Source organism: Arachis stenosperma, chromosome 5, assembly GCF_014773155.1.
Source record: "Arachis stenosperma cultivar V10309 chromosome 5, arast.V10309.gnm1.PFL2, whole genome shotgun sequence".
Classification (NCBI taxonomy): domain Eukaryota; kingdom Viridiplantae; phylum Streptophyta; class Magnoliopsida; order Fabales; family Fabaceae; genus Arachis; species Arachis stenosperma.
The window spans coordinates 23,032,348-23,104,005 of NC_080381.1; the positions used below are offsets into that span (position 1 = coordinate 23,032,348).

The 71,658-nt window shown below is 36.7% G+C and overlaps 4 protein-coding genes, 1 long non-coding RNA gene and 1 other non-coding gene across 7 annotated transcripts; 4 read left to right on the forward strand and 2 right to left on the reverse strand.

Annotated features, from left to right (window-relative positions):
- Window positions 1–1,639: 1,639 nt before the first annotated feature.
- LOC130980576 (protein NDR1-like) lies at window positions 1,640–2,762 on the forward strand. The gene is made up of 2 exons (XM_057904237.1): window positions 1,640–1,686; window positions 2,075–2,762. The coding sequence occupies exons 1-2, from the start codon at window positions 1,640–1,642 to the stop codon at window positions 2,727–2,729; spliced, it is 702 nt and encodes a 233-aa protein (XP_057760220.1). The 3' UTR covers window positions 2,730–2,762.
- Window positions 2,763–10,121: 7,359 nt separating this feature from the next.
- LOC130979872 (uncharacterized) lies at window positions 10,122–10,633 on the reverse strand. The gene is made up of 3 exons (XR_009086767.1): window positions 10,484–10,633; window positions 10,332–10,386; window positions 10,122–10,246 (listed from the first exon to the last, which is right to left on the reverse strand). It is a non-coding gene; the product is annotated as an uncharacterized LOC130979872 (long non-coding RNA).
- Window positions 10,634–31,052: 20,419 nt separating this feature from the next.
- Window positions 31,053–34,867, forward strand: LOC130981630 (cysteine-rich receptor-like protein kinase 10). Of its 2 annotated transcripts, none has more exons than XM_057905222.1 (7): window positions 31,053–32,063; window positions 32,140–32,258; window positions 32,353–32,511; window positions 32,587–32,797; window positions 32,881–33,118; window positions 33,198–33,348; window positions 33,413–34,867. In XM_057905222.1, exons 1-7 carry the CDS (start codon window positions 31,196–31,198, stop codon window positions 33,722–33,724), a joined length of 2,058 nt encoding a protein of 685 aa, XP_057761205.1. In that variant the 5' UTR covers window positions 31,053–31,195; the 3' UTR covers window positions 33,725–34,867. The 2 variants fall into 2 exon arrangements, with proteins under 2 accessions (XP_057761205.1, XP_057761206.1); XM_057905223.1 differs by having other exon boundaries at window positions 32,608–32,797.
- Window positions 34,868–37,295: 2,428 nt separating this feature from the next.
- Window positions 37,296–40,387, forward strand: LOC130981628 (cysteine-rich receptor-like protein kinase 10). Its single transcript, XM_057905220.1, has 6 exons — window positions 37,296–38,432; window positions 38,510–38,700; window positions 38,782–38,992; window positions 39,144–39,381; window positions 39,512–39,662; window positions 39,759–40,387. Exons 1-6 carry the CDS (start codon window positions 37,463–37,465, stop codon window positions 40,071–40,073), a joined length of 2,076 nt encoding a protein of 691 aa, XP_057761203.1. The 5' UTR covers window positions 37,296–37,462; the 3' UTR covers window positions 40,074–40,387.
- Window positions 40,388–40,491: 104 nt separating this feature from the next.
- Window positions 40,492–43,601, forward strand: LOC130981629 (cysteine-rich receptor-like protein kinase 25). Its single transcript, XM_057905221.1, has 7 exons — window positions 40,492–41,326; window positions 41,411–41,524; window positions 41,625–41,824; window positions 41,981–42,191; window positions 42,302–42,539; window positions 42,957–43,119; window positions 43,191–43,601. Exons 1-7 carry the CDS (start codon window positions 40,516–40,518, stop codon window positions 43,512–43,514), a joined length of 2,061 nt encoding a protein of 686 aa, XP_057761204.1. The 5' UTR covers window positions 40,492–40,515; the 3' UTR covers window positions 43,515–43,601.
- A 21,840-nt stretch (window positions 43,602–65,441) lies between these two features.
- On the reverse strand, window positions 65,442–65,549 carry LOC130984163 (small nucleolar RNA R71). The gene has a single exon (XR_009088113.1). It is a non-coding gene; the product is annotated as a small nucleolar RNA R71 (small nucleolar RNA).
- Window positions 65,550–71,658: the final 6,109 nt, after the last annotated feature.

Genomic DNA, 71,658 nt, shown 5'->3' on the forward strand with positions numbered 1-71,658 from the left:
TATATATATAAAAATCTAATAATAAATTTAATAAAATTATAAAAATTATAAAATAATTAAGTTTTTTTAATCTAAAAATAACTTTAAATAATATAATTTAAAATAATACATAGTTTATTACCATCTATCTTAATACAAAGGTCGTCAACCATAAACTCGATTAATACCAATTTATTTTTAATTAAAAATTAATGTTATTCAAATTACTGTATACTAAATTTAATCCGAACACACAAAAATATTAGAATTATCCGGCAATGTTTGTGCATGTGCTACTGCGCAGTTGCTGCCAATATTTTTTTCGTTGCTGTTTTAAAACTCTCAAATGTATAATTATAACAAGCATTTGAAGATGAGATCTGGTAAAAAGTGATATTTTTGAATAAGATAAAAATTTTGTGTGTTTTTTATTTATATGGATACCATAAATTTAAAGATTAGATTTGTGGTATTTTAATTTTTTTTTATTAATAATCACAAATCTGACCTTCAGATTTGTGATTTAAAATTTTTTTTAAAAAAATATAAATCTAAGGATCAAATTTGTAACCCTATAAAATCTGATCCTCAAATTTCTCTGCTCTCTAAATTTAAGGGTCTGATTTGTTACTCAAAATTAAAAAAAAATTCATATTTAAAAAAAAAACACACCAATAATCTATAATAATAAATTATACACAATTTTTTTTTATATAAAAAAAATTAGTCCCAATTTTATAGCTACACTGCTATATTGCAGTAGAGAGGAGAATTCCCTCTGGACCATACACTTATAACAACTAACAATTGCGAGCTTCTAAATTCTGATCATCCATGCATGTTCCGATCCTAGCATACATGCTCGCTTTTATTATAACCAAAACAGGGTTAATTACGCATTGTAAAAGTTATCCTCAAAAAAATATTAACATATACTATCTTAGATAAAATATCTCAAATTAAGTTTTTTCATATAAAAAGGTTTACAGTATAGGGAAAGGAGAAGTGGCACACAGGTCCAAAATGTTGGGTACTAGAATTAATAAAGTAGGATAACATAACTAAATTAAAATTTATAGACGCCGATAAATAAATTTAAATAAAAATTTTAGATAATAATATAAATAATATAATAAAATAATAAAATTATAATTTTAAAAAATATATAAGAAATTATAATATTCTTTTATACATTATAAAAATAATACTCATAAACAATTATAATATATAAAAAATCTTATTATTTTCTCTCTTAATTTCCATTTACTCGAACTTTACAAAACATAGTATACAGTACAATTGCTTATGAGAACTCTTCAATTTATATCGAGTGTTTGGCGGCTTACAAAGAATACTTGTACTTTAATGATAATCAATTTGAATTAAATGTGATATAGATTTAGTTTGAAATTTTGGATAAATAGATTAATTAAATTTCTTAAAAAAATAATTTAAATAATAAATATTTATATTAAAAATAATTTATATTTTTGTTTAATTTTTTTATTTTTAAAAGTATTTATTTTAAAAAAATATAATAAAAAATTATTATAAAAGAATTTATTTTTATTAATTTTTTTATAAATACTTAAATAATTTTTTAAAAATTATAATTTAATTTTAAAAATTATATTAAATACACGTACGGGAACTTTTTCTCATGGCGGTGCATGACGCACTTGGTTCATATATTGGACACGTTCTAAGGTATAAGCACAACTTGCTTATTGAACCAAATGAAAACAAATACTACTTTACATTTACTGCTGCCTTCTTTGACTTTTCAACCATTGAATTGTAAAGTTTTAAATTTTTCTACTTTCTTCATTTATTCTTATTAATTTTTTGTTTGTCTTTAACCATAAATTGTATAACTTGACAGAGTATCAAATAAAATTTTCCTTCTCACAAAAAATGGAGAGGAAACATGTAAAAACAAGAGATGGGATGTTTGATATTTGAAGATCACTCGAGTTTTGATGATGCCCGCATTGCATTGAGTATGGGTTATCCTTAAACCTAAGAAACGCATATTCTTTACTTTACCCCCTTCTCTTAATGTAATGCTTTGGTAACAGAAACCAACTTGAAACAGATTCCCAGATCATGCGTCTCTTAAATACAACAATGGTAAGCAACAGAATTCTTTTGTGTTGCAAATATCAGAGATGTGTGACACCGAGTACAAGAGTTTCTACTTATGGCTGGCAGAATTCATAGGCTTCTTAGGCCTACTTGCACTGTGCCTGTGGCTAGCCTTACGACCCAAAGAGCCAACATGCAGCGTCACCTTCGTAACCATAGAACAGCCCTCCGATCAAAACGGGACCATCTTTTACTCTCTTGAATTCGAGAACCAAAACAAGGACTCTAACATCTACTATGATGACTCAACTTTCCTTTTCTTGTATGGGCAGCGTCAAGACAAGGTGGCAGAGACAACCTTAAAATCATTTCATCAAGGGACTAGTAGCAAGCGCGAGGAATCTGGCACTGTCCACGCTAAATCTGAACTACTGAAAACTCTGCTCTCCAATGCAATAAAAAATGCCACCAGTGAGTTAAAGGTGGCTTTAAGGACGAGGTTTCACTACAAGACATGGGGAATCAAGAGCAAGTTTCATGGGTTAAACCTGGCTACTAATCTACCAATAGGTGGTGATGGGAAGCTTAAGTTTTCGGAGAAGAAAAACAAGTACAAACTCAAACAGTGTGGTACCAAGAAATTGGTCAGGTCGGTAAAGCACTGATCTCATTCCCTCCATTTCTTTCTCTTGGTTCAATTCTTCATCTTATCCTTTTCCCTTCATTTCTTCTAACACTTAGAAAACATACCCAATTTGTGTGCATGTGATCCAATACCTATATGAGAGAAATAGAGAATGTTGCTTTACATAGGAAAATTAAAGATTAGGTTATGATGGTTTCTTCAAATCAATATTAGCTACAATACAGTCAGCGCAAAAAAGATTATTTGGTTTTGCATTATGTTGTGTGAGAAAACTGTGTAGTTTTAGTTTTAGTAAGATTTTCTTGTGTACATAGTTGGTGTAAACCAGATAGAAACAAGAGAATTCAATATTTGTGTATTCTTTTTCCCCCTTCAAATAAGTACTCATGTAGTGGTATCCATTGAACTAAACGTCAACAATGAAATAAAGCAGCGTTCACAATACACATTGTCGATCTACTCCATATTTGAATTTCATTCCACTCGGTTGCCTATTATTACATTCAACATCTACATATTTAAGAAAGAAATATGCAGTGTTTTTAATTAAATATAAGCAAGATGAAAGCTAAATTATATTTTACAAAAGAGAAATATAAAGGACCAACATTTTTTTATCAATATTAATTAATATTTTAGGTTAATATTTTATTTATGTATTATTAAAATTTAAAATAAAAATTTATGATTTAAAATTTAATATAAAAATATTTTTATTAGTCAAACATTAATAAAAAATAGGAAAAGTATGAGGAGCCAATGAAATATTTATACAATGTGTACAATGGAGATTTATGGAGTATTAGAGATATAATCATTAGTGTTACATTTTTTCATCAACTGAAATTTTTGGGATGAGTGGTATCATGATATGGTATAAAGCGCTAGATCCGAAAGGTCAAGAGTTCGATTTTTGGTGAACCCATCACATGCTACATATACAAGCCTTTTTAGCTTACAAGTTATACAAGTTGCTCCAAGTCCAAGAAAAAAACATGCGCTCCCCTTCAGCAACACGTTCACTCTTCGTCTTCTTCCTCAATCAAAACGCAAACCATCAAGAAAAAAACACGCGCTCCCCTTCAGCAACACGTTCACTCTTCGTCTTCTTCCTCAATCAAAACGCAAACCATCAAGAAAAAAACACGCGCCCCTTCTACAATACGTTCACTCTTCCTCTTCTTCCTCAATCAAAACGCAAACCATCAAGATTCAAGGGACATTCAAAACAAACTATTACGATTCTGCAGAAACGTTGCAACTTCTCGCGAAGAGTAGAAGAAATCAAGAAGAAAAGATACAAATCTCCATCAAAAATCACCAAAAAAAAGGAAGAAACATTATTCAAGGTACTGTTTTACTGTTCTTCTAGGTTTTTTTTCTAGATTGTCTCTGCCATGTGCCTCATCCTTAATCAGTAAAATATTAAAAGATTTCAAGAAGAAATATACTGTCTCTCCCTGTTTTGAGTGTATTTTTGTAATCCTTTCTGTAACCATTTGGGTGTATTTGTGTAACCGTTTGGGTGTATTTCTGTAATCGTTTGGGTGTATTTCTGAAGTTCCATTATTTTCAAAACGATTTCAAAATTTGATTTCAGAAATCATGAAAATCGAAAAAAACGAAGCAAAGAGAGAACGCATGAAGGAGATCCAACAAATTTGGCAAGAAACTCGAAAAAAAAAACGAAATCTTTTGAAAAATGGAAGTTATATATTTATGCGTTAATTGATTTGAATTGATTTAAAATTTTGTTAAAAAGGCACATAACAAGCAGCACGTTTAATAAATGGATTTCGTTCACACTTGTAAAGTTTGTAAATGCAAAATACACTTGTATGTATAGATTAATCCTAAATTTTATTGGTGATATAGTATGGTTCAAACCTAAGAAATACGAAAGAACCAAGACCATATTAGTACAAGCAAAGATCATTAGCATTATTGGGCATAAATTTGATGTTTATACACAAACATGCAACATGCATTTGAGCCTCTGCATACAATATAAAAGACGAGTGCACTGGATGCAGAGTGCAACATGTCACTTAATAACTAAAAAGGAATAAAATTATGCAAATTATGCAAACCTTGTGGCTAACAATGCAAGTTGATTTAAGGTAGTTTTCATAGTATTTATTGGAGATGAACTTATATTTTTCACTACTTTAGTTAATTTGATTAGTTGTCTAACTTTAATTTCTTTTATCATTTCTATTCTTAAATAAATTAAACATCATTTAATAGGTACATATTTAAATTATCAACACAAATTAAATGAGTCTTCAGTTTATAAAACTACATAGATATGTTGCAACATAATAGAATAATCTTTTTTTGATTTTGAATAAGTCTCATCACTTTTTAAATTTATAAATAATTCCATAAATATCCAATTTCTTCTAAAATATAGTTTTCTCATAACAAGATCAGCATCACAGAAAGCAAAATATCCATAAAAGAGAATCAGAAGATCATAAAAGAGATCCATAATACCACAAAATAAGAAAAATAACCACCAGAAAATTATTATCGTACTAAATCTATGAAATAAAACTGAAAAAAAAAACTAGAAACTAGACAAAGGATAGCAGAAACAGAAATTAGAACCTGAAACATCAAAAGAAAAAGAAGGGAGTGGAAGAAAAGGAATAAGAGAGAAAAGATGAGTCTTTTCCAGATCTGAAACCATCGAGAAAAGAAAATTCAAGAAAATAGGATAACAAAGGTAGGAAAAGGAGAAACGAGATAGGTGGGTGGGGGAAAGAAAGGAAGAGGAGATAAAGTGAAAGCTTGTTGGGGGAGAAGAGATCAATGGAGATGGAGGGCTGCAGCTCCAGTGTTGGCTCTGTTTCTGTTATTTAAGATTCTCTGTAATTGAATATTATGTCTCCTCTTAGTTCATAGTTCAACAAATAGGATATTTATCTTCTAATTTAGATATAGATTTAACAATCCCGCTAGGTAACTAACAATGGGGTCCAGCCAACTCCTACCAATTCCTATTGGGCTAGACCTAAAGCCTACCACACTAAAAAAATCATTCCCCCAATTATCCATCCTTATCCTAATTCAGATTTCACCTGTCACCTTTTACCTTACTCTATTTTCACTGCATCTGCTCCACTCCCTCCTCCCTTATCATGTCGTCACCTTCGCCGTTAACAACGCACCTTAGCGCTACCGCCGTTCCTCCAATTCCACCGCTAATCAAGAACCAGCACATGGAAGTCATTGCGAGCCAGTCGCCACTAGCACACGGAAGTCGTGGCACCTCCACCGCGCTGTTGCGGCACCGACCAGAGATGCGCTCCCTGTCGCCGTTGCATACTTCCGCAACCTCCATTCACGTTGCATGCCTTGCGACACAAGTCAACATGCCACAGTGCCGCCACTTCATCGTCCAGGATCACTGGATCCTCCTCGGTCGAGAAACGAGTAACCGCCTCCCCCACCACCGTTCACGAATGCACACTTTCCACCCTGTTTCCCGTCGGCCTCCTCTCTGCTCGCCACTCTGTTTCCTCGGACACATGCCCATCAATATGGTAACGAGGTCATGCAGTGCTGTTTCAGTTTTTTTGTTTATTTTTTCTTTAATTTTTCATATTTGCAGGAAGATGTTTTTTTTATGTTTTTTGTGTTTCTTTTTCATAAAATTTGAGGTTTATTTTACTGAAATTGGATGTTTTTTGGAGATGGTATTATGTTTTTGATATTTTTTATATCTTCTGTTGGATGTTTCTTTAATATTGTTATAGTAGCTATCATAGGGTTAATTGGTTTGTTATAGTAGTTATAACATGTATTGTGGTTGGATCTCCTTCTTCATTCTTCTGTACTATAAATTGCCTCTAAAATATAGAAAGAAGCTATATTATAAAGTTGTTTATTCGAATACTTTCAGTACTTATTCTTAATCACCTGGACACTTTATTAATGATGCAAGTCAAATTCAATCACAAGATATGAATATTAATATTGATATTATTTTTTATTTAGTATATGAAAATCCTATGATAAAGACAAATTTTATGAACGACTGTTTTAACTGAAAAATTGCAAGCCTGACTTAAAATTATTTAGAGCATACCATAACATATTAATGAAGTTGAATTAATACTATTGATAGTAGCATTCTGAATTTGTTGATGATTTCATTGTCCTTCAAAAAAATATGTCGCTTATTTTTAAATCCCGTTTAATACATGTTAATATTGCTTCTATAATCATTTGACTGTCAACTCTTCATGTGTGTGTAGTATTTTAGGATAATAGCCTGTCGTGATTGATAATGATTTATATATACTAATTCCTATAAATGCCACCCTATAATGTTAAGGGATATTGATGGGGGTAAGGTGCATAAGGCTCTGAGAGAGAAATATGGAGACTAAGGGTATAAGGAAGGTGATGTTATTGGTTTCTATATCATTGTTTTTGGATCTGGGGTCTGATTGTGTAAAGTATGGTTTGTACTTGTAACACCCTACCATACTTAATCTTATGCTTAAGTCATAAGATTGAGATAGTAAGGTATTACGACCTCTAAAAATAAAATATATATATATATATATATATATATATATATATATAAATAATAATAATAATAATAATAGAGAAAGAGATACTTAACTAGGAGCCTTGAAAAACGGGTAAAACAGGATCGCAAAATTCAAAAGCGCAACCCTCAGAAAATGTGGTTACTTACGTGAGAAGAAAACTAAAGTTCAATAACATATATGTACAGATGATACGAGTAGAAGGCCAATAACACAACATAACTAACTCCTGACTCTGTCTGCGAAGCCAAGGCTGGTTGGAGAATATATATATATATATATATATATATATATATATATATATACATACATAACCCAAAAGGACATGTTCAAAACCCTAGTTCTTCATAAAACCTCTAATAGGTACATAAACAAAGTATTCTTACATACAAGAGGAGAAACTATACATATATATGCATCAAAATAACAAAAGGAGACCCCAAAGTAAACCACTTCACCGCAGAACCTTCAGACGCCTACCGAGGAGCCACTCGACCTGCATCTGAAAATAACAACACAGTATGGGGTGAGAACCGAAGGTTCTCAGTATGGTAAAGGTGCCACACATGTAATATATAAGGTCTTGAGAATGCCAAAGGCAATCCTAGAATTCCAACATACAGTTATAAAACTTAATTTCTAAGCAGAAGTCATAAAAAGAGGTAGGTAATCTAAAACACTCCTAGACTTACTCACTTTTAAACCTAACATCAACACCAACCCATTTTACCCTTCCTCCGCTCCTCCGTCATCCATAAATCATGCAGAGATAAGTAACTAGACAAATTCACACACAAGAAGAATCAGATAGAGCAAGTAACAAGTATAGTAGATAGTAGGATATATATTCAGTTAGGCAATCTCAGATAATACATAGCAATCAAAACAAACAAATGTGCATGATGCATACATGTCCTATGGCTGTTGATATCAACTGTCGGTTAAGTAGCCATCCCGACATGTTTTCAAGCTCAAAATACATAATGGGGAGGACCCCCAAGCTGACATGGGGAAAAGAACGCCCCAAGCTCAATAATATCCATGGGACGAATCCCAAGCTGACATGGAGAGAAGAGACAACACCCCAAGCTGACATGGGGAAGGAATACCCCAAGCTGACATGGGGAAGATAGTACCCCAAGCTCAATAATGTTCAATCATTAGCGTACATATGCAACTCTGGCATACTCACGACATTACTGCACTTTCTCAATAAATACCACAGGAAAATCCCGGCTGACATGGGGAAGACAACGCCCCAACCTCAGGTTATTCAATCATGTCTTACAATTTATCATTTTCATTCTCAATACTAATTCATGTCTCAATCTCGTCATTCTCCATTTCACTCAACTCATTGATCATACATTTTTATTATTCTTGATTAATCAATATCATCAAGTCTTAATTTCTTACATTACTCTCTTCCTTCATCTTATCAAATCAAATACTATCTTCTCCAACTATTAGTTATCTTTCTTCATCTCTAAGTTACCACCGTTTAACTTTAAATGTGTCCTAGAGATAACTTACACACTTTTACTTACCTACGTTCATGCATACAGTCAAATTTGGACATACTCTTTGGATCTAAATCAAAGTTTTACCGCCTTTGTATTAGAATTGAATTTTATAACAAATTCAATAAAAATTTGCTGCTGCACTTAAGAAGGTTTAGAAAAATACAACAGGCAGCTCCGTTTTTGCAAAATCTATAACAAATTCAATTATAATCCGTTACTCCTAGATTTTGGTGAGGATACACTTTACACTCCTAAGTTTTAGGAAAAATAAGTTTCAGGTTCATAGCACTTCGTTTGGTTAATTAAATGTCAATTGAAATTGCTACCTTGTTTCTAGTAATTGGTTCTGAATTTTCTGCGAACAGCCCAGCTTCCAAGAGACATAACTAACTCTACAAAGTAGCTATGGACATGAAATTGGTACCCAATTAAAGTAGACTCACAGATATTCAAAATCCTTTTGAAAGCAACTCAAAATTCCGTTTAAATCAAAAGTTATAGTGTCTGGAAGTTGGTACTGCAGAACCAGAAAACCAGAAAATTCTGCAGCGACCACTAAACTTCAAAAATTTATATCTTCCAAAACACTTAGCCAAATTCCATGAAATTTTTATGGGGTAATCTTGACTTATAGGAATTTGTTAGAAAAATGAGTTGGTTCGAAAATCATGCCCAGATTATTCCCAGTTTTCGTTTTAAGTTGCTGTCCAAACAGTTTAGAAATTTCTGCAGCAAGACTTTTCAATTTCACTAACCAAATTTAGTCCTCTAGGTTTCTAACTTATACTAATCCACCATTCCTCTTATTCATCACCTTATCTACTTAAATTATATCACAACCCTACCCCGAAACCTCAGTTCCTTGTACCTATAAAAAATCACCATATTTATATCATACAAGCTCACTTTAAAGCATTAAAATTCTGCACTTCTTTCAACAATAATAAACCAACCAATCAACGGAATTTCAGCAACAACAACAATCTTATTAACTCATCACCACAACATTAATCTAAATAACCATACCAACAATTCCACATAAATACTACTCAATCTCAACCATATCATTAAATTGTCATAATCATCAATCATTCATCCATCATCATTATACTAACATATATATATATATATATATATATATATATATATATATATATTCAACCCACATTATCAATTACTCAACACATGTCCACATCAACTTGTCCATCAATACCATAAAGACTAATAATTTAACACAATTAATCGTTTCAACTTATCCTATAGTGCTCTAGCCCAAGTTTTCACAAAACCTTACATATTAAACACGCGAAACCTAAACCATACCTTGGCCGATTACGATATTTAGTCCAAGGCAGCCCCCCAAGTCACCACACAGCCCCTCAAGTTTAGAGAAACCCACTAAAATCTTAGCTCCAATCACCACCAAGCCTCCAACATATACACGTATACACCTAATTTCACATATATCACCATACATACTCAAAATTCATATTTAACATACTAGAACTGAAATTGGCTAGGGTTTATGAACCTTACCTTGTATGTGTCTCAATCAAACCAAAGCCCACTCATTCCTCAACTCAATTTGATTCTATGACATAAATTTATTCAAAATCTTAACACCCAAAAATCTTACTATTCTCGAATTGAAGAAGAGAGAATAGAAGCTGAGATTTTGATTTCCTTACCTTGAATGGTACTGGGCATTGTAGAGCTCATCATTGCAGTCACGTGGCCGCAAACAGTGTGGCGATCGGAGCTCTGGATCAAAAGTTATGTGAATTTGAATTTGTGGTGAGGGTTTATGAGTTTGCATGTGTTCTTCCCCTTCCTTGGTGTTGCTTCAGCGTTTATGCTGAATGGAAGGAAGAAGAATGCTTCTTCTAAAGTGAATTTGGGCCGTTGGGTTGGGCTTGGGCCTATTATGGGTTCGGTTTGATCGGTTTGGCCCATTCGGCCCAATTTTAGGCCAAATCCTTTAAAATTGGTGTCAAAATTCTCGTTTTAATTAGCTCTATACTATTTTACTATTAAATTCATATTTCTAATTTTCTTTTATTAAAATTAATTTATTGACTAATTATTCGCTAATTTAGCAGAATTTATAGTACTGCTGCATCTTTGATTCATTATACATTATAGATATAATCGCATTCCTTTTTGAATTTTGGAAACTGAATATCTGCTTATTGGAAATTAGGTGTGCTTAATTTACCTACTTGAAAAAATTTATTGTACAAATGAATGAATCAATGACAAATTTGAATTTGGAAGATACAGATCGCTTCATTTTGTTGAGAAAGATAATAAGTTGGCAGAATCTGTCATCAAGAGGATGTTGAAGTACTGGCCAGTAACAAATTGTCAAGAAGAAGTTCTTTTTTTGGAGTTCTGTCTTGTTGGTTGATGTAGTAATAAATCAGATTTTGTAAGTGTCATTACTTCTGCTGTTATAAATGAAATTTCCTTGCCTATAATATAAGTTTTGAATTTCCTCTGCTGTAAGTTGTATTCTAAGTGTTCCATGTTCATAAAAATCACATGATTCCAAATATCACATTGTATGTAGAACGTGAGATATCTTTCTTCAAAAATAGCGTGTACTAAGGTGTAGTTTTCAAGGTTCTTTTTAACAGGCGATACTACCCTGCCGCTTCAATGTATACTCTCCCTAATGAACCAAACTGCACGGTCAAGTTCAACTTTGGCTCCGACTTTAAATTCTTATACCTGAAAATTTCCAAGATCGGCCAATTCTCAATCCGATGATCAAAGTTCCCTACCATAGTTTTGATAATTGAGGCTACTGAGAAGAAACTGTGAAAAGGTTGATGACCTTTAAATGAAATTTAAATTCTTTTCTGTTTCAAGCTTGATAAATTCTTATGTTGCACACATACTTCTTTGATTATGCTATCAAAGGACTGATAGATTCTTATGTAATTGCTTGATTGGTGTTAACGTTTAAATGATATTTAATCCATGGGATGTTGCTTATACTTACGTTGCATCCTTAGGTGATTGTTGCATGCTAAAAAATATTGTTTAGCTTCGAAGATGGAGAAGGGAAGGTAAGAGAAGAGAAGAGAAGAGGAATTTAGGGATTAGGATTTTTAAATTTGATTCAGGAATTAAATTTCCGCAAAAAGGTTTACTAATCCACGTTAGCTAGCCATTGCCTAGTCAGCGAGTCCACATCAGCTTTCCGATGGCGCCTATTGACGAAAAATTCTTGAAGGATGACTCTGAGTCCCGGAGTGTAATTTCAGGGATGAATATGGGTAATTATTAATTTTAGGGACTACTTTAAGTCTCGAGTGTAACTTCAGGGACCACTTTGAGGCTTAACTCGTCAAACCTTGATTATCACCTTTGGGGGTTTGGGTGGTTTTAATTAGATATTCATTTTAGTTGCCGTTAAATTTGGAAATTTTAGCTGAATTTTTGAATAGTTTTTGTTGGATTCTCAAAATTTTTTAAATTAAGTGATTTATACTCTTAAGGATTTATTAGATTCTTATTTTGAAAATCACGGAACCTAGTTTATTCATCAATAAATTTTCTAAGTTTATATGAATGTGCATATAATTTTTCTAAGCTACTCAGTTTCTCTGTAGATATATAACATTAATGTAAGTTCAATTGTTTGTTACATCTATTTGGTTATAATAATCTGGTAACTATAAATTTATCATCATACTGAGATACAATGAAAGGAATCATTTACAATATGCATCAATGTGGAATCAGAAATTCATCATGACCAAAAGATTTACAAGAATTTTATATTTTTTTAGAGGAGGTGAAGCTATATCGGTTAGAAAACTATTATATAATTACTATACAACTAGCTAAACAAAGAAAAACTTTCTAGCTGCTACACTTGAATCACATCTTTTTCACTTCGTCCGATTCATCAAATATTTCATATTCCTCTTCCATCAATTTAAATTCATCAATCATTTTAAAGTAGACTTTCTATTTTTCGATGTAATCTTGCAGGCCAAAATCCTTGAACGCATCTTCTGATAATGTGGTACATTACTTCTGCAAACAGCAAAACTGAACCCAAAATCTTCAGCATTGTATCTATTACGACATGATTCAATCAGGAACATCCCAAAGCCTATAAAAAAAACCTCTAGTAACTCATAAAGAAACATCCCAATTAATCCAAAAGTTTTCTTCCATCTTCTCTTTTGTGTGGGAAGCTTTTCATCCTCACCAGGTGCAAACAAGTTCTGAATTAGCTAATCCATCTAGTTTAGGCTGAAAAATATCTTATGAGATATTGGGGCTGCAGTAACCACCTAGTAGCTTTGGCAAAATGGCAGTCACGAAGCACATGCATAACAGTTTCATTACTATGACGACAATGGGGGCAGGTAGCGTCTTGGGACATATGTCTTCTGTACCTTTCATCATTGCCCAGAATGATATTATGAGCCACTAACCATAAAAGTAATGGATCCTTTTCGGACCTTTCCATCTCCAGATGAGGTTGAAGATATGATTTCGGACTCCCAAGTTATCTTGCAACGAGTTATAGGCAAATTTCAAGGAGAAAGTTCCATCAGAGGAGTTCGCCCACATGATCTGATCACTTTCCTTCCAAGCCAAAGGCAGAGACAAAGCCACAATTTTCTGAACTACCATCTCTGGAAAGTAAGCTTTTCAGTTTATCTACATCCCAACCACCTGAAACGGTAAGAAAGTCCGTAAGTAAGGTTCCTGAATCAGAGGCAAAACTTACCTGTGGATGAAGCTTATTCAAGCTTCCCAGTTTTGGCACCCAGTTGTATTTCTAAAACCTTATTTGAGACCCGTCACCTATGCGCCAGATCGAGTTAGCCTGGACATCTTCCCAAGAAGAACAGATATCCTTCCATAAATTGGAATTGATTTTCCTCCTATTAATCAGAGGAACAATGTCATTTCTGCATTTGTACTTAGCCCTCAGGACTTTTGATGAGCGGATAATTTATACGCTTTTTGGCATTGTTTTTAGGTAGTTTTTAGTAAGTTCATGCTACTTTTAGGGATGTTTTCCTTAGTTTTTATGTTAAATTCACAATTCTGGACTTTACTATGAGTTTGTGTGTTTTTCTGTGATTTCAGGTAAATTCTGACTGAAATTGAGGGATTTGAGCAAAACTCTGAAAAAGGCTGACAAAAGGACTGCTGATGCTGTTGGAATCTGACCTCCCTGCACTCGAAATGGATTTTCTGGAGCTACAGAACTCCAATTGGTGCGCTCTCAACGGCGTTGGAAAGTAGACATCCAGGGCTTTCCAGCAATATATAATAGTCCATACTTTATTCGGAATTTGACGACGTAACTTGGCGTTGAACGCCAAGTACATGCTGCTGTCTGGAGTTAAACGCCAGAAACACGTCATGATCCGGAGTTGAACGCCCAAAACACGTTATAACTTGGAGTTCAACTCCAAGAGAAGCCTCAGCTTATGGATTGAACAAGCTCAGCCCAAACATACACCAAGTGGGCCCCGGAAGTGGATTTATGCATCAATTACTTACTCATGTAAACCCTAGAAGCTAGTTTATTATAAATAGAACTTTTTACTATCATATTATCATCCTGAATTGTATTTTGAATCCTGTGATCACGTTTTGGGGGCTGGCCTCTCGGCCATGCCTGAACCTTTTACTTATGTATTTTCAACGGTGGAGTTTCTGCACACCATAGATTAAGGGTGTGGAGCTCTGCTGTACCTCAAGTATTAATGCAATTCTATTTTCTTTTATTCAAATCTCTCTTATTCTTATTCCAAGATATTCATTCGCACCCAAGAACATGATGAATGTGATGATTATATGACCCTCATTATCATTCTCACTTATGAACGCGCGTGATTGACAACCACTTCCGTTCTACATGCAACAGAGCTTGAATGTGTATCTCTTAGATTCCCCAACAGAATCTTCGTGGTATAAGCTAGATAGATGGCGGCATTTATGAGGATCCGGAAAGTCTCACCTTGTCTGTGGTATTCCGAGTAGGATCCTGGGAATCCAGAAAGTCTAACCTTGTCTGTGGTATTCCGAGTAGGATTCCGGTAATGAATGACTGTGACGTGCTTCAGACTTGCAAGTGCTGGGCATGATGACAAGCGCAAAAGAATCAAGGGATTCTATTCCAGTATGCGCAGGAACCAACCAGTGATTAGCCGTGCTGTGATAGAGCGCGTGAGCGTAGTTTTCACTGCGAGGATGGGATGTAGCCTTCGGCCAGGTGATGCCTCCAGACGATTAGCCATGCGAGTGATAGCCGCAGAGGACCATTTTCCCGAGAGGATAGAAAGTAGCCATCGTCGAACGGTGAACCCCTATACACAGCTTGCCATGGAAAGGAGTAAGAAGGATTGAGTAGAAGCAGTAGGAGAGCAGGCGTCCTTGAGCCATACAGCATCTCCATTCACTTGTCTGAAGTTCCTACCAATGAATCTGCATAAGTGTTCTATCCTTTTTATTATATATCATCTATTTTCTTATTATTAATTTCCAAAACCATAAACCAATTTATATCTGCCTAACTGAGATTTACAAGGTGACCATAGCTTGCTTCATACCAACAATCTCTATGGGATCGACCCTTACTCACGTAAGGTTTATTACTTGGACGACCCAGTACACTTGCTGGTTAGTTGAACGGTGTTGTGAATTCAACCAGTGCCATAAGAAGCCTTCATCTCAAAATAGTTAGAACATGGATCACAATTTCGTCCACCAAGTTTTTGGCGCCGTTGCCGGGGATTGTTCGAGTATGGACAACTGACGGTTCATCTTGTTGCTCAGATTAGGTAATTTTCTTTTCAAAAACCTTTTTCAAAATTTTTCTTTTATTTTTCGTTTTTCTAAAATATATTTTCGAAAAAAAATTTTAATAAAAATCCAAGAAAAAAATCATAAAATCATAAAAATCAAAAATATTTTGTGCTTCTTGTTTGAGTCTTGAGTCAATTTTTAAGTTTGGTGTCAATTGCATGTTTTTTAAAAATTTTTCTTGCATTTTTCGAAAATCCCATGCATTCATAGTGTTCTTCATGATCTTCAAGTTGTTCTTGATAAGTCCTCTTGTTTGATCTTGATGATTTCTTGTTTTGTGTTGTTTGTTGTTTTTCATATGCATTTTTTATTTGTTAGAGTCCATGCATTAAAGATTTCTAAGTTTGGTGTCTTGCATGTTTTCTTTGCATTAAAAATTTTTTCAAAAATATGTTCTTGATGTTCATCATGATCTTCAAAGTGTTCTTGGTGTTCATCTTGACATTCATAGCATTCTTGCATGCATTCATTGTTTTGATCTAAAAATTTCATGCATTGAGTATTTTTGTTGTTTTTCTCTCTCATAATAAAAAAATTCAAAAATAAAAAAAATATCTTTTCCTTATTTCCCTCCAAATTTTCGAAAATTTGAGTTGACCAAGTCAAAAATTTTTAAAAATTAGTTGTTTCTTACAAGTCAAGTCAAAATTTCAATTTTAAAAATCTTATCTTTTTAAAATCTTTTTCAAAAATCATATCTTTTTCATTTTTCTCTATTTTTTCGCAAATTTCAAAAATCTTTTTCAAATTATTTTCAAAATCTTTTCCTTATCTTTACATCATATTTTCGAAAATTCACTAATAATTAATGTGATTGGTTCAAAAATTTGAAGTTTGTTACTTTCTTGTTAAGAAAGGTTCAATCTTTAAGTTCTAAGAATCTTATCTTGTAGTTTCTTGTTAGTGAAGTAAATAATTTCAAAATTTTTAAGTTAAATCTTTTTATCTTTTATTTTATCTTTTTCAAAAATTTTATCTTATCTTTTTTTTTATTTCAAAATATCTTATCTAAACTTCTTATCTTCTTATCTTTTCAAATTTGATTTCAAATCTTTTTCAATCAACTAACTAACTTGTTGTTTGTTTCTTATCTTTTTCAAAACCACCTAACTACTTTTCCCTCTCTAATTTTCGAAAATATCTCACCTCTTTTTCAAAAATTCTTTTTGTTTTAAATTTTAATTTTAATCTTATCTTATCTTTAATTTTCAAAAATTACTAACCCCTTTTTCAAAAATTTTTTCGAAAATTCTCCCTCTCTTTTCTTATTTTATTTAATTAATTATTTACTAACACTTCTCTTCACTTCTCTTCATCTAAAAATCCGAACCTCCTTTTTCATTCTTCTGCCCCTTCCTTTTTCTACTAACATAAAGGAATCTCTATACTGTGACATAGAGGATTCCTCTTTCTTTTCTTGTTCTCTTCTCTTTCATATGAGCAGGAACAGGGATAAAGGCACTCTTGTTGAAATTGATCCAGAACCTGAAAGGACTCTGAAGAGAAAATTAAGAGAAGCTAAATTACAACAATCCAGAAGCAACCTTTTAGAAATTTTCGAACAAGAGAAGGAGATGGCAGCCGAAAATAATAATAATAATGCAAGGAGAATGCTTGGTGATTTCACAAAGCCAACGTCCAAGTTTGATGGAAGAAGCATCTCCATTCCTGCCATTGGAGCCAATAACTTTGAGCTGAAACCTCAACTAGTTGCTTTAATGCAACAAAACTGCAAGTTTTATGGACTTCCATCTGAAGATCCTTATCAGTTTTTAACTGAGTTCTTGCAGATCTGTGAGACTGTAAAGACGAATGGAGTTGATCCTGAAGTCTACAGACTCATGCTTTTCCCTTTTGCTGTAAGAGACAGAGCTAGAGTATGGTTGGATTCACAACCCAAGGATAGCCTGGACTCATGGGATAAGCTGGTCACTGCCTTCTTGGATAAATTCTTTCCTCCTCAAAAGCTGAGCAAGCTGAGAGTGGGTGTTCAAACCTTCAAACAAAAAGATGGTGAATCCCTCTATGAAGCTTGGGAAAGATACAAACAGCTGACCAAAAGATGTCCATCTGACATGTTTTCAGAATGGACCATATTAGATATATTCTATTATGGTCTCTCTGAATTTTCGAAAATGTCATTGGACCATTCTGCAGGTGGATCTATTCACCTGAAGAAAACGCCTGAAGAGGCTCAAGAACTCATTGACATGGTTGCAAATAACCAATTCATGTACACTTCTGAGAGGAATTCTGTGAACAATGGGATACCTCAAAAGAAAGGAGTTCTTGAAATTGATACTCTGAATGCCATACTGGCTCAGAACAAAGTGTTGACTCAACAAGTCAACATAATCTCTCAAAATCTGAATGGATTGCAACATGCATCCAACAGTACTAGAGAGGCAGCTTCTGAAGAAGCTTATGATCCTGAGAACCCTGCCATGGCAGAGGTTAATTACATGGGTGAACCTTATGGAAACACCTATAATTCATCATGGAGAAATCATCCAAATTTCTCATGGAAGGATCAACAAAAACCTCAACAAGGTTTTAACAATGGTGGACGCAACAGGCTGAATAATAGTAAGCCATATCCATCATCTTCTCAGCCACAGACAGAGAATTCTGAACAAAATACTTCTAATTTAGCCAATGTAGTCTCTGATCTGTCAAAGGCCACTTTCAGTTTCATGAATGAAACAAGATCCTCCATTAGAAATTTGGAGGCACAAGTGGGCCAGCTGAGTAAGAAAGTCATTGAAACTCCTCCCAGTATTCTCCCAAGCAATACAGAAGAGAATCCAAAAGGAGAGTGCAAAGCCATTGACATAGTCAATATGGCCGAATGCACAAGGGAGGAGGAGGGCGAAAATCCTAGTGAAGAAGACCTCCTGGGACGTCCCTCAAGCAAAAAGGAGTTTCCTATTGAGGATCCAAAGGAATCTGAGGCTCATACAGAGACCATAGAGATTCCATTAAATCTCCTTCTGCCATTCATGAGCTCTGAAGACTATTCCTCCTCTGAAGAGGATGAAGATGTAACTGGAGAGCAAGTTGCTCAATACTTAGGAGCTATCATGAAGCTGAATGCCAAGTTGTTTGGTAATGAGACTTTGGAAAGTGAACCTCCCTTGCTCATTAATGAACTGGATACTTGGATTCAGAAAATTCTACCTCAAAAGAAACAAGATCCTGGCAAGTTCTTAATACCCTGTACCATAGGCACCATGATCTTTAAAAAGGCTCTGTGTGATCTGGGGTCAGGGATAAATCTAATGCCACTCTCTGTAATGGAGAAGCTGGGAATCATTGAGATACAACCTGCCTTGTTCTCATTACAACTGGCAGACAAGTCATTGAGACAAGCTTATGGAATAGTAGAGGACGTGTTAGTAAAGGTTGAAGGCCTTTACATCCCTGCTGATTTCATAATCTTAGACACTAGGAAGGAAGAGGATGATTGCATCATCCTTGGAAGACCTTTTCCTAGCCACAGCAGAAGCTGTGATAGATGTCAACAGAGGGGAATTAGTCTTTCAATTAAATGAGGAATACCTTGTGTTTAAGGCACATGGCCATCCCTCTGTGACAAAAGAGAGTAAGCATGAAGAGCTTCTCTCAGTTCAGAGTCAAGAAGAGCCCACACAGTCAAACTCTAAGTTTGGTGTTGTGAGGCCACAACCAAACTCTAAGTTTGGTGTTAAGATCCCATATCCAAACTCTAAGTTTGGTGTTGGGACTACACAACATTGACCTGATCACCTTGTGGCTCCATGAGAGCCACTGTCAAGCTATTGACATTAAAGAAGCGCTTGTTGGGAGGCAACCCAATTTTATTTATCTAATTTTTATTTTATTGTTATTTTGTGTTTTATTAGGTACATGATCATGAGGAGTCACGAAAAAATCATAAAAATTAAAAACAGAATCAAAAACAACAGAAGAAAAAAATTTTCACCCTGGAGGACGCACAGACTGGCGTTCAACGCCAGTAAGGAGCATCTGGCTGGCGTTCAACGCCAGAACAGAGCACCATTCTGGCGCTGAACGCCAGAAACAAGCAACATCCTGGCGCTGAACGCCAGGAATGTGCCCAGAAAGGAAAAACTGGCGCTGAACGCCAGTAACAAGCATGAAACTGGCGTTCAACGCCAGAAACATGCTTTACATGGGCGTTGAATGCCCAGAACGTGCACCAATGGGCGTTTGAACGCCAGAATGGTGTGCAAAGGCATTTTACATGCCTATTTGGTGCAGGGATGGAATTCCTTGACACCTCAGGATCTGTGGACCCCACAGGATCACCTCAGGATCTGTGAACCTCACAGGATCCCCACCTACCTCGCCCTCTCTCTCTCCATTCATGTCATCCTTTCTCTTTTTCATTCACCACCTACATCTATCCACTCTTCCCCATACACCCCACCTACCTTTACAATTCAACTTCTCCTTCCCACCCAATCCCACCCATATAGCCGAATCCATCTCCCCTCACTCTCCTCCATTTTCTTCTTCTTCTTCTTCTTCTCTTCTTTCTTCTCTTGCTCGAGGGCGAGCAATATTTTAAGTTTGGTGTGGTAAAAGCATAGCTTTTTGCTTTTCCATTACCATTAATGGCACCTAAGGCCAGAGAAACCTCAAAGAGAAGACAAAAAGCTTCCACCTCTGAATCATGGGAGATGGAAAAACTAATATAAGCCGTCATAGCTCAGTGGTAGAACATGTGGCTGCAAATCAAGAGATCCCTGAGATACCTCAGGGGATAAGTTGTCCTCCACACAAATATTGGAAGCAACTAAGGGGAGGAACACCAAAATTACTAGGAATCATTCAACAGAAGCAAGGAAGAGACATAGAGGAGCTCAAAGAGCACCATTGGACCTTCAAGAAGGCGCCACCCTCACTCAGGTGGATTCATTCCTTGTTCTTATTTCTTTCTGCTTTTCGGTTTTTAATGTTGTATTTATCTATGTTTTGTGTCTTTACTTCATGATCATTAGTATGTAACCATGCCTTAAAGCTATGAATAAAATCCATTAATCCTTCACCTCTCTTAAATGAAAAATGTTTTAATTCAAAAGAACAAGAAGTACATGAATTTCGAATTTATCCTTGAATTTAATTTAATTATATTGATGTGGTGACAATACTTTTTGTTTTCTGAATGAATGCTTAAACAGTGCATATTTTTGATCTTGTTGTTTATGAATGTTAAAATTGTTGGCTCTTGAAAGAATGATGAACAAAGAGAAATGTTATTGATGATCTGAAAAATCATGAAATTGATTCTTGAAGCAAGAAAAAGCAATGAATGGCGAAAAAAAAAAATCTCGGCGAAAAAAAAAAGAAGCAGTAGAAAAAGCCAATAGCCCTTAAAACCAAAAGGCAAGGGTAAAAAGGATCCAAGGCTTTGAGCATCAATGGATAGGAGGGCCCAAGGAAATAAAATCCAGGCCTAAGCGGCTAAATCAAGCTGTCCCTAACCATGTGCTTGTGTCATGAAGGTCCAAGTAAAAAGCTTGAGACTAAGTGGTTAAAGTCGTGATCCAAGGCAAAAGAGTGTGCTTAAGAGCTCTGGACACCACTAACTGGGGACTTTAGCAAAGCTAAGTCACAATCTGAAAAGGTTCACCCAGTTATGTGTCTGTGGCATTTATGTATCCGGTGGTAATACTGGAAAACAAGGTGCTTAGGGCCACGGCCAAGTCTCATAAGTAGCTGTGTTCAAGAATCAACATGCTTAACTAGGAAAGTCAATAACACTATCCGAAATTCTAAGTTCCTAGAGAAGCCAATCTTTCTAAACTCCAAAGGAAAAAGTGAGATGCCAAAACTGTTCAGAAGCAAAAAGCTACAAGTCCCGCTCATTTAATTATAATTAATATTCATTGATATTTCTGAATTTATAGTATATTCTCTTCTTTTTATCCTATTTGATTTTCAGTTGCTTGGGGACAAGCAACAATTTAAGTTTGGTGTTGTGATGAGCGGATAATTTATACGCTTTTTGGCATTGTTTTTAGGTAGTTTTTAGTAAGTTCAGGCTACTTTTAGGGATGTTTTCCTTAGTTTTTATGTTAAATTCACATTTCTAGACTTTACTATGAGTTTGTGTATTTTTCTGTGATTTCAGGTAAATTCTGACTGAAATTGAGGGATTTGAGCAAAACTCTGAAAAAGGCTGACAAAAGGACTGCTGATGCTGTTGGAATCTGACCTCCCTGCACTCGAAATGGATTTTCTGGAGCTACAGAACTCCAATTGGTGCGCTCTTAACGGCGTTGGAAAGTAGACATCCAGGGCTTTCCAGCAATATATAATAGTCCATACTTTATTCGGAATTTGACGACGTAACTTGGCGTTGAACGCCAAGTACATGCTGCTGTCTGGAGTTAAACGCCAGAAACACGTCATGATCCGGAGTTGAACGCCCAAAACACGTTATAACTTGGAGTTCAACTCCAAGAGAAGCCTCAGCTTGTGGATTGAACAAGCTCAGCCCAAACATACACCAAGTGGGCCCCGGAAGTGGATTTATGCATCAATTACTTACTCATGTAAACCCTAGAAGCTAGTTTATTATAAATAGAACTTTTTACTATCATATTATCATCCTGAATTGTATTTTGAATCCTGTGATCACGTTTTGGGGGCTGGCCTCTCGGCCATGCCTGAACCTTTTACTTATGTATTTTCAACGGTGGAGTTTCTGCACACCATAGATTAAGGGTGTGGAGCTCTGCTGTACCTCAAGTATTAATGCAATTCTATTTTCTTTTATTCAAATCTCTCTTATTCTTATTCCAAGATATTCATTCGCACCCAAGAACATGATGAATGTGATGATTATATAACCCTCATTATCATTCTCACTTATGAACGCGCGTGATTGACAACCACTTCCGTTCTACATGCAACAGAGCTTGAATGTGTATCTCTTAGATTCCCCAACAGAATCTTCGTGGTATAAGCTAGATAGATGGCGGCATTTATGAGGATCCGGAAAGTCTCACATTGTCTGTGGTATTCCGAGTAGGATCCTGGGAATCCGGAAAGTCTAACCTTGTCTGTGGTATTCCGAGTAGGATTCCGGTAATGAATGACTGTGACGTGCTTCAGACTTGCAAGTGCTGGGCGTGATGACAAGCGCAAAAGAATCAAGGGATTCTATTCCAGTAGGCGCAGGAACCAACCAGTGATTAGCCGTGCTGTGACAGAGCGCGTGAGCGTAGTTTTCACTGCGAGGATGGGATGTAGCCTTCAGCCAGGTGATGCCTCCAGACGATTAGCCATGCGAGTGACAGCCGCAGAGGACCATTTTCCCGAGAGGATAGAAAGTAGCCATCGTCGAACGGTGAACCCCTATACACAGCTTGCCATGGAAAGGAGTAAGAAGGATTGAGTAGAAGCAGTAGGAGAGCAGGCGTCCTTGAGCCATACAGCATCTCCATTCACTTGTCTGAAGTTCCTACCAATGAATCTGCATAAGTGTTCTATCCCTTTTATTATATATCATCTATTTTCTTATTATTAATTTCCAAAACCATAAACCAATTTATATCTGCCTAACTGAGATTTACAAGGTGACCATAGCTTGCTTCATACCAACAATCTCTGTGGGATCGACCCTTACTCACGTAAGGTTTATTACTTGGACGACCCAGTACACTTGCTGGTTAGTTGAACGGAGTTGTGAATTCAACCAGTGCCATAAGAAGCCTTCATCTCAAAATAGTTAGAACATGGATCACAATTTCGTCCACCAACTTTCAACCAGAGGGAGTCTCTTTTATTGATCAAACCCTGATCCACTTTCATCATGAAGACACAGTTTAAATCCTTAGCATGTCTGACTTCGAAACCACCATACAATTTTGATTTGTTCATTGTCCGCCAGTTTAAGAGATGGACTTTTCTAGTATGCTCTGTTTCTCCCCAAATAAAGTTTCTGCATTTACAATTAATGAAGTTACAAGTAGCAGTAGGTAATAAAGCAGCTTGCATAGTATAAGAAGGCATAACAGATAGAACAGATCTCATCAAAGTGGTTCTCCCTACTAGGGAGAAGGAGGAGGCCTTCCAATTGTTAAGTTTCCTCTTAATCTTAGCTTCAATATCCTTGTATGTATCCTTCGTCACTCTGGAGTGGATAATTGAAACACCCAAGTATTTACCCAAGTCGACCGTTCTAGAGAAATTCAAGCAATTGCTTATGTCATCTCTCACATAGTATCCCACGTTCTTGGAGAAAAAAATTCTAATTTTTTCACTGCTAATTTTCTTACTGGAGCTCGTGTAAAATGCTTCCAAAATTCTCTTAATAATCTCTACTTGCTCCATATTTTCTTTCGCAAAAAAGATCAAATCATCTGCAAAACAAAGATGGGAAAGTTCAGGAGCCTCCCGATTTAGACGAATGGGCTTCCAAAACCCCATACTGACCACAAAATTAATAAGACGAGATAGTTTTTTAATGCACAGAACAAAAATATAAGGAGATATTGGATCACCTTGACAAATTCCTCTAGAAGGATGGAATTCGTTTAAGGAATCCCTGTTCCATAGAATTCTCATTCTAGCGGTGGAAATGAACGCACAAATAAGCTCAATTATGTTAAGAGAAAGCCCAACATCAATGAGTGTGTCTTGAATGAAGCTCCACTTTAACCTATCATAAGCTTTCTCAAGATCAATTTTGATGGGCATCCACCTTTTGAACCCTTTTTGTTCTTCATCGAGTGAATGATCTCTTGAGCGATGATGATGTTATTCAAGCTCTGTCTACCCGAAAAAAGGTACATTGGGTAGGACTAACAATCTTATCCATAACTCTTCTCAATTTGTTAGCCAGAGTTTTAGCTATCACTTTATAAGAGACATTACACAAACTGATTGGACGCATTTTCTTCAGATTGGTGACAGGTTCTACTTTTGGAATAAGCGTAATAATAGTTTTATTTATTTTCCCTACTTTATTAGGAGTAATAAAGAAACCCTTAATAAGCTTAACCAGATCCAAGCCAATTTTATCCCATTGATTTTGATTAAAGACTGCTTGAATGCCATCAATACCTAGCACTTTAAGACTTTCCATATTGAAAATTGACTCCTTAATATCAGAGAAAGAAAACATATTACCTAAGGCATCCAGGTCCTCTTAAGGCACTACCGGAAAAGAGTTTCTCAGAATAAATTCATAATTCAGGGTATCCTTCGAATATAGGCTGCACAAAAAAGTAGAGGTCATGTCCTCCAGGGCAGTTTTATCACTTACCCAGTTACCATCCGTGTCTTGGAGGCTGAACACCTTATTCCTTCTTCTTCTGGCAAGAGTAGTTGGTGCACGAAATTGTGCTCTCAATGGCGCCAACAACTTGGTACGCACAATTGTAATCTCAACTCTTTTTCACAACTTCACACAACTAACCAGCAAGTTCACTGGGTCGTCCAAGTAATAAACCTTACGTGAGTAAGGGTCGATCCCACGGAGATTGTCGGCTTGAAGCAAGCTATGGTCATCTTGTAAATCTCAGTCAGGCAGATTCAAATGGTTATGGAGTTTTGATAATTAAAAGATAAATAAACATAAAATAAAGATAGAGATACTTATGTAATTCATTGGTGGGAATTTCAGATAAGCGTATGAAGATGCGTTATTCCTTCTGAATCTCTGCTTTCCTACTACCTTCATCCAATCCTTCATACTCCTCTTTGGCAAGCTGTATGCTGGGGATTACCGTTGTCAATGGCTACCGTCCGTCCACTCAGTAAAAATGGTCCAGCTACGGGTTACGTAGGGCTAATCATCTGTCGGTTCTCATTTGTGTTGGAATAAGATCCAATGATCCTTTTGCATCTGTCACTACGCCCAACAGTCATGAGTTTGAAGCTCGTCACAGTCATCACATCCCAGATCCTACTCGGAATACCACAGACAAGGTTTAGACTTTCTGGATCTCAGCTAGAAAATACCTGAAATCACAGAAAAACACACAAACTCATAGTAAAGTCCAGAAATGTGAATTTTGCTTAAAAACTAGTAAAAATATACTAAAAAGTAGCTAGATCCTACTAAAAAGTATCTAAAAATAATGCCAAAAAGCATATAAATTATCCGCTCATCAGTAGTCCCATGAAAGTATTTAGTATTGCGATCTCCAAATTCGATCCACTTACATCTGGATTTCTAGAACCACATTACTTCTTGAATAAGGATTTCTTCATATTCCCTCCAAAGAGAAACTTGTAAGTCTTGGAGAAAATTATTATTCTGGAGATTCATGCTAGCTGTATTCCCATTTAAACGCTTAATAATTCAGCTCTTCCTATTCATAATGTTCCCAAACACATTAAAATTCCAAGACTTTATTGATTTTTAAAACTAGAGAATGCAATCAGACCAAGAACCCACCAGATTCCAATTACTGCTGACCATGTTGGAGAAGTCGAGGTGAGTAAGCCAAGCGGCCATAAATCTGAAGGGTCTACGACTAGATTTAAAGCTGGGAAGGTGTTTAATAGAAGCATTCAGAAAATGAATTTGCCAATCCAGGTTGCAGAGTCCATGGTCTAATCGCTGAAACAAATCACCCTTTTCCAGGTAAAAGGCCATCCAGAAAAACCCAGATCAAGAAGCCCAGTATCGAAAACACAGGATTGAAAATCCTCGCAAGCATTTCTACTATTTGATGAACCTCCCCTTCGCTCATGATTGTAAAAAGTAGCATTAAAATCCCTGATCAGACACTACGAAAGATTATTATCTAGATTCAGGTCACGAATATTATTCCATAGAGTTCTACGATTAATACTTTGGGGGTTGGCATAGATAGCAGAGAGTAACCAAGGTTTAGAATTTTCATATTGAACTTTCGTGTTAACCATATGGTAATTATGACTAAGAATATCCACCCTCTAGAGATTAGCGTCCTAGAGGCACTAAATACCCCCAGAATGCCCTCTGGCCTCTTCAATGAAATATCCATCAAGTCCAAACTTCTCCCATACTGATTTACCATGGGAGCCATTTAAATGTGTTTCGACAAGAATAAAAAAACTAATCTTATACTCCTTTTGCAAGTCTTTGATGAGGCTGGAGAAAGCTATTTCTCCTGCTCCCCTGTAGTTCCAAGCTAAGATATTCATAAAAAGGGCAAGAAAAAAGAGGAGGTCACAAGACCACAAATGCTTAATGTAGATCTTTAGCTATAGCACCTAGATTAGACGAGTTCATTATGTCTTGATTTTGTTCCTCAAGCTGAGGACTCCAATTCGGTGGTGAGGATTTTAATGGCTTATCCAGTGGGGGTTCTCTTTGTAGAGTAGCTGACACCTTGCCCTCGTTGATGGTTCTCCTTGATTGAAGAAAACACTCTTTACCATAGTTATTAAAACCATACGGAACCAATTAGTTCGACCGATAAACCAAAAGCATAGACGGTTCGATTTGTCTATCAAATTGTATAAGGAATAAAACCGGTCAAAAACAAAAAAAATCGTTGAAAACTGAACGCAAAATCCAAAACTAAAACAATAATTATTGTAAAAGTTGGGAATTGAACCCATGCCCTATACAAAAAGAGGGAACTATTAACCACGAAGCTACCTTTTATATATGGTCCTCATTTTGTTTTTATATTTCTATAATTTTTATTAATTCCATTTTAAGTGAGATTATATTAGTAAGTAATATTATATAAAATTTAATTTTTTTTCTCTTTTTTCATATAATAAATACTCTTTTTAGTTTTTTCAGTTTGTTTCAAATTTAAATACTATAATAGTTGTAATAGTAACTAATTTTATGTTTATTTTTATATTAATTATTTTTAAAACTTTATTATTTTTAAAATGTTAGTAAAAAATATGTATTTAAAATTTTAATTTTAAGTTTTTGACTATTTTATATTTTTTATTTACGTAAAACCGAATTAACAGGCTCAATTAGTGATTCACCAGTTGAACCAATAACCCAATAACATAGTAATCTGACCGGTTCGATTATCGATTCGGTTCTGACAACTATTTTCTTTACCACGTGTGCCTCCATAAAATTCTCATTCTGAATAGTAAAATCTGCCATTTGATTTTTCTCCCTTTGAAGTCTTCGCATGTTCTCCAGCATCTCTTGTTCCATCGCTATTGTTACAAGGTTTCTCGACATGAAAGAGCTAGGCTGGGACAGGGCCAGAGACTTCTTCATACTCACACCTTTCTTGTCTGTTTCTTTTAGATTGGGCTTAGTTAGTTTACTAGTTTTTGAGGCCCAAGGTTAAAGGAGAGGTATTTCTTTTATGCTTGAGGGTGTTTCCCTACACCTGGTTTGATAACCCTTTTCTGCATTTTGTCCAACGGACCCATTATCTTTATTGACCACCAGCTTATCAATATGGGCCTGAATGGAGAGCCCATCATCTTTCAATTGCGGTTATATTACTCGCCCAGTATGCATAGGGTTGTTCTGGCCTTCTGGGCAACATTGCCTTCATTAGTGTCCCCCAGGATTTCCTCCTCCTTATCATCAAATAATACAGTAATCTTGATCCAATTTCCATGATTTTATTACTGTTATTATAAAAACTTTCCTTATTTGTTCCAAGACCCATGGTTTGATTGATTTATCTTTTAACGTGATGTGTCTTCTCTGGTTTTCTTTTTGGTTCTTCTGGACCATCATCCAAAGACTGAAATTAGGGAGATTTGGATTGTTACCAGGACTATTGTTGCGCACTCAATCACCCATAATCTTCTCTTGCCTTTCCTTATTAGCGGCATTAACGTCTCCATTGAAAAACACCTGTTTTCCGTTCGCCACCTCCGCTCGATAGTCTTCTTCAATAATCGGTACCTCTTCACATGACTCCGACCAGTGTCCATAGACCCCCGCAATTGAAACAAGTGAGATGAAGGCCTTCATATTCAAGGTTTAGAGTGCTTCTCAATACACAAATTTTCAGGATCAATTTCTTTGATAAGTTAATTTTCACCAAAATCCTTGCCAAACATCCCTTCTAATGAGTCGATGTAGCTCTATCAACTTTTAGCATAATTTCAATGGTTGATAATATTAATCTTATTTTTTTTTATCCAATCTCTATTTAGAGGTTGTTCCATAATTTTTAAATAAATTCTTTTTTTCGAGAATTTTGACATGCCAGAAATTACACCATTCATCAAACTCCTCTTTCAAAACTTTTATTTCCGTACATGAATCAAAAGGTGTATCCTTTTTCGATAAGTCCTCGTTTTCTTTATACCACCAATCTTTTGGATCAGATTCTTTCTCCGTGATGCTTTCAAATAATACATTATTTTCTTTGCGTATCGAACTTGGAGCCACCAGGAGGGACTCTTTGTATGATAACTTTGGCTTCATGACCATTTTCGCAGCATGATTAGCAAGTATTTCCATGTCATCTCTCGGCTAGTTAAGATTAACATCTCGCGCCTTGACCTTCTTAGTACTACATTGGATGAGGTCCATCACTTGGGTGTGAACTCTAGAGGAGTTATCAGAGAGGTGTTTGTGCTTTTCAAAAGCATAAGCATTTTGTTTTGTATTTGGCAAATAAAAGCTCATGTACTTATATTTGTAGTTTTTAAAAGTTATTGGTATTTTTGAAAGCATCTAAAAAAAGATTTTTTAAAGTTGGCATGTGCTTAATTGTATTGCTTATCAAAATTAAAAAGTTTAATATAACTCCATACATTAATTAATATTCACATTTAATTCTTACATTAATGTTTATTATAGTATTTTTAAATTTTAAAAGCTATTTTACCAAATACATTTATTGTTGCTTATGCTTATTAAAAGTCATTTTTAATTTAATTTACTAAACATAGGTGCGACAACTTTTAAAAAACTAACTTTTAAAATCTAGTTTTTATAAGGTTTAATTGCTCTATTGGTTTCTATAGTTTCGAAAAATTTTCAATTAGGTCCCTATACTTTTTTCCTTTTAATTGGGTCTCTGCACTAATTTTTTTTTTCAATTAGGTCTCTCTTGCCCGTAATTGACTTAATTGTATAAAGATCTAACTAAAAAAAATTAGTGTGGAGACTCAAATAAAAGAAAAAAAAAGTGTAGGGACCCATTTTAAAAAATAAATTGATGCAAGGACTCAATTAAAAGGAAAAAAAAGGTATAGAAATCTAATTAAAAATTTTATAAAACTATAAGGACCAACAACATAATTAAACCTTTTTATAAACTACTTTTGAAAATAAATTAGTAAATTGATTTTAGGATAATTGTCAAGAGTCATTTAATTTTTTCTCTATTTTTTATCATCTTTTTTATATATATTAGCTAAATTTATTGTATAAAAATTAAAAAATATTAATAATTTTTAACTTTTTTATAAAAACTTTATTACATAAGAGCAACTCCAATGCATAATTTAATTTTAATTTTATTTTGAATTTTATAAAATAATACATTATTTTACGTAATTATATGTTATAAATAATTATTTAAAATTAAATATAAAATTTATCACTCGAATATTTAATCTTAATTCAATTTAAATTTTATATTATTTTTAATTATTTCATAAAAGTAATTATATAATTTACAAAATTTTATTAATTTTTTATCAAAATATTACTATCTTAAAGTGAGACTAATTTTCTTTCATCTATTAATTTTAATATAAATTTTAATTCTAAATCAATTCATTTTCTCTAACTCATTGGAGCTCTACTGCTCTAGTAAACTCGAATTAACCTAGTTCGTCAAAAAATATAACTAATTAATTTAGTTTGTTATCTACAAAAATTATTCTGATTCAATAAACTTTATAGACTCAGCCGTACGTGCATGTACAAATATGAGAGAAAGCATTAATCCGTGCTATTAATTATAGCATAACATATTGAAAAAAAATGAAATACACTGATAGAGGCTCATTATTGGTAGTTTGGCACCAATTGTCCCCTGCATTTAATTGAGTATTTCCGGTTTGCCACGCTAGAGCTGTAGAGCATGATGAAATGGCAGAGAACTAAGAGTCTAAGACAACTTTGTAGATAAAATAAAACAGTCAAATACAACATTGCATTAGCTGCTACTACTAACTGCTTATTGTTTGCCAAAGTATTTGTTCCACGCTGCCTCTGCTCTCTGCTCTCAAGTTAATTAATAGTTTAATACTGATTAAACTGGTTGCTGGTTTCTTCTTCTTCGTCGTCTTCTTCTTATTATTTTCTCAATTCTTGTAGTTTCCTTTCACCATCAATGATATGTCTTGCTTACGTATCATTCTTTAATCGGTTTAAGTTATTTATGTTGTTTAAAAAATCAAAACCAGATACACTGATTGGAGCATGTTTTCCGGGTCAAGACTCAAGAATACAATTAATTTTTCAACTCTATAATTTGAACACACCTTCGTTAAAATGTCTAACTCAAGCAGCTGATTTTCTCTGCCTGTTTCGTGAAATAAATATATATCAATAACAGGTTAACGACCATCTTAGTAAGTAGTAAATACAAGCAAAGACATTTTCCTGGAAATTACAGTGAATTGGTTGAAGTCCAACCACGGAAATGGCGTTGTGTTTTGTTGTGTTACTCCGATCACTAGCAGTAGCAGATAAACGGGTTTCAACTTGGGAAAAAGCAGAAAGAAAAACAAAAAAGATTCATTCTCCAATGATTCCGAAATACATTGAATTAGTGATTCTTGTTTCCTCTCTTTGTCTAGTTTCACAAGTTTGCTATGCCGACCCTCCTTTTGAGATTTGCTCCAGCCATGAAAATGGGAGCACCTTCCAGAACAATCTAAACAACCTTCTCCAATCCCTACCGTCCAATGCATCAGCCTCTAAGTTCTATAACACATCATATGGGAACACCACAGAAAGAGTGTATGGGCTCTACATGTGCCTTGACTTCATCTCAAGCAAGGGTTGCCAGAACTGCATAGCCACCGCAATAGAGGACATCCTCAAACTCTGTCCCCAATCACAAGAAGCTGTTCTTTGGGAGGAGAGCTGTCAGATACGTTATTCCAATACCAACTTCATCGGCACGCTGAATGACACAGGGAACATAGGCAAAGACAATGTTCAAAATGTGTCAGAACCACACAAATTTCAGTCTTCTGTGGACCAGATGCTGAGTAATCTTTCGGCCACCGCAGCCTTTAATGTTTCGGCAAACATGTATGCCACCGGAGAAGCTCCCTTTGGAGATGAAACAATATATGCCTTAGTGCAGTGCACAAGAGATTTATCATCCAATGATTGCAGCAAGTGCCTCAAAAGTGCTATGAGAGACATACCAAGTTGTTGCTATGGCTCCATCGGTGCCAGAGTCCTGAGCCGCAGTTGTTACCTCAGATATGAATTTTATCCCTTCTATCTTGGTGCCACAGGGCCGTTAAGTCCTTCACCCCACACAAATCAAGGCAAAAGTAAGCATTTCATATCTCTTTTATTTAATGCTTTCAACCACCGAAGAAAGCCTCATTCCATTGATCCTTCATGCAGATAGTTCAAGGTCGAGCAAAGTATGGATTATTACGGGAATTGCGGTTGCACTTGTCCTATGCTTGACAATTATTTTCATTTATTGCATGTACTTTACACGGAACAAGAAAACACACAAGGTATGCTAGGCTCTCTTATTCTTCTAATTTCTCTGCTTTGGAATGGAATAACAGGCAAATCATACATTTAATAAATCTGTTGAACTTTGGCCAGCGGGATGAAGCAGTGTTCCATCATCCAGATTTTCCACGATTACATGGCGTAATATCCGAGGACTCCCCTTATATTGATTTTGGATCACTTTGTGTTGCTACCAAAAACTTTTCTGATTCAAATAAACTTGGACAAGGTGGCTTTGGTCCAGTTTACAAGGTAATATATGTAGGGGTTATACGGTAAATAATCTCTTCATTCATTCAAGACAGATTTGAAGATTTTCTTTTGCAGGGGATTCTAAGCAATGAGCAGGAGGTAGCAATCAAGAGGCTCTCAACCTGTTCTGAGCAGGGCTCAGAGGAATTCATAAACGAGGTTCTGCTCATAATGAAGCTTCAACACAAAAATCTTGTAAAGCTTCTTGGATTTTGTGTAGATGGGGAAGAGAAGCTTCTTGTATATGAATATTTGCCCAACGGTAGCCTTGATGTACTCCTTTTCGGTTAGTTCATTCTTTTTACCCATGAAACAAGCAGTTACCTTGAAAACATTGAGAAATTAGACTGATTATAACTTTTGGGACAGATCCCAACCAACGTGCAACGCTGGTTTGGACGAAACGCCTTGATATAATAGAAGGATTAGCAAAAGGAATTCTTTATCTTCACGAAGATTCTCGACTTAAAATTATCCATAGAGACCTAAAAGCAAGTAATGTGTTGTTAGACTCTGACATGAATCCAAAGATCTCAGACTTTGGAATGGCAAAAATATTCGCAGGGAATGAGGGCGAAGCTAACACGGCTACAATAGTTGGCACATAGTAAGTACTTAATCCCTTTTATGAACATTTCCCATCTGCCTACACCATTTATGAGTCTTTTGTATTTTCAAATTTACAGTGGATACATGGCACCGGAGTATGCTATGGAGGGACTATATTCCATAAAATCTGATGTTTTTGCATATGGAGTACTAGTTCTTGAGATCATTACAGGGAAGCATAACGCAGGCTTCTTCCACTCTAAAAGTACTCCTAGTCTTCTAACATATGTAAGTGTCTGCTTCCAAAATCTAAACTTACTTAGGCACGTTTAACTATCAATATAATTTGCAGGCATGGCATCTATGGAATGAGGGGAAGGGACTAGAGTTAAAGGATCCCTTGTTAGGTGATTCATGCCAAGAAGATGAGTTCTTGAGATGCATGAATATTGGACTGCTGTGTGTTCAAGAAGATGCATATGATAGGCCAAGCATGTCTTCTGTTGTTCTAATGTTGAAGAATGAATCAGCAATGGTTGGCCAACCAGCGCGACCACCTTTCTCAGTAGGGAAATTCAATGACAATGATGGGCTGCACCCACACTCTAAACAATGCTCTATCACTTTCTTAACTGATTCTGACATATTATTGCCTCGTGACTGAAGTTTAAACTTCTTGTGTATTGTGGTATTGAAATGTTCGTGAGTTAGTTATAGAATTCTGAATTCTGATGGTTTCAAACTACCGGTACTATCACATTTTCTCGAACTTCTCTGAGCTACGTCTAAATATAATAAAACTTGGTTTAGTTTCGAGTAGGTTGCCCTTCTACCAGTTATGCAATATACTTATTAGTTAGCAACTTAGCATTAATATATTTTGAATATATAGTATTTAAAATATGGTAGCGGATTGTGGGTGTTGGGATGGGATAGAATGGGTATGGAACTTTTCAGTGGAGGGAAGAGTTATTCTAATGGAAACTTGAGTTGCTCAATCAATTCCATAACCGATTGCGACTTGTAAGAATGTCGCCTAGTACAGAGGATACAATTGTATGGAATTTTGATAAAACAGGTATATATTCTACAAATTTTTTTGTGCAGGTGCGGCAGAAAGAGATTCTCCCAGAAGACATCACAAGCTATAGTTTTACTAGAGAGGATTGGTTCTTCCAAGAATAGAGCTTTTTGCATAGTTTGTCCTAATAGGCAGGATCAACACTAAAAAGAGACTGAGTAGGCTAGGAATCATACCACATAGCGATAAGATTTGTATTTTGTGTAAAAATGAAATAGAATTTGTGCACCATTTATTTTTTGGCTGTGAATTTACTTTGCAGGTGTGGTGCGCTTGGTTGACGAGTGCAGACAGAGCTTGGGTTATTCCGGAGACTGTCAAAGAACTGTTTGAGAGTTGGATGGAAGTGGTAGATAGGATTCTTTGCGGTTATCTAGAACATCTGGTTAGAACGGAATAGCAGAATCTTCCAGAAATTGGAGACAAGTGTTGATGGAATCAAGAATAAGTCGTTTCTGAGTTATAAGGAATGGTGTGGCGTTGATCCATTTAGTTGTCGATGGCAATGCCGGAGATGACAACGGATTCTACCTCAGAGTTATGTATCTTTATTTTGGTTTCTCTGTTGTTATCTTGTTCATACTTGCTCCACTTTAATGTGTTAAGCTCTCTTTCTTCAAAAAAAGTATCTATGTTTAGGTGAATTCTATCGTACCCTCTCTAAAATAAAGGGTAAATTACCCCTTGTAATATATATATTGAAAGTGATTCACCAGATGAGTTTTATGACGCAGAAGAAATCTTTACGAATACAATTGATGCACTTGAAGGTAGAGGAGAGCTTATGTTCCGTGATGATAGAAGTCATAAAAACATTTGAAAAAATTTTTTAGATCCTCATGTCATAAACATAATTAAAAACATTGTTGTTGATGATATCAAATACAAGTTTCAAGGGATGGTAGATTCGAATTCTCATAAGATTAAAGATATTGTTGTGAATGAGGTGGAGATCAATAAGATTTGTAAAATGAGGTGACAATTATGTACAATAATTTAATCACTTTCATGGGACAAAAATTTTGTGGATAGTAAACTTCGAAGATGTTATCACCATACAAAAGAGGGTGAAGGAGGCATAGTTAAATATACTTTAATTATATATATTTGTTTTCTTCTTTGTTTTTTGAAAAGAAATATCCCCTAAAGTCCGAAACATCTCTAATTATTAAAAATTAGGAATGATAATTTGATCTGTTCCATATGTCCCTTTCCATACGAAGCAGATTTTTCAACTGTTGATGAATACAAGTTTTTTTTTTAATTGCTTATAATTTATAATGTGATGATTTTAAATATTATGTTTAGAACTTACATAGTTTTGTAGCATTTGGAGTTTACATAGTCTTTTTAATACTTTAGATTTTATTTTTATAGGGCATAAACTATATTTCATACTAGAAAAATATTATTAAAAGAAAAAACAAAAAACAAAAGGTATCACATTTCGAATGGGATGAACATAGGTATGTAAGAGAGGTACTTGTGGATATGATTTGAGCTATAAATGAAATATCATTAGGTAATGGGACAATAATAGAACAAATAACTAATATTTGAGGCGGGTGTTAATATGAAAATACCTGTCCTGCTTGGCTGCTTCATTGCCATCTTTATTAAAAATGTTTTTAAAGCGAAATAATCTCGTGTAGCTCTTATTTTTTAAAACAACAAAATAAATATTGAAATTATAGTATCCTTAATATTAGTATAACAGTTTTCAACAATAGAAGATAAAATAATTTTAATATTATAATATAAATATAATAGAATTCACCTATATAGATTTGAAATTTATTGATCAATTTATTTTGTGCGACCTCGGTTGACAAATGAAAAAAAAAAAAAAAACAAGAGGAACTGAGAAGAGGCCAGGTTGTCACTCTCATAATCTGTGGTTCATGTGAGAATTGGTCAGAATGTAGAGCTTGCTGCACACTGATTAAAAAATGATAGCATGGGTGCCAAGATCAAATTTTTTGTAAACGTTTCCCTGTTCTTATATCATAATAAACAAAATTCCAAATACGACAGAAGAATAGTAAGTGATAACAACATACGGTGGATTTTATTTTGCATATCAAGAATATTGATTTGAGTTGAGGAAATTAAATATGAATTGTCATTGAGGTCATACTAATATTTAACATTGCAATGAGAAGTGTATTGAATGGTTATAATAATCAACTGCTTAGTCAGCATAGGGAACAGTTCTTAGTTTATGCATTTTTATTCTAAGCAAGAACCCAGGGCTCAGTGAAGTCCAAGCCTTTCCCATTCCATGATTTTATTTTCAATTCTATTCCATCATTTTAAGCGGTATAACCAAATGGAAGTTGCATAGTTGTTACAATCAGCTTTAATAAAGAAAAGAAAATTATCTCACTTCTTTCCCTTAAGAAAGTCGTTGAAGAATAGTTCCTTTTACTCCATTAGACAACCATGGTTAAAATTAACTTAGATCCCTTTATATTGATGCTAACTATATTAAAAATACTAAATTGAGAGACTATTAGAAAAATGTGTCTACTTCAATGAAAATTTTATAATTGTTATAATGTAAAGATACTTTATTTTGATCATTAGATAATAAATTATAAAATTTAATTTTTATATATTATAAAAATATCACTTTTATTTAAAGTATAATTAAATAAATAAATCACACTTTTTAAACAAAAATTATTATAAAAAAATATTTTTGACATTTTCATTGAAGTAATTATCTTAGAAAAATACATTACAGGGACTTCAATTTGAGGGTTAACGGATTTCTTCTCCATGTGTAGGTAGGTTCTTTCAATCAAGGCAACCTAGCTTTGCCTATTGATTGTGACTGAAATATATGGAAAAAAATCCTCTCCAGTTTTTTTAACAATTGATAGAATCCAGTATGATGTATCACCTTTGATTCTATGAGTGGGACCAGAAATAAATAAGAGAGAGAGCACAATGAATGGTTAGATTGAACACTGGATACCATCCAGTTTTTATATGCATGACATATTGACATGTAAATTATTATTGGCTAGCAGTATATTACACGGCAAAAAAGAAAGACTAGTAGTAATAATTCATTAGCTTAGAATAAACAAGCATGAATAAAAGGAAGGCATGTGATAATGCCATTACCATATCGTATACCAACCTTGTGTTTGACTAATACCGTTCATAAAACCATCAGAATGAAGTGCTTCCTTAATTACAAGTTCCGGTCAATTTCCTAGATTTTATATGAGAGAGCTGAATGGATCTACACTAAACTATGATGAGGAATATCCATGCTATAAAGTAAAAGCCATGATTCCTTGAGTAACATACATGCTCTATCAGTCTAACTTACTTTTTGGTCTTTTGGCTGAAAAGGTGATCATGGACAAGGACAAGGACACACCTTTAGTTATGTATATGTTTGCCATTTGTATGTTATTATTATGTGTTGGAAGTACAGATCCTGTTGACACATATTGTCCAACTGAATTCCCATTATATAGCAGCAACAGCACATTTGACAATAACCTGAAGCTTCTTTTGGGGTTGCTGCCCTCCAACACAGCTTCCAAGAATGGCTTCTACAACACATCCGTGGGAGATGGGCAAGACAAGGTGTATGGACAAGCACTGTGCAGAGGAGACATCACCAACTCCACAGTCTGCAAGGAATGCATTCAGAAAGCAAGCCAAGATTTAACAAAGATGTGCAACAGTGAAGATGCAATCATATGGTATGAGCTTTGCCAAGTCCGCTACTCCTTTCAGATGTTCTTCACAAGTATGACTTACACCGGGAAGTATCCTAACCATAATCTTAAGGAGAAGAATATCTCGCACACTTCTGGATTTGACCAAGTCTTGGCATATCTGATGAACAATCTCTCACAAGAAGCAGCTTTTATTCCTGCCAACAACATGTTTGCAGCAGGGGAGATTCAATATTCTGGTTCTGATGGTATCAAGAACAAGAAGCTTTATGGACTAGTCCAGTGTACCAGGGATATCTCTGAAGGAGACTGTGCCACTTGCTTAAGTTCTGCCTTAACAGAACTTACTCAATGCTGCTCCTTCCGAGAAGGCGGTATCATTCTTAGTCGGACTTGCAATGTGAGGTTTGAATCATACAGGTTCTTCAACCAGTCATCAGCAAAGATGCTACTCTTTCCAACTTCCAAAGGAGGGGGGAAATGGAAGCCATGGATGTTTGCATTGACAATTGGTGGTTCACTCTTAGTATTAGCAGTTACTATTTTGCTGTGCACTGCTTGTCTGCTCCGCAAAGGGGACACAGGGAGAGGTGAAACTTGTGTAACTAGAATTCATTAATCATTGCAAAACAAGGAATTGCAAGCCTAAGTTCTCTTTTCCTTACAGATGAAGAAAGGATCGAAAGGACGCTGCTACAACAGTTGGCAAGCTCCAAGAGCGTAGCAGTTACACAGGAAGGTGACCTGATTAGCTCTGATGAACTGTTGTTCATGAACTTAGCAACCATTAAGGATGCCACTGATGACTTCTCTGACACAAATAAACTGGGACAAGGAGGATTTGGTGCAGTGTACAAGGTAACTAGTATGTATAATATAATCGTCTAGAGTTCGTTTTGGCCTCTGTAGTGTGCTGTAATTTTGGTATCCATATTGCAGGGTGTTCTACCAGATGGCAGTGAAGTTGCAGTTAAAAGGCTATCAAAAAAGTCTTGGCAAGGAATAGAGGAATTGAAAAATGAGGTCATACTCATTGCCAAGCTTCAGCATAAGAATCTAGTGAGGCTGTTGGGGTGTGGCTTAGAGGGGGATGAAAAATTTCTCATATATGAATTCATGTCAAACAAAAGCCTTGATCAATTTATCTTTGGTTAGTTCATGTTTTGCACATTTTTTTCCATTAACCTTCCAAATGTATCGTTAATTCATTTTACATTTTTTTTGGAAACTGCTTCATTTTAATTTTTTTACATCAACATGGTATTCAGTTGACTTGTGCTGTTGCTTAATATATTTTCAAGATCCAGAGAAACGTTCCGAGTTTGATTGGCATACTTGGTATGGGATTATCAATGGCATTGCGAGAGGACTGCTTTATCTTCATGAGGAGTCTCGGCTTAAAATCATTCACAGGGATTTAAAGCCAAACAATGTGTTGTTGGACCATGAAATGGTTGCCAAAATATCAGATTTTGGTATGGCTAGGATATTTTTCGAGAATCAAAATACAGCAAACACAAAGAGAGTTGTGGGAACATAGTAGGTCAACTCTCACTTTTCTTTTGTTTTAGTTTATGTTATTTCCATAATATATACTTGGGGTTATACTTCCATTCCATGTACTTTTATATAATTATAAACCGATATGATGCTTATGTATAAAATATAGTGGATATATGGCTCCCGAATATGCAATGGAAGGACTCTTCTCAGTAAAATCGGATGTGTTCAGCTTTGGTGTCATGCTGCTTGAAATAATCAACGGGAAAAGAAACAGTGGGTTCTACACAACAGAACTTGCCCCAACACTACTGGCATATGTAATTAATATATAACTTCACTAATTGAAATACCGGATTTTGTAGCAGTAGTGTTCTTTAACTTGAGCTAATTATTTCTGAATTCTAACGTGACAGGCATGGCAGCTGTGGAATGAAGAGAGGAAGTTGGAATTTGTGGATCCAGTGTTGTTGGAATCGTGTATGGCCTGTGAAGTTGTGAAGTGCATGCACATTGGGCTTCTGTGTGTGCAGGAAGATCCGGAGCTGAGGCCTAACATGTCAAGCGTGGTGGTTCTCCTAGGAAGTGAACAAATGGCTCTTCCAAAACCAAGTCAACCAGCATTTTCATTGGGTAGGGCGTTTCATGTTGATCAAGATCCAGGTCCAGCCACTACAACCAATCCTTCTATGAATGGGGGGAGTATATTGTCCAGTGTCTTACCTAGATGATTGATCGATTAAGTAGTATGATATATCTAAGTATGTTGAACTCGAGGAATGTTTACTTGTCGAATGCAAAGTAGGTCTGGTGGATTATGCTTCTTCTCTTTGAATGTTCTTATGTTTACCTCAAGGCTTGATCACTAATCACCGTGCCTTATTCTGTTTAATGTCTTTTTCGTGTATTTTACTATTTTATGAAAGAGATATGTAGTTTACTATTAAATAGAAAAAGACAAATGTCCCTTTGGATTAGCACATGGTTGTTTACCATGGAAAACAACCCTCTTAAATAAAAAAATACAAAATAATTGCTGAAACATTTCGAAAAGACAACATTGGCTTTTTAGGAGACAAATATTCCATCCTTCATTCTATGATATACTACTTATGATATATATCTTGCAAAAGCAACAAACTTATCAGAGAAGACAGAGAGTAAAAAATAATAATGTCTCGCTCCCTCAACAACAGAACTTTATTCTTGATTCTAATCTCAACTATGCTCATGAAGCACGGTAATTCAATGCCAACATACAATTATCATGACTGTAAAGATCCATTATTGGAGAATGCAACCACCGGTGCCATTTTCCAATCTGATCTAACTTCTCTGTTGAGTCCTTTATCTTTAGCGGCTTCCTCTAAGAGCTTCCACAAGGCTAATGTTTCCACAAGGCTGTATGGCCTCTTCCTCTGCAGGGCTGATGTGTCGCAGGACACCTGCAAAAACTGTACCATAACTGCCAGCATAGAAATCAAAAGCAAGTGCGCATCGAATTCTAGCGCAGTAATCTGGTACGACGAATGCATGCTTAGGTACTCCAAGGAACAGTTTTTTGGGGTGGCACAAACTAAGCCATTAGTATTCGCTTGGAACATTGACGACAATAATAGCACTTCACCTACTGAAACTCATCTCAATGCACAAGCACTGATGTACCAGTTGATAGAACAAGCCTCAAGTAGGGATACGCTGTTCAGTGTAGGGAAATATACGGTAAATGATGGGTCCGAGGATAGATACGGGTTGGTGCAGTGTACAAGGGATATAAATCGCTCTTCATGTGCATCTTGTTTGTCTAAGTTGATGGAGAGAACTAAGACTTGTTGCGGACACAGTGTTGGGTGGCGCTTACTGGCTCCTACTTGCAATATAAGGTACGAGAAGGATATCTTCTATGATAGTTTAGAGCCACTAGTATCACCTAATACTAGCAAACCGATACTACCATCGAAAGGTCCGATACTACCATCGAAAGGTAAGGAATCGCAACTTGTTTATTTTGTGAATAACTACTTACGCTTAACCATTTTCTAATCACGATGGAAACTTGAACGAGCAGATAACAGAAATCGCACTGCAAAACTCCTTATACTCCACATGGTCATTCCAATTGCGGTTTTTATGCTCTTCTGTCTTATCTGGTCAGCTCAACCCAAGGAAAGACGAAATCAAGGTGCGTACCAACTGTTACAAGTTTTCTAGTCTCTACTCTCTACTACCACCATTTTTTTTTTTAAATTTGCCCAACTTTCCTAACAAGATCTTTAACTCAGGGGAACAGCTTACCAATTTAATTCAAGTAAATAACTTGAAAAGTTCAAGTAGGTCGTACTTTAAGGATCAAGGAATGATTGCACTCGAAGACAACAAAGGAGAAATACAGTGCTTTAGTTTGAGCACGATTAAGGTTGCTACCAACAGTTTTTCTGATGACACTAAGCTAGGTGAAGGTGGCTTTGGGCCCGTTTTCAAGGTTATACTTGGACTTTTCCATAGAATAATAATTACCATCCACATTAGGAAAATATTGTGGGGCAGTTTATCAATCTCATTGATGAGTTGGTAGATTAGTATTTTAGCTGTGCTTATTTTTTATTTATGATTTATATTTTGCAAATCACACGTACAGGGGAAGTTAAATAATGGAAAGGAAATAGCAGTTAAAAGGCTTTCATTCAAATCAAGACAAGGCATTGAAGAATTCAAGAATGAAGTGACGTTGATTGCAAAACTTCAACACAAAAATCTTGTTAGGCTCTTGGGATGCTGCCTTGATAGAAACGAAAAGCTTCTTGTCTATGAGTACATGGCCAACACCGGTCTCGATGCTTTTCTGTTTGGTTAGCTCTTCCTGTCACTTAATCATATATATACATATAACATATTTTCTTTCTGTTTCCTATATACACTGGTCACGATCTTTTCTACTCTTATCCTGCCATGCATGCAGATCAAAACAAACGTGGAAAGCTGGACTGGCCTAAGCGGGAAAAAATTATAAATGGAATTGCAAGAGGTCTTTCATATCTACACGAGGATTCCAGGCTGAAAATTATTCATAGAGATTTGAAAGCTAGCAATGTATTGTTAGACCAAGACATGAATCCCAAGATATCAGATTTTGGGACTGCTAGAATATTTTATAGCGATCAAATTGAAGCAAGCACCGAAAGGGTTGTTGGTACATAGTAAGTACTACCAGTTCTCCCAGTTCAACGTAAATCCATATATACGTACGATGGTTTCTTCAATTCACTTGCTATCATTCTTTTGCCGGCCAGCTATTCCGAATAACTCTACTTCATAGTTAGCTCATTTATGTTTAACAAAGTTTCTTTCTTACTGTATTAATAATAACTTGAATTTTACTAAGGCTAATGGACTATATGGAGAGCTTGAGCCTTCAAGAACCTTTTTCTTTTTATTGGTAATTGGTTGACATAAAATATTCACAAATCTCAAATTAGTTCCCAAACCGGATGATTAAACGTGTAGACACTTGACATTGCATTAATTAATTTTTTAAAACAGCATTAATGTATAAACCATTATGACCCTGTAACTTGATAGAGGCCAACTAATGTGTTTACTTTGGGTTATTCCAGTGGTTATATGGCACCAGAATATGCTTTGGAAGGGTCATTTTCGGTCAAATCTGATGTTTATAGCTTTGGGGTACTGATGTTGGAAATTTTAAGCGGGAGAAAGAACATTGGTTTCTTCCAACCAGAGCGTCGTCGTGATCAAAGCCTAACTCTTATATCTTATGTAAGTTCGTTCTTTATTTATTTATTTTTGTTTGGGTGGTACAGCGTTTACCCCTTCGTGAGATTTAACAGGCATGGCGACTCTGGAGCGAAGGCAAGGAGCTGGAATTTCTGGATCATGTCCTGGTCGACGCTTGCCCCATAAATGTGGCGTTGAGATGGATTCATATTGGCCTGTTGTGTGTTCAAGAAAGGCCCAAAGACAGGCCCACCATGTCCTCGGTTATTTTGATGCTTGGAAGCACTACAGCCCTTCCTCTACCACTTGCACCTCCATTCTCTTTAAGCAACTATTATGACAATACAAGTGACGAATTTTCAATAACGGAAGAAAAAGAAGAGGAGGTGGAAGAAGGGGAGGATGATAATTCCAACTCTTTTTCAGTAAAATTATAGAATTGAATTCTAGTATTTGAAATGAATGAATAAAATTATAGAATTGAATTGAATTCTAATATTTGAAATGTTTATTAAATGAATTAAAGTTTTATAGCAAACAACTTTACTTTTTATTAATATAACATTATATTTAAATAATAAATATACTTATTTAGTAAATTAAGGTAAATAATAAATCGATCTTTAAAAGATTCTTACGCTAATAAAATGGTACATGACTTTTGTTATTAACAAAATAACCCTTGAGAGATTTTAAAATTTGACAAAATCATCAAACCGTAAAAAGATGATGTCATAGTGAACGAAAAATGCTAATGTGACAGTCGAAAGAGAATTTTAATGATGGTAAAAAATTCCAGCAACATTTTTAACAAAGAACTCCAACAATGTTTTTAGTATCCTACTCAATGTAGCTTTGTTCTAAAAAGGTATAGCTTGAATAACATTATCATTATTGAAGAAGTCGTTCACTTCATGAGGAATAAGAAAGGGCCTAAGGGTTAGATGGCTATAAAGATTGATTTTGAAAAGGTTTACGATAGACTTAAATGGAGCTTTATTAGGGACACCTTAGAGGATATTAATCTTCCTTAGCAGTTTATTGAGCTTGTGTAGCTGTATTAGTACCGCAAAGATGAGGGTGTTGTGGAATGATGAAACCTTGGATAAGTTCATCCCCTCTAGGAGGATTTCGACAGAGGATCCTATTTTCTTCCTATATTTTTGTTATATGCATGAAGTGTCTTTCTCAACTTATTACAGCTGCTTGTGAGCACAAGTTCTGAAAGCCTATTCAGCTTAAGAGAAGCGGCCCTGAATTATCCCATCTCTGCTTTGCAGATGATTTAATCTTGTTTGCGGAGGCAAACATGGAACAAGCAGAGGTTATTAGTAAGATCCTTGATGCCTTCTATCTTAACTCTGGCAAAAAAGTTAGCAATGACAAAACCAAAATTTTTTTCTCCAATAATGTGGTTAATGCAATCAGAAACAACATTAATAGTTTCATCCAATTCACCAGAACATATGATTTAGAGAAGTAATTGGGCGTTCGTCTAATTCACTCGAAAGTCTCTAAGAATACTTTCAATGGTATCATCAACAAAATGAATGTTAGACTCAACAACTGGAAAGCTTCATTCTTGTCTCTAGCAGGGCGAACAACAGTCATAAAATCTATCTTTTGTTCTCTTCTTAGTTATACTACACAAACTGCCTTATTACCTACTACTACTAGTAATATTATTGATTGTAAATGCAAAAAAATTTTTTTGGGGAGAAACATCACATACAAAAAAGGTTCATCTTTTAAATTGGAATAAAATCAGAAAATCCAAAAACTCAGGAGGTCTTGGCATTAGACATGCAAGAGACTTAAACCATACCTTTATGATGAAACTCGGTTAGGACTTGATAAAGAAGAAAGATACCTTATGGAAAAAAGTCCTAAGAGCAAAATATAATTGTGGCAATGACATTATTCCAAGAGTCACTAGGAGAAAAAATATGTCCAGTATATGGAAAGAAATTTACAGTACCTAGAACCGAGTGGAGACAAATTCTATTTGGCGTATTGGTGATGGCTCTAAAATTAGATTTTGGGAGCACAATTGGGTGCCTAATTTGGAAAGACTCGATGCTTACACTAATTAGGTAATAAATCCCCATGAAAGAGAAGAATTACTTATGGATTTTCTTTCGATTTCAGGTTCTTAGGATGAGGGAAAGCTTGATGAGGTGCTGCTGAAACAAGTGGTTAAGAGAATTCTGGCCATGTCCCTACCTTCACCTTGGAAGGAAGCAGACTCTATTGCCTAGGCTCCATCTTCGGACGAAACCTTCAATCTCAAATAAGCATATCAAACTATTATTGAAGACCATGATCTACCTGATTGGTCTTTAAATTAATCTGGAATTGGAATGATCCAGAAAGAATCAGAACTTTCTTATAGCTAGTAGGACATGAAGCTTTGATAACTAATGCTGAAAGATGTAGGCATCACATGGGAAGTGTTTAACTGTCCAAGATGCAACAACAATTAAGAAATGGCAATCCATGTTCTGCGTGAATGTCTTTTTGCGTATCTTGTGTGGTAAATACTTGACATCCCAGAAGATTTAATCGACTCTTTTAACCAAGATATAAGAAGTTGGCTAGGGATTAATATCTCCAAAAGTAATGCTTGGGCTACCATCTTCGGAACCGATGTGTCCACCCTTTGGTATCTGTGCAACAATGTGGTAATTGAAGGGCAGATGATGGAGCCAAATAAAGCGGTGAAATGATTAAAGTTTGCAGTGCAGAGTTTGTAAAGGTTATGAGCATAAAGCGGCCTCCGAGGTATCTCAATTGGACGTCCGAACATTTGATTAGTTGGAATCCTCCTCCAGAACACAGGGTCAAGGTTGATGGTTCCTTCTTTTCCATCAATAACAGCATTGCTTGTGGTGGAGTTTTCAAAAACCACTTAGGTAGATTCATTGTGGGGTTCTCAAGTAATTTGGATATTTGCTCTATAATGCAAGCAAACTATATATGAAAAATTCTCAAGAGCCTCCAGGTAGCAATTGCTAAAAATTTTAATTGCCTAATAATGGAAACAGATTCTCAAATGGCTATGGATTTTATGAAAGAGGGATGTCCTTCTAGTCACCCCTGCAAGTCTCTCATTGAGGACATTAGTATCCTCTCAAGTCGCATTCAATATGTGGAATGGTCTCATATACTTCGAGAAGGTAAGAGTATAGTGGACACTCTTGCAAAGAAAGGCCATTCTCTCTTTATTGGTCCCATACTTTTGATTCTCCCGTCCTAATGTTAGTCACAATCTTCTCTTAGATTGCCATGTTGAGATTTACAGGTATTGGATAGTGTGTTAGTTTGGTTTTTTCCTTTTGTCCTTTTCCACAAAAAAAAGATTATAAGGACATTTTAGATATTTTGAATTTTAAGTAAAATTCTAATAGAATAAAATTTTAAATCAGACCTATTTGAGTTGGAATTGATTTTGAGAGAAAATAATGGAATTGAATTGAATTCCATCTAAACTAATTTAATTATTTTTGTTTCAAACACTGGAATTGAATTCAATTTCTATGAGAATTAAATTCTAAGGAATTTTCAAACACCCTTAAAAAAAGAAAAGAGAAATTAAACAAAAAATGGTTAATAGATTAGTGTCATATTGCAACGAAATTTCTTAAGATCATATTTTTGCTAGACAATAGACATTGCAAGATTTACTATTGCAGTTTTTTATTTTGGTCAGGCTATTGCAATTTATTTGTATATTGAAATTATTTTCTTTTTTGGTGACATCCTTCCTTGTTTGTTAGACTTTGCTATATAGTTTTCTTTATGCATTTCTTTTTTTGTTTGGTATATTCTCTATGCATTGTTATACCTAATGGAAGAAGTACTATTGTACTATTTGGATGTTTTGTGGGTCGTCTCCTCTTTATTTAATCTTATATCGATATTTTTTAGAAGTATTTTTACTCTTTTGAATTTAGGAGTTATCTGAACAAAATTGTAGAGAGTAGGTTGGAGATACAAAGTTGTTGCTATCCCACAATATCTCAAGTTTGTCATTCTCAATGATAGGGATATTTCTGCAAGAACTCCGATACTCAAGTTAGCATCGGTCACAAAAGAAAATAAGATAGAGATCATATATGACTGCATGTATTTGGAATAATGCATATATTTTATGAGGTTATGATGTTATATGCTTCTCTTATGTGGGTTGCTTTTTTCATGAGTTACTCTCATTATATGATACTTGATGTCTTATTGTAGTCTCTTTTCATATGATGCTTTTAGGCCTATCTATAGTTAATGTTGTAGTATTCTCCTTTAATAGTAGCATGATGGTTACAATATAACAATTAACCTCTTAAAATTGAGTTATTAGGCATTAGAATGAGTTATGAATGAGGAGTTATTATCCTATTTATAACATATTCTTTAGAATTCGAGAGAGTACTTAATCATCAAATTAGTTCCTTTGAACTTCTTATACTCTCTTGAACCCGAATTTTAGTATTGGACTTATAGAAATATTTCAGAACAAATATTGTTCTAGTTTGGATTTTGGAGCCTATTTTTTATAGTAGAAATAGGCTTGAAAATATCAAAGTATGGTTTGTAATTGAGAAAAATAGCAGTAATATTGAATGGGATAAAATATATTTTTTATTTTTAAAATAAGCTAAAATTTTTAAAATTTATTTTATTTTAATTTTGTTCCAAAAATTTTTAATTTGCATCAAATATATTTTTAGCAATTAATTTTTTAAAACATTTAGAAATAATTCAACAATAATTTCACAAAAATAATCTTAAACACAATTAAATTAGACATAATTATCATGCATTATTATTTAATTAGTTCTAAATTTTTTAAAAATTTATCTGTCAAAAATATATTTGATATAAATTAAAAATTTTTAGGACAAAACTGAAATAAAATAAAACTAAAAGATATTCTTAAAATTTTTTATAAATTTTAAAAACAAAAAATATACTTTATCTACTAAATCCTAGGACATTAAAAGAAGAGTCCATTTATGGGACTTAGGCAAAATGGACAAGCCTTCCGAAGATTAGTGAAAAATTAGTTCATTTAATTTCTTGCTCTAAACCTCCTACTTGAAAAAATTGAGAATTAATATAAAAGATTAATGAGAAGTGGTGGAAGACAATGACGGACATGGCATTACACTATTATTCCAGTTCTATCTCACTCTCTAGTGAGATTGGATGCTCTAAAAAATTTTTATCGCTTAAGAGAATAAAGTATAACCTTTTATCATATATTTTATAGATGTTCTTGTCAGGAACTATCCTTCGAAGTATAGCTCGTTAACACTCAAAAAGCTCCTTCTCCAAGACCTTTAGGTGAACTGCCCGCTCTTCAATGGCCGGACCCGTGTGTTGAACCTGCAAAAATACACTAAGAGTTCTTTCTTAAGAGTGAGTGAAAAGGAATGAATCTATAGTCCTATTTGCCCTGTATTTATTGTTGCATAATGGCAATCATTATGTACATGTTATGCTCGAGATATATGTCGGCACTCTGGAAGTGTTCGGAGTCGATTATTTTAATAAGGCAAAGTATTTGAATTTAAAATTTAGTTCCAAGGTGTAGCATTATGCATCCGAGTTATTCGGGTACAGATCACAGTCCCCAAACTTGACTTTCAGTTGTTTTGTGGGGAGCAAGTTGAGCTTAGTTTTTTAATGTTATACCTCGGGACTTTATAAGCTTGTCCTAGTAACCCCCAAGCTCAACGCGTAGTCGTTTTGTCAAGCTTGGGTTTAAAGCACGTGTTTTAAGGGATATAAAGGGTGAGCACCATTTCTCAATGCATTTAATGCAATAATTACTACGTCGTAGTTATCTCGAGGGAATCTTGTCTGCTCAATATTTGAAAGTAGGTGAACAGTTACACCTGATCAAACAGCTAGAGATAAAAAGTGATTTAGATTGTATGTTAGTGGATATTTAGATTTTCATTGCCTCTTCCTATTAACATATTAGGAACCGTTCCTGTGTTATTTGCACGAAAATTACCCAGTGGAAAAAATGACTTTAAGAGATTAGTATTATTTTTTTCTTGTTTCTTGCTGTCTTTGTCTCTGTTTTCTTTCTTATCTTCTCTTTTCCCTTTCTTAACATGGCTAGAGACAAAATAAAAGACAAAATAATAGAAATAGAAGGTGACCTTTATGTGTGGGTACATGCAGATGTTAAATTTCTCGTTTTCTTATCACAACATGGAAAAAAATTTTTGAACTTGTTACTAGTAACTGTGTTAGGGTTGGTATGCCAGTGCGTGTAGAATTTCTTCCTTGTGGTGGTGAGGAGAGGGTATGTGAGAAGAGGGATGAATAGGCTTATTTTTATTTTTATGTTTGTGCTTTGTCTCAGTTAAATGTGAAGTTTTTTTACTGACTTTGAATGCAAGGTGTTAACACAACTAAATTGTACTCCTTCACAACTACACTCTAATTCATGGGCTTTCCTTCAAGCCTATGAATGTCTGCTGGAGTTCCTGGAAACTCCTCCCTTTATAAACATCTTTTTCTCGTTGTTTCAATCAAAAGGGCTGCATAGAGATCTTTGGGCAAATCTTAGTAGTTACCTGGGATGATCCCTCTTTGTTTTATACAAATCTTCTTTTAAAAGTTTCAAAGAAATGTTTGTAAATGTACGATCATTGGAGACTGAATATCTATTTATTTAGATGATGAGTTAGTGGAAAAGTTTCTGCTTTATTGGTGTCCCGAGCTGATGCAAATTTTAGATGCTCTGAGAAGAGATGAAAAGGACAGTTTGGTTCTGGAGTTCCTAATAGAATGCTTTTCATAAAAAAAATTGTTGTCTATTTCTGATATGTTAAAGGTTGAAAATGATAAAGAAGCTTTGAAAACGTATATAGGTAATCTTTTGACATAAGGTAGGAATTATGTTTGTGGAAGATCTGTTTCTCAAACTTACGTTGTTTGTTTGATACAGATGAAAAATTTCTGAGCTTATCGTCGGCATGAATGAGAGTTTTTTTTTTTTTTTGATAAAAAAAGAAGCATGACAATGAAGTTTCTGTTGCAGGTGTCGGGAAGGACGTGGAGGTAGACCCTGCACAGTCATGTGCTCATTCATTAAAAAGGAAGAAACCAGATTCATAGAAGTCCTTGAGGTTCTTTCTGCTGCTGATTTGGATTTTGGGGAAGAAAATGAATTGGGGAAGTAGTTGCGACTTCATGATTTTCTCTAGGGGTGTGAATGCTCAGTCTGTTTGGAGTGAACGATTTCCATTTCCTGAGTTGGCCGACAAAGTCACCAACACCCAGTCGATGTGAGAATGCTAAAAGAGGTTGGAAAAGAGGCGGTTGGACAGTATATGCAGGTAAGAAAAAAGTTTAAACAACTTAGTTTAGTTAGTATTGTGTTGTAAATGCAATCTTTGGCTATGTTTCAGGTTATTGGTGCCAAGATGCTTTGTATGGGTCAAACTACAGAATTGCTCAGAGTTGAGAAAAAGAAAGACGTAAGCAAGGTGTTAGAGTTGCAGAAATCTTTAAAGGAAAGAGATGAAGTTGTTATTGATGTGACATCGAAGATGAAAGGTATGGAGGGAGAGATGTTGAAGCTACATGATTATATTCGAGCTTTGCAAGGTCAGATCAAGGATGTTGACAATGAGAAAGGCAGGTTGACATCTAGGGTGCATGAGCTTGAGAATGAGATGCTGGAGATGTTCGCAGTGGTTTGACCGTGCTGTCAACCGGGTGACGGCATTTGCTCCTAAATTTGACATTGGGGATCTTGACGTTACCAAGATAGTGGTCATTGACAAGCTTGTAGATGATGAAGCTGTTTGTGAAGTAAAAAGATGATAATGCGGAGACTATTGAGAAAAACCCCTGACTTTAGGGCTATCTATTTTGAATTATGTTGTTGCTTTCTTGAACTCTTTGTTCTATGTAGTTGGGTGGATTATATGGTGTATAAACACCAATACTTTTCTTTATTTTGGAAAAGGTTGTTTCCTTTTGACAAAATGATATAACGCTTCAGTCGCGTATTTTGAAATTCCAATTTTGTGTTTTGTTGGTATTCTGAGGGTGACCTAAAACTGTAGGTCGATCTCGGACGAGATCTTCTGTACTGGTCGGAGCTGTTGTGTCCGACTTGTTGGACTGGCTGAACTGCTGATCCTTCGTCACCGGAGGGTGGGGGGTACCTGCAAGAGACTCCGATGCTTAAGTTAGCATGGGTATTAAACATGTATTGAGTAGAATCAGAGTATGAGTTATACCTGGGTACTCCAGTGTATTTTTAATGGTGAGGAGTGACCTCCAGTGGATAAGATAAGTTAGTTATCTTATCTTATCTTTATCTTATCTTTAAGTGAGGTCATCTTATCTTCAAGGGAACCGCCTTTATCTTTCTGGGCTTTGGCTGCCTTTAGATTGGGCTGTGTTCCTTCGTTTTGGGCCTGCTTTGGGCTCCTTTGGCGAGTTGGCCGAGCTCTTTGAGAAGAGGTCGGATAGTCTGACCTGAAGAGGTCGGTCGGCTTGTCGCTAAACATCCCGGGTCGGACAGCTTGACCTAGGGTATGAACAGTGCCCCTACTTGAGTTCGATCTTTCCATGAGATCTTGCTTTTCAGAGCTTCGATCTCTTTGGAAGTAGTGCTCAAGCATCTGTCTTGCTTGTTTCTTTATTGCTTTGCAATCTTGCAGATTTTCTAGAGGTTTGGTACTTCACAGTCCAACCTCTTTTGAATGGTAGCGTGGGTTTTCTACCCTTGCCTTTCGGATCACGCCTTGCTTTAAGTTTGTGTTGACAACCCTCTGCTTTGGCGAAGTTGTCCTTGCGACTTGATATCCAGACTTTTAGTGATTTGTCTAATGACTTTTTAGTGTTCTTTATATAGAACCTTTTTTTAGTCTTGGATGATGTTCGTAGCCCTGTTTGAGATTGTGCCTTCTTTGAGTGGAGTTGTATCCTTTTTGGCTAAGCTCATTTGAGCCCTAAGTTGTTTCCCAACCTTTTGGCTTATTCTTTTTTGAAGTCGTACTTGCGCCTCTTCTTTAGCTGACGTCGATCTCCTAACCTTTTGGCTTGTTCTTTTTTGAAGTCGTACTTGCGCCTCTTCTTTAGCTGATGTCGATCTGTATGACTTTGCCCTGCTTGAGTTCGGACTTTTCCGTGATACACGGCTTTCAGAGTTTCGATCTCTTCGGGGAAGTCGTGCTCAAGCATCCTGACTTTGGTCGATCTTTGAGTAGTTTCTCCTTGTGCGAGTCTGGTATTGCCCCTTTTACTTTGTTGAGGGGACTTTTCAGCCTTCTTCCAACTTGTTTGTCTTCGCTGTTCGGGCTTTTTAGTCATAATCCAACAACTTTTTAGGTAGTGTTCCGATGGGGAACCTTTTTATAGTTTGTTTGGATGACTTTTTAGCTCTGTCTTTGAGGCTGTGCTTTTCGCTTTAAGTAGTGTCTTTTTTCAAGACTTCATACTTTTTAGCAAAACATTCCTGGCCTTCCTTTGGCCGTTTGCGAGATGTCTTTGTCCGTTTTTGTGGATCTTTGTAGAATGTCGGTACTTTGTTGTCTGACCTCTTTTGATCACCTCTGATTTTGTCCACTTTTTGCTTGGTCGAGGTGGTCCTTGGGGCTAATTTGTTCGATGACCTTTTAGTGTTTTCGTAGAACACTTTTTAGTCATTCTGAACAATTTTGATAGCCCTTGTCGTGGAGCCGTGGCTTTTTGGGCGGAGCTATGTCCGGTTTAGCGCACGTTTTTCGTTGGTTTGACTTCTTTTTGTCAGTCCAAGTTGTAGCTTTCGTTGGTCCGAATTCTCCTTGTCGGTCCAATATGTAGCTTTCCAAATTATTTCTGTAATCCTCTTTCTTGGACTTTGTTCAGGTCTCTTTCAGGGATTACTTTTATAACTTTTGTGTTGTGGGCCGACTTTCGTCGTGTCGGGGCTCTCCTGAGTTATTTCTGTAATCCTCTTTCTTGGACCTTGTTCAGATCTCTTTCAGGGATTTACTTTGATAACTTTTTAGTGGTAAGAGTCCGACTTGGTTATGTCGGTCTCCTTTAAGTTATTTTTTGTTGTCCTCTTTCTTGGATCTTTGTCAGATCTCTTTCAGGGACTACTTGTATAACTTTTTAGTGATAGGAGTCCGACTTGGTTATGTCGGTCTCCTTTAAGTTATTTTTTGTAGTCCTTTTTCTTGGATCTTTGTCAGATCTCTTTCAGGGACTACTTGTATAACTTTTTAGTGGTAGGAGTCCGACTTGGTTCTGTCGGTCTCCTTTAAGTTATTTTTTGTAGTCCTCTTTCTTGGAACTTTGTCAGATCTCTTTCAGGGACTACTTGTATAACTTTTTGTTTTGGGCTGACTTTGTTATGTCAGGCCCTTCTAAGTTAAAGTAATCCTCTTTAATAGGGTTGGCCAGACCTCTTTCTAGGGTTTACTTATAACTTGGGTTGACTTGGTCCGACTTCCGAACGTCAGCCAGTCTTTAAGTTATTATATTAGCTATCCGTAATCGGTGAAATTGGTTTTCACCTTGCCGACTTGTCACTTTGTAATCGGACGATAAATTTGGTTTTCATCTTGCCGACTTTGTCGTGATCGGGCGGTGAATCTGGTGTTCACCTTGCCGACCTGCCGTAGTCGGGCGTCTTGGTAGGAAACTTTTTAGGGAATCTGCAATTTTTTAATAAAATGAAGATAAGAGTGTGTATATGTTAGTACTTACCTTTCTAGGTCGGGCAATCTTTTTGGATCTCGGCCTGGCCCCTTTGCAGGCATGCCATGACCTTGGTAGCTCTTGCCCCTCGAGGTTGGACACTTTGTAGTAACCTTTCCCAGTTCTTCTGAACAACTTGGTATGATCCTTTCCAGTTGGCTGCTAGCTTCTCTTCTCCTGACCGACCTATTCTGATGTCATTTCAGATTAGGATGAGATCGTCATTGCTAGGTTACCTTCCGATTGTATCTTGAGGCCATTTGACGTTTTAACACATCTTCCTTAGTCCGAGCTCTTTCTCAGATTTCTGGAAGTAGGTCGAGCTCTTCCCTTTGGATTTGGGAGTTGACCTCTTTATTGTAGAGGATCATTCTGGGGGATCCTTCTTCGATCTCTACTGGGATCATTGTCTCCACTCCGCGAGTCAATCAGAAGGGTGATTCCTCCGTGGTGAAGTGTGGAGTTGTCCGATATGCCTATAGGACTTGTGGGAGCTCTTCAGCCCAAGCTCCCTTTTGATCTGAAGACCTTTGGTTCTTTCTGCAAAAAGTTTACGTATTCGCCTTTGAGGAGAATGTGTGCTTTGCTTAGGATTTGGCTGCTGTTCATGTTTCTTTTCATCATTGCCTGACTCCTTTGTACAAAAGTTCTAGCTTTTGTTTTGACCTTTTGTTTGAGAGGTGTTCGGACTATTTGGGTACAGATTGTCGGCTTCTCTTCTCTGTGTTCTTGCCCTGTTGTTGCCTCCAAGGGGTGCCCCTGGACTTTCGTGTGAGTCCTGGGGTTTTCCTTTTACTCATTGTTCTGAAAACCGAACCGGACCGGCTGGTTCAACCGGATTAACCGGGAACCGGTCATCTAACCGGTTCGGTTGAGGTGTAAAACCGTCTGGCAGAAAACCGGTAAAAAAATCGGTCAAACCGGCAATTAACCGGTGAACCGTTTGAACCGAACGATTTTTTTTCGGTTTTCAATTTAAAAAAAAAAAGAAAAAAATAAAAAAATATATAAACCCTTTACCCTTCCCCGTTTTCTCTCTCTCACTCACGCACAAGACCCACCCCCTCCTCACTCTCTCCACTCCATGAAACCCTAGCCCTCTTTTTCTTTCGCCCTCCCAGCCAACAGTAGCAGAAGCCACCGTCCAATGCCCAACGCCGTCGTCGCCGACGAACTCGTATCCTCAGCCAGCGTCCAGCCTCGTCGTCGCCGATCCTCTTCTCCTGGATCCCATGCATCTCCTTGCGTCGCTAGGTCTCATCGCGGAACGGATAGAGGGTGCTGTCGCCGCCGGGTGGAACTAACCGTGGTGGCATCAAGAATCGTCGCCTGTGGAAGGTGAAGGTATACTCGTCGCTGTCATCGTTTCTCTTCCCCTCGCCGTCGTCTCTCTGTCGCTGTCGAGCCCTCTCTCTGTCTTCGTCGTCGTTGGCCACCCTGAAATCGTGTCTCTGTCGATCCCCTTCTCTCGCGCGTCAAGCTTGTCTTCAATCCCTCTGTGCCTGAGCTCACTTCCCCTCTTCCATTGCCATCACTTGGATTCCTCCTTCGCTGCCGGTCTTCAATTTAATTTTGCTTGTTTTTGTAATTACATTTGGGTTCTGATTTCTGATTCTAAGTTTACTGATTTCTTCTTAGCTTGAGTTTATGAATTTCTGAGTTTGTAAGCAGATTCCTGCCCTGCTTCAATTTTCAATTTTGGGAGTTAATTGCTATTTTTTGGATTTGATCATGTTGATTGTTGCTTGTTTGTCTGGGTTAATTGTTGTGCTTCATTGCTGTCTTCTGCATTTAATTTCTGTTGATTGTTGCTGTCTTTTGCTTTTTAGCTTTTAATTTTGTTAATTAAACGAATTAATCAAGTTTTTTTTATTCTGTTTTTAATTTGTTATTGCAATTGGATTTCATAATTTGATTGTTTGATTTAATAATATTTTTATAATTCTGTCTGTTTGTTCAAATTATGATTATATATATTCAAAATTTAAATTATGATTATGTTTGCAAATTCAATGGTTAGTGGTTATTACTGTGTTTCAAATTCAATTGTTTGTTATTGTTTGTTATAGATTGAAATTTTAAATTTTAAATTTTATTAGGTTAAATTTTATTAAAATTTAAATATTTAAAATTATATATTAAAATTTTAATAATTTTATTTAATATTTAATTAAACCGGTTGAACCCCGGTTGAACTCCAGTTGAACCCCGGTCGAACCAGTAAACCAGTAAACCAGTCACCTCACCGGTTTATTGACCGGTCCGGTTTTCGCAACCTTGCTTTTACTGCTGTATCTGACACTTGATGTTTTGCTGTTATTGTCCGAGTTGTTTCCATTATTTGTCCGAGTTGTTTGGTAATAACCTCGTGGTTGACCTATGTCTTCTTCAAAAATATTGCTGAGATGTCTACTAAGATCCCGATCGGCATGTCTGATTGACTGGATTCCATAGTTGTAATGCGTGTTACTGTGGCTGACCCTGAGTACTGTGTGCGACGTAGGAGGTTCCTCTGGATTTGTAGGGATAGGGATGAGGAAAAGAATTATGAGCTGGTGTCGCCGGACTCTGAGGAGAGGGTTTGTTTTCCTTCCTTGTTGTGGTCTTGTAATGTGGTATGGATGAGGCTTCTGTTATTGCCCCCTGATTTGGTGTTGGCTAGTTTTGAAAATGCATAAGCTCGGGCATTCTACTCCCGAGGTATGTGTCAGACTTCATATTCTCCGAAATTTTTGTCCAGGGTCCCCTGAATTGTTCGAGCTGTTCTCTGGTTTTGTCCAGGGTCCCCCGAATTACCCAAGGTATTTTTTGTGGTGGGATCCTCAGCTTGGTTGCTCCCTTCTATTTGTGAGGTGACTACTTGTGAGTCATTGGACATGGTAAGCTCCTACCTTCTTAGCTAGCCTTAAACCAGCCAGTAGTGACTCGTATTCAGCTTGGTCATTTGACTTGATTTGGCTTCCCTGATCACCTTTCTATAATTACACCTGCACCACTTCCGGTTTTATTTGAAGAGTCATCCATGTAGAGTTTCCATTTTGTAGGAGTTCCCGGGGTGTCAGTGTACTCTGTAATGAAGTCGACCAAATACTATGATTTGATGACTGTCTGAGCTTTATGTCAAAGATCGATTTTGACTGCCCACTATAGAATTCTTCCTACTAAGTCTATTTTCTTGTAGGATGCCTTTGATGGGCTGGTTGGTCCGAACTCTGATAGTGTAAGCTTGAAAGTATGGGTGGAGTCATCGAGAGGTGAGTATGGAGGCGTAGGCGAACTGCTCTATCTCTTGATAGTTTAGTTCGGCCCCTTGTAGGGCCTTGATGATGAAGTAGACGGATTGTTGCCCACTTTGTCTTCTTTAACTAGTGATGAGGCTATTGCCAGATGGTGCACGAAATTGCAATCACACTTTTGCAATCCCGCACAACTAACCAGCAAGTGCACTGGGTCGTCCAAGTAATACCTTACGTGAGTAAGGGTCGATCCCACGGAGATTGTCGGCTTGAAGCAAGCTATAGTTATCTTGTAACTCTTAGTCAGGATATCAATAATTATCAGGGTTGATTGTAAAAAGTAAAAGAACATGAAATAAGTACTTGTTTTGTAGTAATGGAGAATAGGTTGAGGTTTCGGAGATGCTCTATCTTCTGAATCTCTGCTTTCCTACTGTCTTCTTCTTCAAGCACGCAAGACTCCTTCCATGGCAAGCTGTATGTAGGTTTTCACCATTGTCAATGGCTACCTCCCATCCTCTCAGTGAAAATGTTCAACGCGCTCTGTCACAGCACGGCTAATCATCTGTCGGTTCTCAATCAGGTTGGAGTAGAATCCAGTGATCCTTTTGCGTCTGTCACTAACGCCCAGTCTTCAGGAGTTTGAAGCTCGTCACAGTCATTCAATCCCTGAATCCTACTCAGAATACCACAGACAAGGTTTAGACCTTCCGGATTCTCTTGAATGCCGCCATCAATTCTAGCTTATACCACGAAGATTCTGATTAAGGAATCCAAGAGATATCTACTCAATCTAAGGTAGAACCGAGGTGGTTGTCAGGCACACGTTCATAGTTGAGAATGATGATGAGTGTCACGGATCATCACATTCATCAGGTTTAGGAACAAGTGATATCTTAGAATGGAAGCAAGCATGATTGAATGCAAAACAGTAGTAATTGCATTAATCCATCAAGACACAGCAGAGCTCCTCACCCCCAACCATGGGGTTTAGAGACTCATGCCGTAGAAGATACAATGAGAAACTTGTAAAGTGTCATGAGGTACAGATACAATGTCAAAAGATCCTATTAATAGTGAACTAGTAACCTAGGGTATACAGAAATGAGTAAATGACGTAAAAATCCACTTTTGGGGTCCACTTGGTGTGTGCTTGGGCTGAGCATTGAAGCTTTTATGTGTAGAGACTTTTTCTAGAGTTAAACGCCAGCTTTTATGCCAGTTTGGGCGTTTAACTCCAATTCTTATGCCAGTTCCGGCGTTAAACGCCGGGAATTCTGAAGCTGATTTGCAATGCCGGTTTGGGCCATCAAATCTCAGGCAAAGTATGGACTATTATAAATTTCTGGAAAGCCCAGGATGTCTACTTTCTAACACCGTTGAGAGCACGCCAATTGGGCTTCTGTAGCTCCAGAAAATCCACTTCGAGTGCAGGGAGGTCAGAATCCAACAGCATCTGCAGTCCTTTTCAGTCTCTGAATCAGATTTTTGCTCAGGTCCCTCAATTTCAGCCAGAAAATATCTGAAATCACAGAAAAACACACAAACTCATAGTAAAGTCTAGAAAAGTGAATTTTAACTAAAAACTAATAAAAATATAATAAAAACTAACTAAAATATACTAAAAATATACTAAAAACAATGCCAAAAAGCGTATAAATTATCTGCTCATCACAACACCAAACTTAATTTGTTGCTTGTCCCCAAGCAACTGAAAATCAAAATAGAATAAAAAGAAGAGAATATACTATAGACTCTAAAATATCAAAGAAACTTAGCTCCAATTAGATGAGCGGGACTAGTAGCTTTTTGCTTCTGAACAGTTTTGGCATCTCACTTTATCCTTTGAAGTTTAGAATGATTGGCATCTATAGGAACTCAGAACTCAGATAGTGTTATTGATTCTCCTAGTTAAGTAAGATGATTCTTGAACATAGCTACTTTATGAGTCTTGGCTGTGGCCCAAAGCACTCTGTCTTCCAGTATTACCACCGGATACATATATGCCACAGACACATACTTGGGTGAACCTTTTCAGATTATGACTCAGCTTTGCTAAAGTCCCCAATTAGAGGTGTCCAGGGTTCTTAAGCACACTCTTTTTGCCTTGGATCACAACTTTATTATTATTATTATTATTATTATTATTATTATTTTTGTATTCACTGCTTTTTATTCTTGCTTCAAGAATCAATTTGATGATTTTTCAGATCCTCAATAACATTTCTCTTTTTCCATCATTCTTTCAAGAGCCAACAATTTTAACATTCTTAAAGCAACAAATTCAAAAGGCATATGCACTGTTCAAGCATTCATTCAGAAAACAAAAAGTATTGTCTCCACATCAAACTAATTCAACTAGTTTCAAAGATGAATTCGAAATCCTGTACTTCTTGTTCTTTTGTGATTAAAGCATTTTTCATTTAAGAGAGGTGATGGATTCATAGGACATTCATAGCTTTAAGACATGAACCTTAAATTTTTATTAATCATGAATTAAGAACAAGACTCAAAAATAGATATAAGATAAGACTAATAGTAATAGAAAACAAAAATTTAAATAGACTCCTAATGATAGAGGTTATCACAGAGTTAGGACTCAACAACCTTGATTTTGAGAAGTGGATGCTCCCTCAACTTGTGGGGTATTTGACCCTTCAAGGGAGAGCTTTTGGCGCTTCAACTCCTGTAGCTCACGCCCCTGCTTCTCTTGTTCCTTCAGCAATTTGCAGAGCATGCAGTTTTGATTCTGTTGTTCTTCCTTAATTTGTTCCATAGCTTCTTGAAGCTTGGCAACAAATGCTTCTAGACGAGTACAGTAGTCAATTTCAGGAAGTTCAGGGAGGAACTCCTGCGCCCTCCTTTTGATAGAGTTATCTTGCATTTGTCCTTCCATTGACCTCTTGGTGATTGGGTGCTCAATTGGGATAAATTCATCTACTCCCATCCTCACCCCAGCATCTTTACATAGCAAAGAGATTAAGCTTGGGTAAGCCAGTTTGGCTTCAGTGGAGTTCTTGTTTGCTATTGTGTAAATCTCACAAGCAATCAGATGATGAATCTCCACTTCTTTTTCCAGCATAATACAATGAATCATCACTGCTCTCTTGATAGTAACCTCAGAACGGTTACTAGTGGGCAAGATAGAACGCCCTATGAAATCCAACCAGCCTCTTGTAACTGGTTTGAGATCTCCCCTCTTGAGTTGGTTTGGGACACCTTTTGAATTGGTCATCCACTTGGTTCCAGGGAGGCATATGTCCTCTAGAACTTGATCCAACCCCTTATCTACTCTCACCATTCTCCTATTAAATGATTCAGAATCATCTTGTAGTTGAGGTAATTTGAAGACCACTCTTATTTTGTCCAGATGGAAGTAAATAATTCTCCCTCTGACCATGGTTCTGTAGGTATGAAAAGCGGTTCCAGTCATTCTCTGCTTATCTGTCAGCCACAGATTTGAGTAGAATTCCTGAACTATATTTCTCCCAACCTTTGCTCAGGGTTGGTTAGGACTTTCCATCCTCTGTTTCGAATTTGCTCTTGGATCTCCGGATATTCATCTTCTTTCAGATCAAATTTAACTTCCGGGATCACTGACCTTAGACCCATTATTTTGTGGTAATGGTCTGCATGTTCTTTGGTTAAGAACTTCTCTTGACTCCAAAGGTCTTTTGGAGCATTCTCTTTCTTGCCTCTTGAGTTGGTTTGTTTTCCTTTGGGAGCCATGATCTTGATGAGCCTTAACTTAGTGATCACGGAAAAACACACCAAACTTAGAGGTTTGCTTGTCCTCAAGCAAAAGAAAGGGAAGAGGAGAGAGAGGAGAAGAGCAAATTCGAATGGTGGGGAAGGGGTGTGGCCGAACATATATTTATAAGGAAGGGAGAGAGAGTTCGAAAATTTTGAAGGAGATTTGAGAAGATATGGAAAGAAATTGAGAGATATTTGAGTTTTTTGAAGAAGATTTGGAAAGGATTTGAAAGAGATTTGAAGAATGATTTTAATTTTGAAAATTTGAAGGTGAATGATGACAGTTTGAAATGTATTTATGTAGAAAATTATGGATTAAAACAGGAAAGTTTGAAAAAATTTGAAGTGGAAAGCAAAATCTCTGTCTCCCACCTTTCTGGCGTTATACGCCCAGAATGGATAATCCATTCTGGCGTTTAACGCCAGTAAAAAGTACCCTTTACTGGCATTTTTTAGCCAGCAAGCTCCTTTTCTCTGCTTTTTGCACTGAATCCTTCTGTAACTCTGTGAGTTCCTTCAATTTTGATGATTGCCCTTTGAGAATATGTATCAAACTTTGATTAAACAAAATAGATAACCTGCTAATGACTGGGTTGCCTCCCAGCAAGCGCTTCTTTAATGTCTTTAGCTGGACCTTCACTGAGAATCATTCAAGCCTCAGTTTTGAGCATTCTTGCTCAAAATTGCTTTCAAGATAATGCTTGATCCTCTGTCCATTAACAATGAACTTTTTGTCAGAATCAGTATCCTGAAGCTCAACATATCCATATGGTGACACTCCTGTAATCACATACGGACCCCTCCACCGGGATTTAAGTTTTCCTGGGAACAGCTGATGAGCGGATAATTTGTACGCTTTTTGGCATTGTTTTTAGTATGTTTTTAGTATATTTAGTTGAGTTTTTAGTATATTTTTATTAGTTTTTAGTTAAAATTTACTTTTCTGGACTTTACTATGAGTTTGTGTATTTTTCTGTGATTTCAGGTATTTTCTGGCTGAAATTGAGGGACCTGAGCAAAAATCTGATTCAGAGACTGAAAAGGACAGCAGATGCTGTTGGATTCTGACCTCCCTGCACTCGAAGTGAATTTTCTGGAGCTAAAGAAGCCCAATTGGCGCGCTCTCAACGGCGTTAAAAAGTAGACATCCTGGGCTTTCCAGCAATATATGATAGTCCATACTTTGCCCAAGATTTGATGGCCCAAACCGGCGTTAAAAGTCACCTTCAGAATTCCCAGCGTTAAACGCCGGAACTGGCACCAAAGTGGGAGTTAAACGCCCAAACTGGCACAAAAGCTGGCGTTTAACTCCAAGAAGAGTCTCTACACGAAAATGCTTCATTGCTCAGCCCAAGCACACACCAAGTGGGCCCGAAAGTGGATTTTTATGTCTTTTACTCATCTCTGTACACCCTAGGCTACTAATTCTCTATATATAGGACCTTTTACTATTGTATTTTCATCTTCTGATCTTTGGAATCTTTTGATCTTTAGATCTTTTGATCACTGCCTAGACCTTGTTCTTATGTATTTTCAACGGTGGAGTTTCTACACACCATAGATTAAGGTGTGGAGCTCTGCTGTACCTCGAGTATTAATGCAATTACTATTGTTCTTCTATTCAATTCCGCTTGTTCTTGTTCCAAGATATCACTTGTTCTTCAACTTGATGAATGTGATGATCCGTGACACTCATCATCATTCTCACCTATGAACGTGTGACTGACAACCACCTCCGTTCTACCTTAGATTGGGTGAATATCTCTTGGATTCCTGATACACGATGCATGGTTGATCGCCTGACAACCGAGCGCTCGCCTGACAACCGAGCTAGCCATTCCGTGAGATCAGAGTCTTCGTGGTATAGGCTAGAACTGATGGCGGCATTCAAGAGAATCCGGAAGGTCTAACCTTGTCTGGGGTATTCTGAGTAGGATTCAATGATTGAATGACTGTGACGTGCTTCAAACTCCTGAGGGCGGGGCGTTAGTGACAGACGCAAAAGAATCACTGGATTCTATTCCGGCCTGATTGAGAACCGACAGATGGATAGCCGTGCCGTGACAGGGTGCGTTGAACATTTCCACTGAGAGGATGGGAGGTAGCCATTGACAACGGTGAAACCCTTGCATAAGCTTGCCATGGAAAGGAGTAAGAAGGATTGGATGAAGACAGTAGAAAAGCAGAGAGACGGAAGGGACAAAGCATCTCCATTCGCTTATCTGAAGCTCTCACCAATGATATACATAAGTATCTCTATCTTTATCTTTATGTTTTATTCGTATATCACCCATACCCATTTGAGTCTGCCTGACTAAGATTTACAAGGTGACCATAGCTTGCTTCATACCAACAATCTCCGTGGGATCGACCCTTACTCGCGTAAGGTTTATTACTTGGACGACCCAGTGCACTTGCTGGTTAGTTGTGCGAAGTTGTAGTGATCACAATTTCGCCCACCAAGTTTTTGGCGCCGTTGCCGGGGATTGTTTTGTGTATGGACAACTGACGGTTCATCTTGTTGCTTAGATTAGGTAATTTTTTTTTCAGAATTTCTTTAAAAATGAATTCTAGAGTTTCATGATGATCTGTTGAAATCTGGCTGGCTGAGAAGCCATGTCTAATCTTATTGGACCGAGGTTTCAACTTATCATCACAAGAGCTTGTTGATTTCTATCAAACTTGCTATTGGAGCAATGATCTGCTGAGGCTTGGCTGGCCATTGGCCATGTCTAGTGTTTTGGACCGAAGCCTTCTTTGAAAGCTTGGCTGGCTGTGAAGCCATGTCTAATTCCTGGACCGGAGTCTTAGTCTAGCATTGCAATGATTCCTGGAATTCAAATTAAGAATTCTGAAACCTTCAATTTTTCATATAATTTTCGAAAAAGCACAAAAAAAAAATTTCAAAATCATAAAAAACCAAAAATTTCCTGTTTCTTGTTGAGTCTAGTGTCTCATGTTAAGTTTGGTGTCAATTGCATGTTTCTATTCTTCTTGCATTCATTCATGTGTCTTCATTAATCTTCAAGATGTTCTTGATGATTTCCTTGCTCTGATCTTTGAGTTCTTTTGACTTGAGTGTTTTGTTGTTTCTCATGTGCATTCTCATTTTGTTAGTGTCAGTAGTATACAAACTGCTAAGTTTGGCGTCTTGCATGCATTGTTATTTGATTTTAGTTGCATTTTGATTATTCCTCATTATTAAAAATCCAAAAATATTTTTAATTTGTGTCTTTTCAAGTCAATAACACAGAGAATTGAATATTCAGAACATACAGCAGAGGAAGTACACAGAAAAAGCTGGGCGTTCAAAACGCCCAGTGAAGAAGGACAGACTGGCGTTTAAACGCCAGCCAGGGTGCCTGGTTGGGCGTTTAACGCCCAAAAAGGTAGTGCATTGGGCGTTAATTGCCAGAATGTGCACCATTCTGGGCGTTTAACGCCAGGATGGCACAAGAGGGAGGATTTTGTTTTCAAATCAATTTTTTTTTCAAGTTTTCAAAATTTTTCAAAATCAAATCATATTTTTTCAATCAAATCTTTTTCAAAATCAATTTCTTTCCTTTTTCAAAGATACTTGCTAACAATTAATGATTTGATTGAACAATTCAAGTATGTTGCCTTTTCTGTTGAGAAAGGTTTAATGTTTGAATCATATCTGTTCTTGTTAGCCAAGTCATTAATTTTTAAAATCAAATTGTTTTCAAATCATATCTTTTCAATCATATCTTTTTAAAACCATAACTTTTCAATCAAATCTTTTTAATCACATCTTTTTCAAAATAGTTTTCAATCATATCTTTTTAAATTCTAATTTCAACATCTTTTTCAAAAAATTACTTGATTTCTTTCCCACTCTTGGTTTTCGAAAATCAATTAAAGTTTTTCAAAATGTTTTCAAAATCTTTCACTTAATTTTCGAAAATTTCTTCCTCTCTTCTCACATCCTTCTATTTATGGAGTACCACTCCTCCTCAATGCACAATTTGAACTCTATCTGATTAAGTTCGAATTCTTCTACCTCTTCCTTCTAATTTTCTTCTTCTCTGACACCTCAAGGAATCTCTATACTGTGACATAGAGGATTCCATATTTTCTTGTTCTCTTCTCTTTCATATGAGCAGGAGCAAAGACAAAATCATTCTTGTTGAGGCCGACCCTGAACCTGAAAGGACCTTGAAGCAAAAGCTAAGAGAAGCTAAGGCACAACTCTCTGTAGAGGACCTAACAGAAATCTTCAAAGAAGAAGAACCTATGGCAGCCGAAAATAACAACAATGCCAACAATGCAAGGAAGGTGCTGGGTGACTTTACTGCACCTACTCCCGACTTCTATGGGAGAAGCATCTCTATCCCTGCCATTGGAGCAAACAACTTTGAGCTTAAGCCTCAATTAGTTTCTCTAATGCAACAGAATTGCAAGTTTCATGGACTTCCATTGGAAGATCCTCATCAGTTTTTAGCTGAATTCTTGTAAATCTGTGACACTGTCAAGACTAATGGGGTTGACCCTGAGGTCTATAGACTAATGCTATTCCCTTTTGCTGTAAGAGACAGAGCTAGGACATGGTTGGACTCACAACCTAAAGAAAGCCTAAACTCTTGGGAAAAGCTAGTCAATGCCTTCTTGGCAAAGTTCTTTCCACCTCAAAAATTGAGTAAGCTTAGAGTGGAAGTCCAAACCTTCAGACAGAAGGAAGGAGAATCCCTCTATGAAGCTTGGGAAAGATACAAACAATTGATCAGAAAGTGTCCCTCTGATATGCTTTCTGAATGGAGCATCATAGGTATTTTCTATGATGGTCTCTCTGAACTATCCAAGATGTCTTTGGATAGCTCTGCTGGAGGATCTCTTCATCTGAAGAAGACGCCTACAGAAGCTCAAGAACTAATTGAAATGGTTGCAAATAACCAATTCATGTATACTTCTGAAAGGAATCCTGTGAACAATGGGACAAATCAGAAGAAAGGAGTTCTTGAGATTGATACTCTGAATGCCATATTGGCTCAGAACAAGATATTGACTCAACAAGTCAATTTGATTTCTCAAAGTCTGTCTGGAATGCAAAATGCACCAAGCAGTACTAAGGATGCTTCATCTAAAGAAGAAGCTTATGATCCTGAGAACCCTTCAATGGAAGAGGTGAATTACATGGGAGAACCCTATGGGAACACCTATAATTCTTCATGGAGAAATCATCCAAATTTCTCATGGAAGGATCAAGAGAGACCTTAACAAAGTTTCAATAACAATAATGGTGGAAGAAACAGGTTTAGCAATGGCAAGCCTTTTCCATCATCTTCTCAGCAACAGACAGAGAATTCTAAGCAGAGCCACTCTGACTTAGCAACCATGGTCTCTGATCTAATCAAAACCACTCAAAGTTTCATGACTGAAACAAGGTCCTCCATTAGGAATTTGGAGGCACAAGTGGGACAGCTGAGCAAGAAAATTACTGAACTCCCTCCTAGTACTCTTCCAAGCAATACAGAAGAAAATCCAAAAGGAGAGTGCAAGGCCATCAACATGGCCAAATGTGGAGAGGAGGAAGAGGCAGTGAACGCCACTGAGGAAGACCTCAATGGACGTCCACTGGCCTCCACTGAGTTCCCCAATGAGGAACCATGGGAATCTGAGGCTCAAAATGAGACCATAGAGATTCCACTGGACTTACTTCTGCCATTCATGAGCTCTGATGAGTATTCTTCCTCTAAAGAGGATGAGTATGTCACTGAAGAGCAAGTTGCTAAATACCTTGGAGCAATCATGAAGCTAAATGACAAGTTATTTGGAAATGAGACTTGGGAGAACAAACCCCCTTTGCTCACCAAAGAACTGGATGACTTGTCTAGGCAGAGATTACCTCAAAAGAGACAAGATCCTGGGAAGTTTTCAATACCCTGTACCATAGGCACCATGACCTTCAAGAAGGCTCTGTGTGACTTAGGGTCAAGTGTAAACCTCATGCCTCTCTCTGTAATGGAGAAGCTAGGGATCTTTGAAGTACAAGCTGCAAGAATCTCACTAGAGATGGCAGACAATTCAAGAAAACAAGCTTATGGACTTGTAGAGGATGTTTTGGTGAAGATTGAAGACCATTACATCCCTGCTGATTTCATAGTCCTAGAGACTGGGAAGTGCATGGATGAATCCATCATCCTTGGCAGACCCTTCCTAGCCACAACAAAGGCTGTGTTGATGTTGACAGAGGTAAATTGATCATTCAAGTGAATGAGGAATCCTTTGTGTTTAAGGCTCAAGGATATCCCTCTGTCACCATGGAGAGGAAGCATGAAGAGCTTCTCTCAAAACAGAGTCAAACAGAGCCCCCACAGTCAAACTCTAAGTTTGGTGTTGGGAGGCCACAGCCAACTTCTAAGTTTGGTGTTGAACCCCCACATTCAAACTCTAAGTTTGGTGTTGGGAGGTTCCAACATTGCTCTGAGCATTTGTGAGGCTCCATGAGAGCCCTCTGTCAAGCTACTGACATTAAAGAAGCGCTTGTTGGGAGGCAACCCAATGTTATATTTTATCTATTTTCTTTTGTTATTTTATGTTTTCTGTTGGTTGATGATCATGAGAAGTCACAAAATCAATTGAAAAGCAAAAACAGAATGAAAAACAGGAAGAAAAATAGCACACTTTGGAGGAAGAACCTACTGGCGTTTAAACGCCAGTAAGGCTAGCAGGTGGGCGTTTAACGCCCAGTCTGGCACCATTCTGGGCGTTTAACGCCAGAAAGGGGCACCAGACAGGCGTTAAACGCCAGGAAAGGGCAAGAACCTGGTGTTAAACGCCAGAAAAGGGCACCAGCCCGGCGTTTAACGCCAGAATTGGCTCAAAACGCATTTTTGCATGCCATTTGGTGCAGGGATGACTTTTTCTTGACACCTCAGGATCTGTGGACCCCACAGGATCCCCACCTACCCCACCACCCTCTCTCTTCTTCTTCACCCATTCACCAATCACCTCAACACCTCTTCCCCAAAAACCCTTCACCTATCAAATCCCATCTTTCTCTTCACCACTCACATCCATCCTTTATAAAACCCCACCTACCTCACCATTCAAATTCAAACCACTTTCCCTCCCAAACCCACCCATAATGGCCGAACCCTACCCCTCCCTTCACCCCTATATAAACCCATCTTCACTCCTTCACTTTCACACACCCTAACTACTACTTCTTCCCCCTTTTGGCCGAACCACACAACCTCCTCCATCTCCTCCATTTTCTTCTTCTTCTCCTCTATTCTTTCTTCTTTTGCTCGAGGACGAGTAAACCTTTTAAGTTTGGTGTGGTAAAAGCGTTGCTTTTCGTTTTTCCATAACCATTTATGGCATCCAAGGCCGGAGAAACCTCTAGAAAGAGGAAAGGGAAGGCAAAAGCTTCCACCTCCGAGTCATGGGAGATGGAGAGATTCATCTCAAGGGTGCATCAAGACCACTTCTATGAAGTTGTGGCCTTGAAGAAGGTGATCCCCGAGGTCCCTTTCAAACTCAAAAAGAGTGAATATCCGGAGATCCAACATGAGATTCGAAGAAGAGGTTGGGAAGTTCTCACCAACCCCATTCAACAAGTCGGAATCTTAATGGTTCAAGAGTTCTATGCCAATGCATGGATCACCAAGAGCCATGATCAAAGTGTGAACCCGAACCCAAAGAATTGGCTTACAATGGTTCGGGGGAAATAGTTAGATTTTAGTCCGGAAAATGTAAGGTTGGCATTCAACTTGCCCATGATGCAAGGAGATGAACATCCTTACACTAGAAGGGTCAACTTTGATCAAAGATTGGACCAAGTCCTCACAGACATTTGTGAAGAGGGCGCCCAATGGAAGAGAGATTCAAGAGGAAAGCCGGTTCAATTGAGAAGGCATGACCTCAAGCCCATGGCTAGAGGATGGTTGGAGTTTATCCAACGCTCAATCATTCCCACTAGCAACCGGTCCGAAGTTACTCTAGACCGGGCCATCATGATCCATAGCATCATGATTGGAGAAGAAGTAGAAGTTCATGAGGTTATAGCCCAAGAACTCTATAAGGTGGCGGACAAGTCCTCTACCTTGGCAAGGTTAGCCTTTCCTCATCTTATTTGTCACCTCTGTCATTCAGTAGGAGTTGACATAGAAGGAGATATCCTCATTGATGAGGATAAGCCCATCACTAAGAAAAGGATGGAGCAAACAAGAGACCTCTCTCATCATGAGATCCCTGAGATGCCTCAAGGGATGCACTTTCCTCCACAAGACTATTGGGAGCAACTGAACACCTCCCTAGGAGAATTAAGTTCCAATATGGGACAACTAAGGGTGGAGCACCAAGAACATTCCATCCTCCTCCATGAAATTAGAGAATATCAAAGAATCATGAGAGAGGAGCAACAAAGACAAGGAAGAGACATTGAGGAGCTCAAGCACTCCATAGGATCTTCAAGAGGAAGAACAAGCCGCCATCACTAAGGTGGACCCGTTCTTTAATTTCCTTGTTCTTTATTTTTCTATTTTTTAGTGCTTATGTTTATCTATGTTTGTGTCTTGTGATCATTAATATCTTAGTGTCTATGCCTTAAAGTTATGAATGTCCTATGAATCCATCACCTCTCTTAAATAAAAAAAATGTTCTTAATTGAAAAAGAAAAGAATTGCATGAATTTTGAATTTTATAACAGTTTAATTATTTTGATGTGGTGGCAATACTTTTTGTTTTATGAATGTATGCTTGAACAGTGCATATGTCTTTTGAATTTGTGGTTTATGAATGTTGGCTCTTGAAAGAATGATGAAAAAGGAGACATGTTACTGAGGATCTGAAAAATCATTAAAATGATTCTTGAAGCAAGAAAAAGCAGTGAATACAAAAAAAAAAGAGAAAAACGAAAAAAAAAGGAGAAAAGAAAACGAAAAAAAAAAAAGAGAAAGAGAAAAAGAAAGAAAAAGAAAGAAATAAAGTTGTGATCCAAGGCAAAAAAAAGAGTGTGCTTAAAAACCCTGGACACCTCTAATTGGGGACTTTAGCAAAGCTGAGTCACAATCTGAAAAGGTTCACCCAATTATGTGTCTGTGGCATATATGTATCCGGTGGTAATACTGGAAGACAGAGTGCTTTGGGCCACGGCCAAGACTCAATAAGTAGCTGTGTTCAAGAATCATCATACTTAACTAGGAGAATCAATAACACTATCTGGATTCTGAGTTCCTAAAGAAGCCAATCATTCTGAATTTCAAAGGATAGAGTGAGATGCCAAAACTGTTCAGAGGCAAAAAGCTAAAGGCCCCGCTCATCTAATTAATATTGATCTTCATAGATGTTTTTGGAATTTATTGCATATTCTCTTCTTTTTATCTTATTTGATTTTCAGTTGCTTGAGGACAAGCAACAATTTAAGTTTGGTGTTGTGATGAGCGGATAATTTGTACGCTTTTTGGCATTGTTTTTAGTATGTTTTTAGTATATTTAGTTGAGTTTTTAGTATATTTTTATTAGTTTTTAGTTAAAATTCACTTTTCTGGACTTTACTATGAGTTTGTGTGTTTTTCTGTGATTTCAGGTATTTTCTGGCTGAAATTGAGGGACCTGAGCAAAAATCTGATTCAAAGACTGAAAAGGACTGCAGATGCTGTTGGATTCTGACCTCCATGCACTCGAAGTGGATTTTTCTGGAGCTACAGAAACCCAATTGGCGCGCTCTCAACGGCGTTGGAAAGTAGACATCCTGGGCTTTCCAGCAATATATGATAGTCCATACTTTGCCCAAGATTTGATGGCCCAAACCGGCGTTCAAAGTCACCTTCAGAATTCCCAGCGTTAAACGCCGGAACTGGCACCAAAGTGGGAGTTAAACGCCCAAACTGGCACAAAAGCTGGCGTTTAACTCCAAGAAGAGTCTCTACACGAAAATGCTTCATTGCTCAGCCCAAGCACACACCAAGTGGGCCCGGAAGTGGATTTTTATGTCTTTTACTCATCTCTGTACACCCTAGGCTACTAGTTCTCTATATATAGGACCTTTTACTATTGTATTTTCATCTTCTGATCTTTGGAATCTTTTGATCTTTAGATCTTTTGATCACTTTGGGAGGCTGACCATTCGGCCATGCCTAGACCTTGTTCTTATGTATTTTCAACGGTGGAGTTTCTACACACCATAGATTAAGGTGTGGAGCTCTGCTGTACCTCGAGTATTAATGCAATTACTATTGTTCTTCTATTCAATTCCGCTTGTTCTTGTTCCAAGATATCACTTGTTCTTCAACTTGATGAATGTGATAATCCGTGACACTCATCATCATTCTCACCTATGAACGTGTGACTGACAACCACCTCCGTTCTACCTTATATTGGGTGAATATCTCTTGGATTCCTGATACACGATGCATGGTTGATCGCCTGACAACCGAGCGCTCGCCTGACAACCGAGCCAGCCATTCCATGAGATCAGAGTCTTCGTGGTATAGGCTAGAACTGATGGCGGCATTCAAGAGAATCCGGAAGGTCTAACCTTGTCTGTGGTATTCTGAGTAGGATTCAATGATTGAATGACTGTGACGTGCTTCAAACTCCTGAGGGCGGGGCGTTAGTGACAGACACAAAAGAATCACTGGATTCTATTCCAGCCTGATTGAGAATCGACAGATGGATAGCCGTGCCATGACAGGGTGCGTTGAACATTTCCACTGAGAGGATGGGAGGTAGCCATTGACAACGGTGAAACCCTTGCATAAGCTTGCCATGGAAAGGAGTAAGAAGGATTGGATGAAGACAGTAGAAAAGCAGAGAGACGGAAGGGACAAAGCATCTCCATTCGCTTATCTGAAGCTCTCACCAATGATATACATAAGTATCTCTATCTTTATCTTTATGTTTTATTCGTATA

Excerpts from the sequence above, each read along its gene's own strand:
- LOC130980576 (XM_057904237.1), top strand. The coding sequence starts at position 1,640 with ATGGCGGTGCATGACGCACTTGGTTCATATATTGGACACGTTCTAAG. Across the intron at positions 1,687-2,074 it reads TATATTGGACACGTTCTAAG|ATTCCCAGATCATGCGTCTC; the intron begins GTATAAGCACAA and ends AACTTGAAACAG.
- LOC130981630 (XM_057905222.1), top strand. The coding sequence starts at position 31,196 with ATGGCGTTGTGTTTTGTTGTGTTACTCCGATCACTAGCAGTAGCAGAT. Across the intron at positions 32,512-32,586 it reads GCTTTGGTCCAGTTTACAAG|GGGATTCTAAGCAATGAGCA; the intron begins GTAATATATGTA and ends TTTCTTTTGCAG. Across the intron at positions 33,119-33,197 it reads GCTACAATAGTTGGCACATA|TGGATACATGGCACCGGAGT; the intron begins GTAAGTACTTAA and ends TCAAATTTACAG.
- LOC130981628 (XM_057905220.1), top strand. The coding sequence starts at position 37,463 with ATGCTCTATCAGTCTAACTTACTTTTTGGTCTTTTGGCTGAAAAGGTG. Across the intron at positions 38,701-38,781 it reads GATTTGGTGCAGTGTACAAG|GGTGTTCTACCAGATGGCAG; the intron begins GTAACTAGTATG and ends TCCATATTGCAG. Across the intron at positions 39,382-39,511 it reads AAGAGAGTTGTGGGAACATA|TGGATATATGGCTCCCGAAT; the intron begins GTAGGTCAACTC and ends TATAAAATATAG.
- LOC130981629 (XM_057905221.1), top strand. The coding sequence starts at position 40,516 with ATGTCTCGCTCCCTCAACAACAGAACTTTATTCTTGATTCTAATCTCA. Across the intron at positions 41,327-41,410 it reads TCCGATACTACCATCGAAAG|ATAACAGAAATCGCACTGCA; the intron begins GTAAGGAATCGC and ends TTGAACGAGCAG. Across the intron at positions 41,825-41,980 it reads GCTTTGGGCCCGTTTTCAAG|GGGAAGTTAAATAATGGAAA; the intron begins GTTATACTTGGA and ends TCACACGTACAG.